Source organism: Patagioenas fasciata, chromosome 2 (genome assembly GCF_037038585.1).
Source record: "Patagioenas fasciata isolate bPatFas1 chromosome 2, bPatFas1.hap1, whole genome shotgun sequence".
Lineage (NCBI taxonomy): Eukaryota > Metazoa > Chordata > Aves > Columbiformes > Columbidae > Patagioenas > Patagioenas fasciata.
The window spans coordinates 120,841,587-120,913,675 of NC_092521.1; the positions used below are offsets into that span (position 1 = coordinate 120,841,587).

The 72,089-nt window shown below is 39.7% G+C and overlaps 1 long non-coding RNA gene across 1 annotated transcript; it reads right to left on the minus strand.

Annotated features, from left to right (window-relative positions):
• Positions 1–924: 924 nt before the first annotated feature.
• Positions 925–53,274, minus strand: LOC139827422 (uncharacterized). Its single transcript, XR_011737958.1, has 3 exons — positions 53,137–53,274; positions 36,353–36,521; positions 925–1,312 (listed from the first exon to the last, which is right to left on the minus strand). It is a non-coding gene; the product is annotated as an uncharacterized lncRNA (long non-coding RNA).
• Between the last annotated feature and the right edge of the window lie 18,815 nt (positions 53,275–72,089).

A 72,089-nucleotide genomic window follows, 5' to 3' on the forward strand; every position in this document is an offset into this window, starting at 1 on the left:
AAAAAGGCAGCAAATGAATCCTGTGTTAAAAGAACATTAAGGTCACTGAGATGTACATGCAGACTACTAGAAATACTGACGGGATGTTAGCCTGCAGAAGTGTGACATGATCTTTCTGTGCATATGCATGGCGATATGAGTTTGAACGTTCTGATTGCTGGCAATCACTCCGCAGGATTCCTGCCGTACATAAGTGCCTGCTTTAGTACTGCATCCAGGCTGAAGAATAAGAGGAAGGGGTTGTGAGGGGTTGCAAGTCCATAAAATACACTATGCAGTAAGCATAGCAGTGTCTGTTAAAAGCTTCTTCATGCTCCTTCTTGCAGTATAGATCCAAGCAAAGCATGTGTCTGTAAAGACAGCTAATGGTAAAAGTTGTTACCAACAACATGAAAATAGCTTCTTAAAAATTGTACTGTAAAAGAGACACAAGCTGGCTCATCTGTGCTCTGATTACACACAAGTACACAAGCTGATGCCTGACTTAGCTGATGGGCAGCTGCAACGGAACATAAACCCTAAAGGAAATAACTCTACTCGAGCGATGCCATTCTGTGCCCCACTCAATGCAGATGGTAGCATAATAATACATGGGCACGAGGGGAATCTGTTATTGGAAGCTGGGCAGCTTAGAGAAGAGGAGCCAATTAGTAGCGTGTGGTGCCTTTGCCAAGCATACCGAGAGGCAACATGAGGAGACCCAGGCCAACTCGGAGAAAACATCCTGAAAAACAGCTTCTTGCACTCCACTGCTGTGATGAAGCCCAAAGCTGTCCAGTGTTCCCAAGCCTCTTTGCCATTTACTTGCACAATTTACTTGTTTAATCTACTTGTTCATCACAAGAAAAATGCCACAGGAAGAATCATGGCATTGGCCACGAGGGGTGAGACAACACCAGCTGAGTCTTACCTGGTGTACAAAACAAGACGTGGCCTGTTTTCTGCTCCTGAGGCATAGCTGGGCTCACATCCATGATGCCAGCCCCATCCCCACTCCAAAGGATAGTGACCTGCTCCAGGCAGATGTCCAGGAACAGCCCCTCAAACACATCATGCCCTGCTCCTCGCAGTTGCATCTTCTGCAAGACCCTGTTTGGTACAGGTCAAAACTCACATCCAGGGCACGCAGCCTTGGCAACTGAGGTTACACTGACCTGGCTCCTGCTTGATTTGTAAGTACTGTATCAAATGGTCATCTCTTCAAAGAGCAGCTCTGCCAGCATAGGACACCTTGCAAACTTTTGTTTGCATGACTTTGGATGAGTTTGCAAGAAGAATGATATCTTGGTCTGTTCGTGCTTGGAGAATTACCCTGCAGATGGAAAATGAGAAAATGTTTTATAAAAGAGCATATTTTAAACCAATTTTGTAGTTCCAATAGTTAGACAAAATTCCAGGCAATGCTACAGGTCCCAAATTTACAGGTGTCTCCACAGCAAATATGTGAGTTTCAAGACTGAACGGAGGCATTTCAGTAACAGGATTTCCGTCCCATCAATTTCTGGACAGAAGTGTGCAGAAATGAACATTGTCATTTGGAGTTTATTTCTACCATTTTCTTCCTAGCCATGGAAATGAGGGAATTAATGGAATGTATACCCCACAGAAATAAAATCTTGTTCTCTGTTTCACATATGCATTTAATATTTTGCTCCCCCTTGAAATGGCAGCACACCCTCCTCACAGTCACCTGTGAAAAGGCCCTCACAAAACCTCCTTGCTTCTCATGAGCGCAGCAAGGAAGCGTGAGGCCATGATATTGGCAACAGAGAAAGATGTAGAAGAACATGAAATCCAGGATTAAACTGGTGTGGCAAAGAAACAGAAACCAAAAACCCAAACACCAGTCGATCTGTAGCAAATGGGAATAAGGGAAGGGGCGAAGCTGCCATTGTTATTTCTGAAGGTCATAGTTATTTCTGGGTATTATTCCTATTTTCACTCCAAGGCTGTACTTTATGGCCAGTGGTTGAGTGTTTTTCTGTTTGCCTGAAGGCTGCATGATCTTCTGACTCAGAGCTGTGCGCCAAACTCTTGTCTGTCCTGTGTATTGTGTTAACAGCCTGTAGCTCAGCATAGTTTTGGTGAAAATCACAATTTTAATGTAACAATGGACAAAAAGCCACTTGTCTTGCAGTTTGGCCTTCTCACTGAGTTCTTATATAACCATGAGTTAAAGCAATGCTCTCTTGACAAATTTCTTACATGGTCTCACTATATATTCCTGGCTCAAAATAATTACTGCATGACCCATATCATCATCCCCATAGCTGCAATATTTCTAACTATGTTTGACACTCAGCTGCAGAGCATTCCTTTTGCCCCATTCTCTTTCAATAATGCGAAAATGGAATTTGGATTAATCAAACCCCGTTGCTCACCGCCTGCAGCACTTGCAATTTCCAGCTTTCAAGGCTACAATGGCATCAGGAAAGGCTCATCAGGGCATGGTAACAACGCAATTGCTTCAAACCAAGGGTTCGAATACTGACCACATAAATATGGAAACATCATCACAGGAACAGGGAGTCTGCTCCCTCTAAAATGAACTCAAGGCTAAATACCATCCCCTTGCAATTACTTACGAAATTATATAACTGGGAATGGATGTGGGACAGGTCAAGGCTAAATGCTCAGAAATGTAGCTATCACTGCTGGGTCCAGTTTAGTGGAGAGCACATTTTACTGGTACCACCTGCCACTCAGAGGACCTGAGAGGGTAAGCTGGGAGTGAAACCAGACCAACAACTCTGAATTTTGCTGATTTTCTTTAATGCTTAGGAAACAAGTTGATTGCATTTCTAATGGAACTGTTTTCCCTTTTCTCTAATCCACTGGGAGGGAAGACAGATGCATAAGAAGTGTTAGGAAAGCTTTGTCAAGTCATGAATTTCTAATTGATTAGGCAAGCCCCAGATGAGCTAATCATTACAGCAACAGAGGAAGAAGCAAGCCCATTCTACACAAGGTTCTAAGTGAACAAAAATGTTCCCGACACAAATCAGGTGAAACATAAACTCTTAAAAGTTTGTAATGAACTTAAAACCCAAACAACATGACAGTATAGGGCAACTGAAAAAAAAAAACCTTTTTGCAAGTTTCATGTTCTAGCTACTTTTTGGATTACCCTACATTTCAAGACAAAAACTTTTTCAACTGAAAAAATAGCACTTTTTAAATTTTAGCAATGATGCAATGAAAACATTCAAGGGTGTTGAATCTCATTGGTTTTTGAAACTTCAATGGGAAATTAATTTCAATTGATGCCTCCTTATAGTAGGTTTAGGTTGCTACAGTTTTGCCCTTCCAAATAAAATAAAATATCATAAAATGTTTCTCAGCTCTACTTACAATCTCAAAACAGAATTCATCACAAGTGCCCAGTTTTTAAGAGGAAGCAACACAAAACTCTGAGATTTGTAGAGCTCTTCTAAAACATCTGAATTTGTTTAGATTCACCTGAAAACTGGATTTCAGGTAAGCCAGGGGAATACTCTGCTTCAATGATGCAGATATGTGGTGCCTACCTCTGCACTCTGTAACACAACTTGACTTCCTCTGGTTTCTGGGTGACGGGTTTTTCAGTGTGAGAGGGATTCTAACAAGCTTCACAGCTGATGGTGAGGCTGGAGACCAAGCCAAGCTTCCATTCTGGCTAATCTGAAGGGAAGCTTCCCAGAACAGCCCTCTCAGAGACCAGCTCCAGATGCTGTGCTTCTGCTCCTCTCAGTCAGTTGCTGAATGAGGGTGGGCTCCCTCAACTTTTTTTTTTTTTTTTTTAAATCAGATAGTCAGTATTATGCAAATATTTCCTTATTCCCCAAAATCTTGAACACCGGAGAAATTAATTTTGCCTCTTAGGAAAAAAACCTGCTCTCTCTCACTCTTCTCTCTCCCCCTCTCTTGCTCTTTCTCTTTTTGTGCCATGTGATGTAAGTTTTCCATCACTGAATCCACACAGAAAAGAGCTGAGGATCTGTTGCACTGCATCTCCACAGATCTCAGAAGCTCTAAGCTAATTTATATTAGCTAAAATTCTAGCTCTGGTGGATGATAAATCTCCTCCTTAAATTTAACAACAAACTCATCCTCAAGACATAAAAATGAAATTATATTTGGCATTGAATAAATATGTTTCCTCTGACAGTCTACTAACAGGAAACAGCAGGAGATCATGAGAGTTTATTTCACTCATACGAAAACTAAGAAAAAGCCTGAACTGAGGTTTCCCTCCAGCATATGCAAGTACACACATATACGCACTTATGCTTACGCACAGAAGGTGGTACCGGCTTTTCATGACAGAAGGACTTGACATGAGATGTGCGTATGAAAGCTCTACAAACTTGCAGTTGCAGGGCAAGTGTATTTCTGCACGGATATGCCTCACAGGGTTTTAAAGATTTCATTAGTTTCAGCCAAGTACAAAAAGAATATCATACATTTGATATTTGTGATGCATGGCATCACCTGTTACAGTAAATGCATTTCAAGCTGCGATTACAAATGCAACAATCTCCAGGGTTTAGTGTGCTTGTCTCTACAGCATTAAAAAATTTATCAAAGTCCTATGCGTGTAATTTTTTATAAATAATTCTTACCCTGCAAGCTATTTAACTCAGAACTGCCCTCTGCAATTAGTGGTCATAGGAGATAAAGTAGGAAGTGATCTATTTAAGAGAGCAGGGTTTAAAGTACATACGCTCTCATGAGCAACCAATTCCCATAATTCTTTTGAGTCTCTGCCCATTATATTATATGTAAACCAGGCAGACTGAGAAAGAGAACCTCTGATACATCCCTGGATGCATCTGACCATGAAGTACCACACGGATGGTGATAATGGTAGGCGCATACTTATGTATGTATAAATCACTGCTGTTCCACATACGCCAACTGAACTAAAGCGATTTACACCAAATTAAGTCTTGTTAAATATTTACGAGATTATGGAAACAGTACTGCTAAGGTCATATTTTAAAACTGAATAAATAAACAATTCTCACTGCAACTGCATGACTAAGTTTCACATGCAGCCATTGCTATTGTGGGCTTCACTATCTAATTGCCATTTCCTTCACCATGTGCCTTGACTCTGCAGGAAACATCTCATTTGGATATATGAGAACAATTCCTTCCTGGATGCCAGGATATGAGGAAGGTATCAATTCCTTTTTGTCAGTTTGTGAAGGCTCCAAGACCAACAGAACAGTTTTACCTGAGGTCTCTGGAGAGAGGTCTTGCATTCTCTGATTTCACATGGGATAGCTTTTATTTGGTTTTGAACATGCTAGATATTTCAAAGACTATTTTTTCAGGAATTGTTGAAAGCATATTTTCAAGCAAGGCCTGGTAGGGTTTGGACAGTTTTATTTGACAAGTTCAATTAGCTGGAGCTGTTTTATTGGTGATCCATCTGTTCTTTAAATTAGCTATTGAAAAGGCCCTAACAGATGGTTTGTGGTCTGCTTAGTAAGAGGAAACCCTTGGCAACATACTCCAAGTGCTGTGGGTCTTGATCTCCACCAGGAATGGGACGAAGGAAATCTTCCAAATTCTGCCACAAGAACCAGCAACAGCAGCAGCACTGGGAAATTTGGAAGTTCAGGTGCAGCCACTAGCCATTTCAGCTATACAAGCCAACTGGCAAAATCATGCTAACAACAAGATGCAAAATTCAAATGACACAGCCAGGATTCCCCACTATTTCTAGATGTTTTCAAACCACCATGAAGGGAGAATTTCTAAGTATATATGGCACAAAGGGACTTCAGCAACATTTGAGAGCAGAATCAAACAGCCGTGCCAGATGCAGGGTAAAGAAGAAAGGGAATGGCTGGACATACTTCAACTGACCTGAGCAGTTGCTCATTGATATAATCCCATTTCTAATATGTCTTCAGGATGATAATTATGGCTCCTACAAGCCACACACTTTTAAAGAGGCCTTTCAAAACTTACTGCTGCAATCACAGCAATCACACGGGTTCTTCAAAGCAAATCTACAGCAGGTGAACATAGGCAAGAGCAGGGAAGCCCTGTTCAAACAAGCTTGGCTCACACATGAGGATGAACTGCTGTCACATTTGTGTTGGGAATCAGCCAGGAACACTAGGCACCAGCAAATGGCACCTCGACTGCCGCCAGCACAAAGCATGTGAGGAAGCAGGAATCCCTCTCAATGACATTGCCAGTGGAAGGATGACGGGTTTCTTGATTAACAGCCATACTGATTGGTAGAATAAATGCAGACACAGTCCCCTCTCCACAGTATGAGATTATTACAGAAAGCCCAGGTCTCCTGGAAGACTTTCACCATTCCGTTCCATATATCACCTTGGATGGCTCTGCTCTTTCTTGTCCCAGACACTGCACTTCATGATCCATAAAACATGTTTCCTGCATTCTTTCTAGTAGTCAGAGTAGTAGATGATGACCAGCTTCAAGAAGTTGTGTGGTTTTGGTGATAAAATGGGGAAAAAAGACAGGCAGGCCTAACAATGACTCCTTCAGGATGAAAAGCAGTAGAAAAGTCCATCTTGGGTGACCAAGGTCCATTCATCTTTGGATTAATTTTGCCTCTGAAGTACTTCATTATCAAGAAACATGCTACATCAACATAAAAAGAAGGAAGGGATGAAACAGAGGAAGAGAAAAATAAACAAATAGAGAGAAAGTGTAACAACAATTTGATTTGCCTTCTATTACTGTTGTGTTTTTCCTGTCTGCAAGTGATGTTCTGCTACAATGCAATGATCAGCAATGGCAAAACCTATACAATGTTGCCATTAGAAAAACATCCATACAATTTTAGAGGGTTTGTAGCAGTCAGATTCCCGCAAGAGAGGAAGGTTGGGAAGAGATCACATGAGCAAGCAAAAATAATTGATACCATTCATTCATTCATTCATTCATCCTTTCCTGAAGATAATGTTAGATAAACTAACCACACTTCCCCTGCAAATGAGTCACAACCCAGTTGTCTGTCCTGCAGTGACTCTAAATTAGGGACAACTGAATGCAGAGTGAATGAGGCGTGTGTTTTTTAATAGTATCCTGTCTCTTATTGTAACAGGTACTGACTTTCTTTAGCTCGTTTTCTTATAAGAATTTTCCGCCTGTGAAAATGTTTACTATTGTCAGAAATGCGTATCACAATTCTCTATTTTTTGGAGGGTTGCATATGCTTGGTAGTTATAAAATAGTCTCCATTCCCTTTGGGGAATTAAACATTAGTACTGGGTTGCAATCATCTTCTTATCCCGATTAAACAGTCAGGTTATTCATTAAGAAGGCCACCTTATGTTGTGAAATAGTGGCACGACTCGGAAAAAATGTGCTAGTTTGGGGACAGGGTATTGCTTGGGGTTTTTTACTCATATTAAGCAATTTTTCCCCCACAGCTCTGAGCTACAGGTGGACCTGATTCTAGTCCAGCCAAACCTCTGCAAACCATAGCACAGTCTCACCCAACAATAACATTGCTGCTTTTCAAACAGCAGAAGATAGATAATTAAAATGAGCAGCTGTCCAGCTTGGTAACCAACACCAGCAGAATGCTATTCTTCAGGAGGTGTTACTTTGCCATATACTGAACAGCAAAAAAAGGAACAGTAGATATTGAAGCTAATTTGTGTTTGATGTTACAGAGCCTGTAGCATCTTTGGGCAAGAAGGGGCATGTCAGAGAGACAAGATGCATGGCATCAGGCAAGTGTGCAGTCAGCTGCAACAAAAAGTCGTGTCAGTGGTGTTTGTATGCTGAAGGTCAGTTAAAGGAAGGCAGTGAACAGAGGGATGCAGGTAGGAATTTTCATGGGAGGTTGCATGTGGGGCTTTTTTATCAGTTTGTGGGCTTTTAGCTTCTTTGTTTTATTTTTCTGTAGCACAAAAGCAACAGAGAAGCTGCAGCTAAGCAGCAGAGATACAAAGAAAAGCGATAACAGAGATTGTGCAGATGTGAGAGGTCACTAACCCCAAAGCAGCAGCTAAAAGTACCTTGATAGTGGAAAGAAGAGGTATCAGAGGAGAGAAGAGGCTAAGCAGAAAGCGGAAACAGGGATAAGCCAAAAAAAAAATAGAAGAAGAACAAAACAAACAACTGTGACAGAGAGTAAAAAGCAGAACATGAGAAGATTCACACCAGAATAGAAGGAGCTCACAGGTCAATTACCAGAGAATGTGGGACCCAGAATACAGTGCTGCCTGCAAGGAGAAAGGATGAAAAATGTGAGGGAGGAGGGAAGATAACACCTGATACTCCCTAATCTGAGTAAAGAAAAATGCTGCTCGGAAACAACCAAATGTGAAGTGGGGTGCTGAAGGGCTCTGAGGAAAAGCAGTAATGTTTGGGGGTTTGGCAGGGAGTCGTGGTTGTGTTGGGTTGTGGGTTTTTTCAGAAGAAAACCAAAAACTTAAGATGAGGAAAGTACAGGTTCTTCTCAGACTGGTGCAGTGCAGATTTGTAGGGAGCTCATCACAGCTGCACTTAGTATACGATGAACTGTCTGGGGAAAGAAAAACCTCAAAAGGAGGCTGGTTCAATTGAAAGTAAAACATAAATGTGACACACAAGGTGAGGAGCCACTCCATGCCAGCTTCTCAAATGTTAGACTGGTGCAAAAGAATAAATGTGGCTGGAGCAATAAACTGTCTACTAGAAAGGAGATGCACTTGAATCTGTTCCAGTTCCCTGATCTGTTTCTGCATGAGACAGGCACAGGACACAATCCAAAAATAATCCAGGGACACCACTGCCCAGATCTCATCCCACCCATTTGAGGACCACTGCCTTGACACTGCCACCCTTTCTCCTTTGGCCCTGTTAGCCCAGTTCCAGTCCAGTACCTATAGGCAGGTAGACTGGGTGCTTCCTTGGGTAGCAGACAGTACATCCAAACCTCTGTGGCCAAAGCAGGATGGGAACCCACCTTCCTTGCTTCCTGGGAAAGTGCTCTAACCTGGACTAGGGGTAATGTAAAAAGCAGGTGTCCTAACATATGACACATCTTCTCCTCGTTTTTTTTTTTTTCTGCTTTGTTTGTGTGGTCACTCCAGCATATTTGTACACCATGCCTTATGAAGAACATCACAACACCGGCATCTTTCCCAGGCAGAGAACTTCAACACCTAGCTCAGCTTTGTAAATGCTACCCGCTGACACTGACAACTGTTTCCTAGTTACTGCAGTGCTGATCACTGTAACATATTTCACGGTCTCATATAGTTATTCTGAGTAAAAGACAGGGTAGGAAACAATTTCTAAAATGAGAAAAAAACCAACACAACACCTAAGTCTTGTCTTGTAATTAGCACTGCATTATACCATCCTTCCATGGGGCAGCCTTGGAACTGCATAGTGGCAAAGAGGGAGCCTTAAATATTGCAATTTAAATCTGACTTCTCTGTCAGGTTTCTGTTGATGACATGAATGACAAGTCTGCATGTAAGTATGCCTCAAAATAAAGGTGTAATTTTTTCAACCAGATTGCTTTTTCCTGCTTGGGATAGTCATATGCTAGTTACATTACTCAGCAAATACAACTGCCCTGACAAGTAATACTTGTATTGTAAATAGCTTTTCTAGATTTAACATATAAGCTGTATACTGATAGTGTTCCTGAGAGAATAAATCTGATGAGTACTAGGAATATATATTGAATAAGTTATTCAATTAAGGCTATCAATATTGTATAATCACAAATTAAGTTTATTAAATACAGGTCATTTCCCCTTGTTCCTTGACCTGCATTAGTCATTATGCAACTGTCTGGACACTATGCTGTTGAGCTTATCAGCACAATATCTCATTTCAAATAATTTGACATAACATTGTTTTTTAATTTCTGATACATTCTGAATTGAGATCTCATTTGAACTCACACCTCCTCACAAGCCTCTGAGAACATCCCTCTTCCCTTCACTAGCTGCAGGTGAACCCAAGTGTAATGTAGATGACGCGGCCTATTGTCTAAAGCAGCAGCCCACTAACCTCATTGTGCTAATGACGCTGGTCATCAAATTGCTAATTCTAAAGTGGACAGAGGATCATTATTTAATTGAGTGGTGTATCTTGCTCACAGCTGAATAGAAAAAGATACTTCAAAATGCTTTAAAAAAATGTGTGTCATATCATTCTTTAAACCACTGCTGTTGAATGATGTATCATGTCTTCCCTTGGGATATAACTCAGCCATTGGTTTTTAAGGGTTAGAGCTTTCTTTTGATTTGCTCCAGCACAAACATGGAGAAGGGATAAAAGATGCCATAAAGATGAGGAAGGGGATTGACTCTGAGAGAAACAAGCTGGGACTACTGTGTAGGTTGTTCACAAGCATCTATCTGGGTGCCTTGAGAACATCATCCTACACAAATACACAAATTGTTCCAAAAATGCAGGAAAAGTAAAAGACTTGAGAATATCAAGTTATACAGAACACCTATTTTGTGTGCAAGCAAATGCACTACTTTGTCTCCTTGTGAGGTCCTGATCCTCAGGTGTCACTTTATAATGCAAACAATTAATAACAGAGACAACATGTTTCATAAAGAGATATGGCTACTGATATGACTGGGGAAAAAAATTAGATAAGCTTTAAAAAGCACAAGCTTTTCTTCAGATCTGAAAGAGCGTTTGCCGGGTTTAACGCTAAATAAGACTGAAGAATGATAGTCCTGAATATGTGAGATCAGTCGAGTGAGGTGGTGGTGTGACAATGAAGGTGGTAATAAGTTTATTACACTCTATGGAAGAGAGAGTGAAAGAGAGGACAGAGACAGGAAAAACAAACAAACACACACACCACAACACAACAACAAAAGAATGAATGAACAAATGAATGAATGAATGATTATTTGGGAAATATGAAATTGTGCACAGACACTCATGGCATAGGGAAATGCAGTGTGACATAAAATGAATAACACTTCTAAGTTTAAGTGACTGACTTTATCAAAGGGATTGTAAAATGAAACTTCAAGCATCCTGTCATAGTCTGCTGTGAGGAGGATATGTCTTATTGCAAGCCTTTATTTTTTAGGCTATGTCTTGGTGTGAACTCCAGCAAACCCAGGACATAATAATAAATCTCAAAGAGCAGTCACACTCTCCACAGATAGATTAGAGCACAAGGATTAACTCAGTTTTGAACAAGTCTATTCACAGTGTAATCTCACTGGCTTCAAAATTCAGAATTACACTTCAAAACAACAGTTAACTTTATAAAGCCATGAAAAGTTACCAGCATCAGTGTAAAATGACCAATATTGCTATAGGGTGTGCAGTCTTCACAGCTTAGAAGGGGTTTTTGAGCAGGAAGTAAAACATTTACAGAAGCACTGAAAATCAAATGCAAATTTCAGTCTAAAGGTCAAGACCAGATAACATTAAATATAACCTTTCATATGCCATAAATGCAGTGAATATATTTCCATCTATTTTCATATAGATAAAGGGACTTGCATTCACATTTTTAAATTGTTTTTTCAAACAGTAACTCTGTATGCAATGCTAAGGCTCTGCTGGCTCTTTTGTACAATTTTGTACAGCAGACCTGAAGTGTCAAGGGGAAGGAATATTTCTGCACTTCATATTAGCTTCAGGAGGAGCAGAAAATTTATCTTTGTTGTTTTCCGACACATTTTTACACTAAAGCTGTAAGTTTTACTTAATTATTCTAATGCTATTATTACCTAAATGAAGGATATTTCTGAACCATTTCTCACCATGCTCTGCTTTTGACCCATTCTTCACTAAACCTTCACTGGCATCATTACTGTCACAGAACATTTGAGGGAACATTTGATGGAACCTGGAGGAAGGAATCTCTACAAGTGACACAAAGATGATCCCTTAGCCCAAAACCACCATGAAAATGTGCATTGTTGGACTGGATGTTTTTTTTTCTGTTTTTCTCACAGGTTCCACTTATGACATTACTTGGCATATGGTTCTGAAAAATAAGAGAAGATTTGAAACATGCTTCTAGGAGAGCTGTGAACAAACAGATCTGAAACACAACAAGAGACCATTAGAAGGTATGAGGTAAGGCAAGCAGAAGAACTAATGCATAAGACAAAATCTAAGATGATGTTCCGACTCCTTGCTTTGATCCCAGTTTAAAAAACAGAAAGAAAAAAAAAGAATCTGCTAGCGTTATTCCTATCAGAAATTGGAGGATTTAGCTGTCTTTTTGCACTGTAGCATTTCTTGTGTGGAGCTCAGTCAAACAAGAAGGAATTGAAATAATTTCCATTGATTGATCCTGCTGTAAAAAGTGGGAAAGTCTTTCTTTTACAGTACAGTTGGGCTCATTCATCATGTATTCTTTACATAACTATTTTGAAATCTTATTTAACTATATTTACATTTTCTGAATAAATCAATCTAGATAATAAATGGGTGTAGGGAAACTTTTCACAGAGATAAGTAACAAGCAGCAGAAGAGGTTTTTTTCACCTTCCACTAAATGACATTTAACACTATAATATGATATGATACATGATATAACATAACATAACATAACAATCAATAGAGTAAACTCAACACTTTTGACATTATTTTTCTTCACAGACAGGGCAAAAAAAAACCACACACAACACCAGTGTTTCATTTTTTTCTCTAGTTCTGACTAAAAAAAGTATAAAATAATCATCCAAAATTGTATTTACTATGAAAATATTTTCAAAAAATAAACAATTTTTGAAATCCATAAACTCTAAATCAATGTTTTCTTCATTTGGGATTTCTCAGCCTGAGAGAGAAACTTAGCTCATGACATTAAAAGATAACTGTGCATCAGACTTGGACAAACTGTATATATTACGGCATTTATTGGGCCGCTTTGCAGTTGCCTCACCAACAGTATTCTGTGGACTGTGTACTTTGTGTTTGATAATGCTTCCCTGAACTTAACATTTACACACATACACATGAAACATAGAATCATAGAACCATTTTGGTTGGAAGAGACCCTTAAGTTTGAGCCCAACTACAACCTAACTCTAGCACTAAACCATGTTCCTAAGAGCCTCATTTACCTATCTTTTAAACACCTCCAGGGATGGTGACTCCACCACTTCCCTGGGCAGCCTGTTCCAATGACTGACAGCCCTTTCCATGAAGAATTTTTTCCTAATATCCAATCTAAACCTCCCGTGGCACAACTTGAGGCCATTTCCTCTCATCCTATCACTTGCTACTTGGGAGAAGAGACCAACACCCTCCATGCTACAACCTCCTTTCAGATAGTTGTAGAGAGGGATACGGTCTCCCCTCAGCCTCCTACAGGCTGATCAGCCTCAGTCCCCTCAGCCGCTCCTCGTAAGACTTGTTCTCTAGACCCTTCACCAGCTTCGTTGCCCTTCTCTGAACTCTCTCCAGTACCTTAGCAGAAAGATCTGTCACTTGTAAAAGAAAGCTCCAAATCCTGCCTGAACATTAGCTTTAACTCAATTCCTACAGTGTAGCTGTGATCCTCTTTTGAATTCAAAGAAACTCAGCTGTGTCCCTTCCTGCATGAGTACTGTACATAGTGAGGGTCCTGGCTACAGCAGAGGCTTCAGGGACAGGAATCCAGAGTGGCTGAACAGATTCCCCTGAAAGCCAAACTAGACATTTAAGGGAGAGGAATAGGAAGTTTATGCTTGGTTTTGCTCCTCCTTTGTTCCTCAGCTGCCTGTTCAGGATCCCATTCTGAAGTCTGACACTGCCTGAAGTCCTTAGACTCTCTCAGGTTTCTTGATTCCAAGATGACTATTTTACTCAAGATTCCAAGGTGATTATTTTACTCGAAAAGACGAGCCTTAAGCCATACTCTGCTCACCAGTGGGCAGGTCAGATGGCACATTAAGCAGCTCAAGCAGACTATCCTTTTTTGCACCTAATCTTCCCTACATGAAATACGAGCACTCAAGGGACTGACTTGGGTCTGTGGATGCTTGTAGGCAGCAGTCACCTATCACTTAAACAGTGAGCATTGCAATATATCCACTGTTTCACAGGCTAGGAAAAATCTATCAACATAAACAACAACAAACAAACAAAGAAACAAAACCACAAACAAACAAACAAAACCAAGGAAGGATGCAGAAACAAAGTGTTGTATCCACATGCCTGGTCAAGATCAGAGCAACCTCCACATGGCAACTAGTAACTACATCAAAGCTCTCCCAAAGTGAGAACTGGCAGACAGGCACAGGAAAGCATGACCAGGAGACATCACCAGCATTAATGTCTTCAATCTGTGTCTAGATCTGCTCACTGGAGATCCAGTTCAAATATCTTGGATTAAATAGAATCTATGGAAGTTAATTGAAACTTTCTGGGAGAAACAAGTTGGATTTCGTCTGAAAAGACATGATGGGATTTTTTTCAGAGGGACTTTCTTGATTCCTTCCCTTCTTGATAAGGTCAATATAAAGGATGAGACTATGTTGGCAGTAATGTTCGATGGGGAGTGGCTGAAGTCCCATGAACAGAGATGTTTCTAAAGCTGATATTTGGAGGAACAAGACTTAGTGGTCTGGCAGAGTTTCCCAGCTCTCGTTTCAACAGTGCTGTGAGGAGGAGCTCTGGAGAATTTACTCATTCACACTGCTGACAAAACAGCTAAAGCAAGAGCAGCTTATACAAGCACTGAGACGGGCACAAGGAATATAGAAACCTCTCTCACTTGATGAGTCTATGTGAGCAAAATGAAATATTTACCCAAGTATAAAAGATAATCACCTCACCTACTAAAATATTCAGTAGAGTTTCAGTGGGACTTTTAAAACATTAATGGGAGAGGTTTTTCCAGGTGAGAAAGAAAGACAGAATTGTCCGGTGCTGTTTCCCTGGAAATGTGTGTAACTTGTGGTTCACCCCCTTTTTCTGCCTTCAGGCCTTCTGCAACTTTTGGACTTGTCCACGCCATGCCTGGTAGTTTTCTTGATTCCACTACAGATAAAATAAACCATTTCAGTTCACAAAATAACTGACACCTGCCTTTAGCTATGCTATTCCTGGGATGAATCAATATCTCTGGATCACAGCATATCAATTTCCTTTAGGTTACCTGGTTGCTACAGGTGTACGGATCAATTGATCTTTTTTATAGGTATTCTGGCTACTTTCTGCCACAAGGGGAGCTTGTTTAATTCTTTTTAATGGTTACCTCCATACTCACTAATGTAGGACACAGACAAAGCAGTACAGACTGCGACTGCCCTTAAGCAAGGGAAGAGGAATAGCCCTGTACAGCCAGCCTTGAGTGCTTGCCCCAGCTCTCCTTCATCATATCCCAGGGCCACCAAGCCTTGGACCAAGTAAAGTATTTGCGGTATAACCATAGCAACAGTGTACCTATAGCTCTTAACAAGACTCATGGAGGTGAAATTGGTCCTGCTTAGACCATCTGCACAAGAGACAGCATCAGCTCTTCTCTCCAAGGAGCGGAGGGTAACCAACAACCCCGAACAAGGCAGAGACTCTGTTCTTTCTGCTCCATATATCCATTCAGATTTGGAATAGCACGTGCTCCAGTGTTACAATGGGTCTAACGTAAGACACTTCTGCACATAATCTTTCAGACAACAGACAGCTTTCTTATCTCCATCAACACTCATAATATATTATTACACATTTTCTCTTTAGCATGGTGCCACTTATTACAGCCCTTATTTTAACAGAAATGTCTAAGCATCGCTGTATATTTTTGACCACTAGAACTGAGCTATCCCTGAACTGAATGACCACATCCAACCAAAAGGCAACAGAAGAGAGAGGGAGTAGTAAAGAGGAATACATGCAACTGAAACTGAAGAGGGCATTTGTCTAGGCAAATAAGACATGAACAGACAGTTGGATGTTAAAGCACTGATGATAACAGAACTCTTAAACACTCGTCATATGACTTCACTGCACGACCAAGACTCATCCAGCTCTTGCGTTTACTCCAGGTCTCTTGTTCATTGCTCAGAACAAGCAAAACCTACATCTGAACTGCTGATTCCAAATACAAAATTGTCAGTCTAGTTCACTATTGCCTTGTATCATATCTGGCTGTTTTTTTGACAATTCTGAATGATGGTCTTGTATAATTCCTTTGCATTCTGATCTTGCAGAGTAAGGCTTGACTTACTGATGAATCGGGTTCACTCTCTGATATGCTAAGAATAAAAAAAAATATATATAATAAGGACTTAGCAATCTGGGCTTGCATTGGCGACAACTGGCATATTTTAGAGAAGACTGTGCTTTTTCAAAATGTAATGTTGAAAAACATATTTCCTAGAACACTTTGCCTTCGAAATGTTCCCTGCCTTAAATCCATGGGAAGTGATGAACGCTGCCCCTACCCCAGCAGTAGCAACAGCAACAGCGATGCTTGCTAAGCTTCATGGTATGCTACCTGTCACAGACCTGCCACAAGACAGAAAAAGTTCTGAATTTTCCTCAGTTTCAGTAGCAAAATACATCAGTTGTACATGCGGTCAGTGTTCTACACCATAAAGCACTGGACATAAAATTCAGGAGTCCAGGTGCTGAAATAGTATAGAAAAAGTATAATGAACTTCTTCCCAGTGAGTGCAATTTCTTTGTAACCACAGAATTTTAATTGAAAAAGAAGGCTCAGCATGTTTAGGTGAGTCATGAAAAATATTCACACCGCAAAGAAAAATACAGTAGCAGTGGTCTCAGAAGCCATGAAGTTTACTTTGAGATAAAGAAGTCTCTGGAAAAACAAATGAGCAAAGCTGAAGAAATCTGGCTCAAGAGGCTGTCTGCTCCTGAAAAAGCTTGCCCCATTCAGACCTAGAAATAATTCTAGAAAATATCAAGCAAAATAACCAACTATTGAGTGAAACAGTACATCTGTCAAGCAATTATCCAATAAAATATCACTAGGTAGATGTTCAATAAACAGTTGCACAGGCAGGCAATTAGCCTAATAGCATTACAATGCATGGACAGTTACTCAATACATTCAAAGAGCAAATGATTGCTCAGTGCTGTGCAGCAAGATATTGTACAGGGCATACAATAATTCTATAAATGACCAAAGGGTGCAGCTTTATGGCAGCTTGATTTGTTCTCCTCCCTTGGTTCTGTCTTACATTGTTCTCACCAGTGAAGCGTTTGTGTGGATATACTGCTTTCCTCCAATGCAATCACAGTCTTGTGGCTCTCCACACACTATGACTGACAGCAGTCAGGGATTGCAAATGAGTTGTCCTGTTTATTCCTGCTTGGTCATTTAGGCCCAGTGTCTGCTACACTCACCTTTAAAAGGCCATTAGCAATGGGAGCAATCTCAGATTCACAGGTGTATTGAGGAGCTGGTGTGCCGTGGACACAAGAAAGGGAGCAGACTGTCTTAACAAAAAGCTACATTTAAAACTAAGAGCTACCACATTTCCAGTACTGACCTGGAATCATTTTGAGGATGGCAGCATAATCTATATAAAGAAAAGGGTCAGACCATTCCCAAGAACTGTTTCTAGCCATGACTGCTGATCTTTTCATTGAACACGATACCTTGTTACTACTACCAAGCAGAGCTGAGTAGATTTTACTCTAGCTCAGAGTTATTTAGCTTAATGACCTAGCAAAAGACCTCGAGGCAGAAATGTAAAATGTAATTAGCATATTTTACTTGTAGCAGCTGGGCTGTTCAAAGATATTAAGGATTAAAAAAAGCACTAAGCTCTTATGTGTACACACTAAGTAAGCATAGGCAGTCTTATCTTCCTTTAAGCAGGGTGCAAAAGCATCAGTTCTGTATGAGACTTTAAGAAAGACATTCTGAAGAGTGCCTTAAGAAAATATGAAGAAAGAAGATTTCTGCCTTTGCTGCCTTGCAGCCACAGGCCAGGATTATGAAGGAACGCTGTTTGCTTCCTCTGTGTATCCTGGGGACCAGAGGCTGGACAGCTACTCCTGCTCCCATGGGACAATGCAACTATACCACTTTTCATGGCAAAGCCAATTCCAAGCTCTGAATTGCAAAAACTAGAAAAATAGTTTGATTAAATTAACATGCACCCTGAACTGCTACACAACAGAAAATGGAAACTGAGACAATCATAGCCTTCCTTCAATGATGTGTCTATAGATACAAATCATGATATGTCTGCATTCAGTTCCCATTGATGTGAATTGCGGGTTAGCCATCACATGTCTTATAGATCAGGGCTCTTTCCCCCAACCCCTTTCTGGATTTTGAAGGAAAGGACTTGATTCAATGCCCACTGAGGTCCACAGGAAAACTAAAATGGTGAACAGTATGCAATCCCAAAGCTGGATTCTTCTGTTATGGAAAAATGCTAGAAACATTTCAAGGGAGAGTGCTATCGATAACAAATTCATTAAAAAATAAAGTGTATCAGGTCTGAGACAAAATAATAACACAACTGAAACCCAAACCAGCACATACTCATTTAGGCTGTTTATATGTGTGGTGCTCCTGAGCTTTCAGGATGTCCTCATGCCACCCATATTTCTTTAGTTCTTCTCCAGCATCTCAGAGCTAAGAGATCTTTAAAGCATTTTAAAGGAATGCTGAATTAATTCTCGGTTAAGACAAAAGATGAACTCTAGTGAAATTTGTGGTAAGTCACCTCTCAGGTCCCACTTCTAAGACTACAGGGACTTTGAACAAGATTTTTATCAACTTCTGTACTCTGGAGACTCACAGACTCATCATGCCACAGAAAGTAGCCGTACATGCTCTTTTCTCTGATTGAAACTGTGACATTTTCCATTGGTTAAGAGGCAGCAGCTGCTCAGATCCAGTTAATTCAGTCTCAGTCATTTAACAAATGTATTTGATCAACTGGGCCATCTTAAGCTAGTGTTTACTAGTAGCATATTACCCATTACTTTTCTGTCCAATCTGAAAAGAAATAAAATCAGAAAATGTCAAAATATTGCAATTGCATTAACTCAGTTCCAGACCACACAAAACACGGAACTGCAGTTTAAGAAATTAGATTTAACAAGGCAGAGAAGCAAATGGAAAAAAAAAAACCAAAACATACCACAAAAAACACAACAAAAACCAAAATCCAAATCATAAGCAATAAAACTGGAAGCTCAAAAAAAATTATGAATAAGGAAAAAAATAGGTTACTAATGATATTTGAAATCTTTCCTTACATCTGCTACAGGAAATGACAGACTTTAGTCTCATTCTGTGTGAAACAGTACTACTTTGGAAGATGTCAAGCAAAACTTATCACTAAGAAATCAAATGTTGATTAATTGATTGATAATTAATTCACAAAGATAGCACCCATAGACTCAGAGAACTGACTGATTAAGTCCATTACCTTAGTTATTTACAAACCACTGAAAATTCATCTGGTTGTAAATCTTTCAATTGACATGCCATTTGGACATCCATGTCCATCTTAGAGCAGAAGAGTGATTGTACTGTGGCTAATTTGCTTTGTTTACATGATGATTTAAACAACAATACAGTGAAATTAGATCTTCCACTAGATGAAAATTGTAATATACCAGGTGAAAATTATTAAATTCATAAGCTTCACATGGCATTCAATTGAATGGATATGGACAGCTCATTTATTATAAAATATTTATATTTGTCAAGCCTGTCATGACAGCATTCAACCTTGAGGAAAAATGGCTTTTTCCTTTGCTACACCATCTCAGACAGAATTTGTCATTTGATAGGCAGGTATTATTACCTTGGCCTTTTACACAGGCCAGGAACCTGTTCAACTTCAGCAACATATCAGTTTGGTGAGGCTCCCATCTCATTTAAATGGACAGGAAATTAAACATAAGAAAATATTTTTGTACTGTGAGAGTCATCAAATTCTGTCACAGGTTGCAGATAGGGTCTCCATCCTTTGAGATATTCAAAACCTGACTGGTCATGGCTCTGAGCAACCTGCTTTAATAGAGCCTGGTTTGAGCAAGGGTGTTGGACTAGAAGATTTCCAGAGGTCTCTATCAACCTCAGCCATTCTGTGAGTCTGTGACCAACTTCTAGCTCATGTCTGGCACGATGCAGAGAAGGCCCTTTTCCCCCTGCCCCCACACATGTGCACAAGAGATGCTGATAAGAAGATTCAGCAGCACACAATGCCTGTGGTGCCTCCATGGCTGGACAGTACAGCAGGTCACCAATCAGCTATGATTATACAGTGAAGAAAACCTCATTCTCTAGGGTACACCTGAGAACCTACAGGTTGAGTCTTTGGACAACCAAACCCCCCCCCCCCCCCCCCCCAAATCCCCCCTAAACAAAACCACAAAAAACACAAACAAACAAAAAAAACCCAACCAACCAAAACACATACCAACCAACCAAAACAACAACAAAACCCCAAAACCCATAGGGGAATCCAGGGCAATTTCTGCCTTCACTTCTAGCTTTGGGCCCTCATATGAACCAGCTGTTCCTTACTGCTTTTGCAGTTTCTGTGCGGTGCTTTCTACCACATCTTTGCTTTCGTCTGCATTGCTCCCTCCATAGCTTTTCTTATCCTACATCTCTGGTGGCCTTCTGCACATGTGGACATGGTCTCACTCCTCTCTCAGTCTACTGCCTGGACTGCACTGCCTCACTAGAGCCATTCGTCTTTTGTAGGCAACTGCAGCTTGGGAATATAGAGCATACATGTAAATATCTACACGTGAATATATGTCCAGTTATAATGGAAGTTGCTTCTGGAGGAATAATTTTATCTTATTGAAATTAGCTTTTCAGAAAAGGTAGCATCAAATTGCTAATTTGACCATTTTTAATTTCCTAGGTTAAGTCAAACTTTTCAAGAGAACTAGCACTCTGGTCTCTTTGAAGTCAGTGGAGATTTATCAACAATTGATCTCTTTGGAAATTATTACCTCAATGGAGATTAATAACAGCAATCAACTAGCAATGAAATCATATTGCTGAGAGATTGCCCATACCTTCAGCAGACATTTTGGAAGAAAAAAAACCCTCTGCATTCTGTCTGGTGTTTTTGGAGTGTTGCCAGAAACAGCCCGTTTGTTTGCTCTTCTATCAAACAAACTGAATGAAGAAAACAAAGCTGGCAAGGGAAGAGTCTCCAGTCCCAGTAGTTACTTCAGTCACCAGCCCATTATCTGGCCAGATAGACACCAACATTCTTCTTTAAGCCTGAATTTCTCAGGACAGAGCTTCTGCTTCAACATGAAGGAATTTCAGAGGCCCTAGCAGAGAATATTCCTTGGTCTACACAAGGGAGACAACAGGAAGGATTTAGAGGTTCTTATTCTGGTGATGTAACCCATGAGACAGGAGCAGCTACCTGGTTTTGTTGCTGTTTGGAATAAATGGTGACAAAAGGAACTCTTCCAGGGAAGTGGGATATGATGGGAAAAAAGATGGTCTATCAAATTTGAACCTGGCAGTCTGGAAAAATACAAAAGCAAGAATAGAAAAAGGGAGAAAATAATCCATTGAGGAAAGCTCTAGAATATATCACAAGGATACTTTAGCTCTGGAATTTTAGGTGATGTTGGGACTCAGCAGGCTTGTGGCAGCTCCCCTCCAGAATTCTTTAAGAAAGCATAGAAATGTTTATAAAGCTGTTCTGACTCCAGCCAATTCTGTAGGTATGGAGAAGGTGTTAATTTCCAGCATGCAACAGTCTTGTTTCAGTCTTCACTAAAGCAGATTCTTTTAAGGCATGATACCAAGTCCAAGGACAGGGAAGAGGCAGGATATCCTAAGCCAGTCTTTGACACGTGGCTGTGTTCTTGCCATCCGTATATGCTTTTATATATTCTGATACCCCTGAAATTTCTGCTTTCGTTCTCTGACTTCAAATCTCTCTCATACACGTATGTCAGGTTCCAGCCTCTGCTCTTGCACATACTCGGTTTGCATCAATGGGACTGCTTGTACCATGCAGGATTAGGCCCACTTTGCTATCTGTCCAGACAAGCAGAAACACCTCAGGAATTGTAGTCATTTGCACTTTGGGTAGATCATTAACAGCCTCTTGATAAGACACAGACACTGCTAAAACACTGCTGGTTTTTGAACTTCCACCAAAAGAACCAGTTTGAGAAAAAACAAGTGCTTTCAGGCAGCAGATCCTGTGCTGGCCTTACAAACAGAGTGAAGAACTCCTTTCTTTTTCATTTATAGCCGTGTGTCTGGCAAGCAACACTCATGGCCAAGTCTAAATCCTTATGAAAGCGCAGACATTCCACACAGGTTGAGTGCCAGTCCCAGTACACGTATATGTATCCTGGGTACAGATGTACTTTAAGTTCATTTCTTTGGAATCCACAGTCTATTTAAATATTAAAAAAAAAAAAAATCACAGGCATTTGGCAGAGGTATCACTCTGCCTAACTACTGATAATACCACCTACAAACAGATTGTTTTCGCTTTGGGGAAAACTGCAAATATGATTCTTATTAGAATTACTCAACAGAAATATCTACAGTGTTGCTAACATTATTTCATTCTGCTCCTTTTAAATTTTATTTTAAGCTAAGAAAATTAAGCAGGTGGAAACATATAATAAAAATGAATGGGTTGGGAATATGCTTTGAATAGAGGCAATTCCCAAACAAACTACAATGAGATTTCTGCAAGCCTTATGTACTTTTACCACAACCCATTTACTTTGCTAGTGATTTTGATTGCTTAATCTGATCTGTAAGCATCCTGAAAGCATGGCTCTGTACAGATAGATTCACCTCATCTACAGAGCAACATGTGGACAAGGCACCTGAGACAACACTTGATAGGCACTCCATGGTCAGTGAGTGAGATGGTCACCTCAGGAAGGGATCAAGCCCACTGAAAACCTAAATAACCATGTGTAGGCACTAGTCTCCTGGGTTTTGCTATGCAGGAAACTCATACGGTTGACAAAAAAACCTCCACTGTACAGTGGGTAAAACTGCAGGGATGAAATGATCTTGTGCTGCTTGCAGTGTCCCTGCCGAGCCACTGCCAGCACCCTCTCCTCATTCCCTGCTCCAGGCTGCAGAGGCATTTTGTCAGCTGGAGGAAGATGATGCATCTTCATTAGTGACATAACACAAGTCAGTGTCCAGTGCATGCTTAGTGGCTTATGGCTCAATTCAGCTCTCATTGACTCTGCTGACAACTACAAGGGGGCTCTTGTGGGAGAAAACAGTATCTCCTTACGGGTATAGGTTCTAGTTCACACATTCTGCACAAAATAAGCCTCCAGAGCACAGAAAGTCTTGGCCTTGAGAAGGATCTTTTTGCAAGTTATGCAGACTTTAAATATAAAGATCTGTATAATGGCTGTGGAGTTGCTGTAAGAACTCTATTTATTGTACTGTCTACACTGTGTTTTACCTGTTTCTCCACTATCTACACTACTTGCTCATGATAAATTGGATTGGAGCACAGATTGGCAGGGCTTGCTGTGAATATTCCCTGGTCTCCTTTCAGAAACATCTTGTTATTTTGACTTGACCTCCAAATTTCACAGGTGTTTTCCTACTGAAAGGGAATGAAATGGAAAATGCTTATCAGCATTCACACTTTGCTCTTCTACATCGCTTCACCTCCAGTGACACCTCTACAGACACAAAGACAACCCTTAATTCCAGGAAATCTGGATGGCAGAAGTAGAAATGATCTTATTCAGCAGAATGTAAGAAGCCACAGGATGCCATGCTTTGGGGGATTTTCACTTCTGAGGGAAATTTCATTGTAACAAATTCATACTTGGCATTCCTCTTTTTTTCATTAAAATTATTTCTTATCTAGATATTCTTTTCTGTTTTTGCATTTTGAATAATGATCCAGTCAAAGAGGTAAAAATTATCCTAGCTTAAACTTTGAAGAAAGAAGTACTTTGTCCTCATCTGAACTCATCTCTCCTTGAGGTTATTGCTCTGTTTCCATTTGGATTCCTATCAGAGACAACTGCTGTAACTTACAGGTGCTGTAACTTACAGGAATCACAAGCAAAATAAATATTTCCTTATTTCACAGCTGAGGAAGGCACAGAAGAGGAGGACGGCTTTTTTACTGAGTTGACAGTAATCAATTAGGTTCATGTGATGTGCCCATTTTCACAATGCACCATGAGAGGCATCAAGAAAAAACTGAAAAAACTATGGTGAGCCCACAGGTGGTGAGACCTGCTGAAAGAAAGTGAGGTATTGACTCTGTCCTCAGTTACCTTGAGCACATTGTGGATAACACCATCAATAAATCAGTCAGGACTGAAGCTTCTTCCTCCCTCATGGACAGACATAAAGCCTCCCAGTGCCAATGCTTTCTCCTTTAGGAACACTCTCTAGCCATTTATCTGTAAGCAAATACGAGTTCCATTCTTCAGTTGTTGCAGACTCTATCCAAACCCGTGGAGCAAAATTTTAGGGCTTGGTTTTCAATGACCTGTGTACATTTTAATATGTTACTATTGTATTTATGTAAATTCTTTAACATGCCCCTAGAAGTTTTACACCAAGTTGCGTGGTTAGGGGTATTGTCTCCCCACTTCCATTGCCTTGAACTGTTTGTTTTAATTATTTCAAATTCCCAATTACAAAATAGCCACCCAACAGCAACAACAACAACAACAAAAAACACAACAAAAAAAATAACAACAACAAATCCCAACCCTTAAAAATTGTCTAATGTGCCATCTATAAAAACAGGTACACTACATTAGGCCACAGATCTGGTGAGTTTCATATTCTTTCTCTGGTAGCAGCTGCTTAAGTACAAGACTTTCACCCATAACACTCTCCTAGTTTCCAGCAATCAGAAGTTCAAGAACTTTCTGAGACAAATTTGCACCATATATTCTTCAATGATCACCATAGCTTTGTGCTCTATGAGAATTCATTTGTATTTATAGCTTCTCTGACATCTTGGAACTACTTGATATATTAAAAAAACCCAATATTTCTCTGATTTGTTCTATATTTATTGCTTTTATAATTCTACTGGATGAGCACTAGCTCTTTTGAAGAAATGGTGAAAAACACTGGTCTTCTTAAAAACTCTGGTGTTCAAAAAGCACGTAGAATATGAGAAGTTATTAGAACAGAACCAAGAACAAAAGAGAAAACAGCACTACATACCGCAATGTAAATCTGTGTTGTCCCCATATTATAGTACAATATTTAGTTTTGATTACCACACTCCCATCAGACAAAAATGACCGAGGTAAGTCATGAAGTAAAAGCAAAAGCAAACTCCCAGGTTCTCTAAAGGAAGTTACACATAGAAAACATAAAGAAACCCACACTACTTCTACCAAGTGTGAGAAGGACCACAAGTTACAAAGATTAAAAAGAATTGCTACAGAATTTGTTAAGAAACTTTTTTTCCCTGGGGATAGCTTGGTACTGTGTATGCTTTAGATTTCTCCAACACTTCTCTCCACTGAAAGAATCGCTGTCCCTCTTTTTAACATTTTTCATTTTAAATATAGTCATACTTGCCTGACTTCTATCCTTATTTGTGCCTACACATACTCATTGAGTATAAGTGTATGACGTATCAGGTAGGAGAACTTGGACCTTAGGTCTCAATTTTACAGTACAGTCTATATAACAAAGTCATCTTACGCACACTGGCACACCAACGCACACACACAGACACACTCTAGCAAGGTCCATGGCTGGATTTATACCATGTCTCTTCGTCATTATGACAATACACCTAAAGATCTGTTCTGCAGAGAAGTCTTTTTTTTTTTTTTTTCTGGCTTATCTCTAAACAGCGTGATCTGAGATAGTCTGGGCCAAATAGAAGACTAAAAAATCCATAGAAAATCCAGTCCCCTTTTATATACAGGTGGATTTGAAGATATGAAAGCTAAAGGCTAATGCCAAAATAAAATGATTTAGTATGCAGATCTTAGCATCTGAAAAGGAAAGACGATATATGCAGCATTTACTGCTTAATGCTTTTGTGCAGTTTGGCTCAATCCTCTTTAACTCCCCTGAATGAGACTTCTTGTTTTTAATGAGGTGTTTAAAGTTGAGTTTTTATATTATGAATGGATCATTGACACCAAGAGCCATGACGTCATGTACATCTGTATTTGTGGGTTCTTTGAAAATGTGGGGCTTGGCTTTCTTTTTAAAGATGTCGTGATGTGATGCTTATAAACAATAAGTAGTGCATGGCCTTGCCCTAATCTTCATTGATATTTCACCATTTGCTTTGTTGTCATGCCCAAGATGCATGTTGACATTAGGCTGCCATAAACAGTTGATGATAGGTTGCAAAATAAATGGGCCGGGAAGAGAAGGCCATGTAGAAAATTTCTTCCTCATTGTGGATTACAAGTTGATCAATGGTGCTGCCCTGGAGCTGTCCCTATTGATACGGGAAGTTCAGGATTCAATTAAATACTTTTATCAATATTGTCACTGGTGCAATTTTTTAAATAAGCTGGCAGGCCTTTGTTTTCTCTATACTTTCTGGTTGATACTATCTCCACAGCAGGATTAAGATATGCTATTTGAAACAATTTAGCGATTGAATTTGAAGGTTTCTATAGAAAAGCATCTCTTTTTCAAAAGGGAAATGGAGAGATGACGCAACTTAAAATAAACTGTGCTGTACATAGTAATACCTTATAATCTTCCTATAGCCCTTTATAACATTAGAAAGACCTAAGGACCCTTTATTGATTCCATTTAGTTTTTCACCAGTGAGAAGAGCTCAGGGTATTAGAATGAAGACACTACGGCACCTGTTCCCTGAACCCAGAGGAGAGTCTCTCTTAGCTGCTACAGAATAACACCTCATTCTCAGAACAGAAGGTTCAGAGTGCAATGTGACTGCCCACACTGAAGCAGGTTTCAGTCTCTCAAACAATGGGCAATGATCTCTGTACTAGAGCTAAGATGAGCTGTGTTACATACTTCTATTTTCTTTGAAGACATTACTAAAAATGTCTTCCTCTCTGCAGTGCACATCTAGTTGTTTCCTGAGAACGTAAACATCAGAAAAGAGATTTTCATTTTGTCCAATGTTCTGTGCATGGATGCACTTGCAGGGGTGCGTGAGAAGCTTGAGGGGAAGCTCACTGGAGCACGGTGGGCAGAATCATCACTTCTTAGAGGTCTAGAAGCTTTCAGGTGCTTCTGACAAAAGGCTGTCCAGTGACTAGTGATAGCCTGTGTGCATTAGCCTTTGAACAATCTTTCTGGGAAACAACTCTGCAGATTCTTCCATTGTTGTATTTTTTTTCCCCCAAGGTTTATAAACAAAGCCATATGTTTTAGAAAGTTACACATGATTTTCAAAGGTGCTGGCCTGTTTTAAATAGTTTATCATGCCTTGTCTTCTAGAAGCAAGATGTTACTTAAAATGCACAGTTTCTCCAGGAATGTAGTATCTAAAGCCTAAAGTGCCCCAGCCTGCAGTCTGTTTTCACCTCAAGATTATCATTCACTACAGACCAGAAGAAAACATTCTGTTTTTCACAAAGCTTTATTTTCTCTTGAGGAAGGATTCTCTGTTTTATGATCTGCTTCCCCATTACCATTTGTGGGAGGCATGATTTAGCAGTACTGACTTGCAAATATTGATTGTATCCCATGGAAAAGTAATTAGTTCTGATTGCATCACATCAGGAGGACAGTTTATTGCAGAAAATAAATGAACTGCTGTTATGAAAGCTGTATTGTTACATACATAAAATAGCACCAATGCATAGGGGAAAATGGGGTTTTACACATGTGTGTGTTGTTTTTAAAGCAATGTAAAAACTTTAGACTTTGCAGTAACAGATATTTTTCTTGTTAACATTTTATACAGATTTTTTTCTGCTTATTAAGACTGCTGTTGTGGGATTGAAATAGACTAGAGAGGATTGGCTCTCCTTGGCAGCTGCTGTGGGCACTGTACAACTTCTCAGGGCTTGGCTCTCATATGGCTGCCTCAGTTCTGCTCTGGCTTTTGCCTGTTCACACAGGCACAAGTGAGAGCAGAGATGAGCCCTCAGCTCGGGACATTGTGCATCCGAGGGGAGAGCTAGGCATCCCCTCGGCCCAGCTGATGCCGTTAGTACCTCTGGCAGGTGCTCAGCCCCTCTCAGCATCCCCGGCTGAGCGTTTTCACTCGCGTAGCTCAGCTGGTGGGATAGAACATGTTCAGCTTCCCGCCTGTGCACGAAATCACCAGATGAGCTCAAACCACCGAAAGCACTGGCAGTCCACACTGGAATTTAAAACTTCCGCAAAAGAGATGAGTGGCGGTATTGCAGACAGTCCCTCACATGTGCTCTTTTTTGTGGGGTGATGATTTCAGTCAGATGCTCAGAGATGTTTTAATTAGCTATTTGCTAACTCATTAGCCCTACGCAAATGGGTAGCGGACTGAAAGAGGCAGCAAGAGCCCTGCTTTCTTGCACTGACCAGTTGTCGCACAGAATCAAGGAGAGTGGATGGATACTTCCAACCCACAACTAGCAGAGTTGCCATGAGCACGGCAGAGGAAGAACAACCCAGCTAGACTTGAACGGGTAGAAGGGAATCTGGGAGGAAAACAACGGCTGTGGGATGCTAGCCATCTGGAAGAGCACAGTAACACTGCACTTTGCTTTGAACTTGCAGGTATAAACCCTAAACATGAAAATCTCTGCCTTAACTTACTCATATCTGTGCTAGGTTTAGGTTGCAGCACTGTTATGGCCCAAATACAAATCAACTTCGAAGTTCTAGCGTGCAGTTTTGCTTTAGGTTCATTTTAATAGTCAGGTTTGAGTTTCAGAGACTGGTAGTGACTCTCAAATATATGTATTTTCAAGCTGATCCTTGGTCTAAACAAACAAGAGCAGAGAAGACAGCAAAGGGGATACTTATATCCTCAGGCATTACCTGCATTTTTCCATCTCTGAGAATACAGACACAAAAAAGCATGAGCCACTGAAACAGTGGAAAAGCTGAGGGATCAATAAGGAAGCAGGGAAAAAGAAAAATACACCAGAGACTTGTTAGAGTTTGCATGAAGGATTCCTAAATAGGCAGCTGAGAATAGTGTGTTATCTCTGCCAAAATAATGAAAAACAGATTGCAAAATAAATTAATAACAAAGGGCAGCATCTGGGCAAAAATGGCTGCATACACTTCTGATTTATTCCAAGGGGAAATATGACAAGACTATAGAACTGAAGCAGAATATATTATAATTTTAAGTTTGTCCTCTAGTGCTAATCAGCCTGCTCAGCCCTTGTTTCTCCGTACACTTCTCAATAGTAGACAAGAAAAACTGATTTGTAGATAAGATCAATCACACTTTGTTAACCATGAAACAGTTTAATTAACTGAAAGGAAAGGAGCCATTCAGATGGACAACCATTTTGAAAAAGAGCTTGGTGTGTGATCTGGGAAAGCAGTCCATCCAGGAAGTTTGACTTCCACATTAGGCAAGTTTATGGAAATGATGGTAAAGAATCAGTTCAGTATATGCAAGTTTGATACTTTGGGGAAAAGCAAAATCCTCTAGAGATTGTAGTTTTATATCAGAAATAACTAGAGTTCTATGAAGGAGTCAGCATGTGTCTAAATAAAGATGGTTTGGTTGGTATGTACTTCTACAGTGCCTTGAGAAGTTTCCTCACTGAGTGCTCTTAAAGACACTATGTTTTCATGCTAAGATAGTCCTGTCTAGATTAAGAGTTTATTAAATGATAATAACAATCTTTGAGAAAGGATAAAAATACAGGATCAATTTTCAGAATTAGGGAGGTTGTTAATGGCCTTCATGCTTTGACCTGTGATGCTCAACACATTATTAGGCAGTCCTGGAGTGAAATAGTGAGATGATAGGATCATTTAGTACTGAGACAATACTATCCAAGATATTGAAACTGACTGTAAAAGAGTAGCTCATAATTCTGAGGGGCTGGTGATCCCTCAGCAAAGTAAAATAATTTAAAAAGGAACCTCAGTGATACATACACAATGATTGGACTCTAAATTGATTCTGTGCTCTCAAAAAAAGATCTTGAAGTTGTTGTGGGTTAGTCCACAATTTAAACGAATAGAAATCACAATTTAGAAGTTGTCCATAAGCCTCCAGACGCTAAAGATCTCAGATAGTCCCCATTGCTGTAGTAGCAGATATCGAAAAATAGCATTAGCAGATTTCATGATCCTACATAAATTATTCAATCTACAGAAAAAAATCCAACCAACCAACCAACCAAAAAAAACCACCAAAAAAACAAACACTGCAGTCAATAGAAGCGAAGCTTACTCAGAGAGAATTCAGACTGTTCAAAGTATGCCCCTAGACTTACAGCCGATGAAAACCACCTTACACTGTGTACCTGATTAACAACATCCCTCACCTGCAGAAAACAATAAATTCCCCAATGTTTATAACATACTGATTTATAAATAAGCCACTGCCCATAAATAAGCTACGCCCATGCTTATGTATAGAAACTGCTAAATAACTCACAAAACTTGCAATGCAATATCTGTAAGCAAATATTAGATATCAACCGAACAAAATAGAGAACATAGCACTGATTCCAGAGCAGATGGACATTACACAGAATGTTGGATACTCAGTCTATGTCATCCTAAAAAATAAGAGCTTTGTTTTGGAAAGAATATTTAATAGAGAAAGAGAATTAACACATTCTCAACTGGACAGAATCCTTCCATTTAGTTTAAAAGTAAAAAATCAAAGTTGTTCTCAGGAGGAAAAAAATAACAAAGCAAAACCTGCTCCAAAACTTCTTCTGCTCAACTTCCTTCTTTATTTCTATTTTCCCTGCAGAAGATTGAGCTTTGCCATTTCATTCTCAGGAAAGTTCCATAGAAAGCTTGTTTTGCAAACAGCACAGCAAGATCACACATGACAGAACAGCTTCAGTTTAGAGTTCTAATAGGGGTCTGGATAAGATGAGGTTACTCGGATTAACACTGGAGAGAAGAGTACTAAAATTCAGGGGCAGACCCTCAGCAAGAAGGAAGTGGCACTGAAGTCTGAGAGTCTGTGCTAATTTAAAGTGATTTAATCCACTCCCTGTCAACAGAGGAAGTGGATACTAACTCATAGCTAACATAACCAAATATGAACACATATGTCAAAAAATGGAAACTAAATGAAATAAACTTGCTTTTCCAATGCTCACTCCCAAGAAGTGTTGCCAAAGATTAATTACACAAAAAATAAACTGAACATTAGGGAGCTAGAGGTTTTAGGATCTTATCGTATTATATTAAGCCAGTCATCAGTGCTTTTAAAAAGGTTTCTCCCTTTTTTATCATTTGAAAAAGAGTTTTAAGAGAGCTAAACAGTTGTGGAAAATACCACACTTGATAGTTACACTCAAAAAACAGCCTCCACATGCAGACTGGCTGGTTGCAACATGAGCACTGTTCACGTATCTTCGTCCTGGTTTGCTTCAGACTTTCAGCTTTAAAGCGTGAGATGGAATGTGCCTCTATCAAGCTGTCTGCAGATGCATGTGAACGTATTTCTCAGACTACTATGTCTAGGACTACTTTTGTGGAATGGTCTGGGTTGTGATTTCCTTAAAATGATAAGACGGCAATCCTCATGCCTTAAAAATTGTTTTTTCCAGGCTGTTCTACAGCACAGCCTTACGCTAATGCCATCGCATTTAAACTCAATAGTTTAACTTACCTTTAGACTTAAAGGAATGCCAGGACACCTGTCATATTCATAACTATTCACAGCTGGAACACTAAGCCATTATGAATACTGAGCTATGGTATACTCCAGAATGCCCCCTGGTCATAAGAAGCTACCATGACTCAAACGCTGAGCAAAAATGCCTCTTAATCCTGTTGCCCTCAAATAAAAGTCCATCCTGAGTGCCAAACTTCTGCATAACTCTTTCACTCAATTCCTCAAACACACAGAGACACACACTTGCCTTGATGATCTTATAACTGATCCAAACTTCCCACTGGGCTCCTAGAGGCTCTTTTTGACTTGCTAATCTCTAAGCTTTACATCTGTTCAGAACTAGTTTTTCCTTTCTTACCTATTGAAACTGGAACAAAAGATGAGATGGTTATCTGCTTTCAGAACTCTTTTGCCAGGAAAGACTCAAAATATCCCCATCAACGAACAATAGCAATATGTTCCTGCTTATTATACTGGCATGTAAATTGCCTGAGGATAACTCAAGAAACAAAAGCTTCTTCCTTCATGAAGGTTCCAATGTGTCAATCCTCTGTAAATAAATACCAGGAAAATAATTGATTGGCTGCAACTAGTAAATAGGAAGAGAGTGTGTATTATATGGTAAATTAATAAAAAAGGACACTAGAACTAAAACCTTGAAGTGGCTAGAAATATTGATGAAATCACATAACTCGTTTTTGCTACTTCTTTGAAGAGACATGATAGTTTTTCAGGGCTTAAGCTGACACTGGGCTCCCCAATTTCCTACCAACTTGTTAATAGCACTAGAAAATCACACAGCAGATAAGCCATGTAATATGGACACATAGGCAGTGTACTTAAGCACAAAGATTTTTGGGAAAATCCTCTGGTGACTGCTTGTTGATTTGTTTCGCTTGCCTATTTTGGAAACACAAGAAGTCTTCCACTCCAGTTAGATTTAGACCAAAATAATTTTCTTCTTGACCTTTCTCTCAATGTCTGTTTTTTACAACCTGCTTCTCTTGGACATCCTAAGCAAGACTTTTAGGTACTCAGAAAACGCTTTTCAAAAAACAACCTCATGGCCCAGTAGGTTCTAGAGATCAAGAGAAGCCTTCAGAAAGTCATCAAGTAGAAGTCAGCACTAGGGTTATAAATGTGGTGCTCTCTATCATTAGGTTGAAAAAGAGAAGAGGCAGTAACAGGATCAAGAGGCAGAACCGGGTGGCAGAAACTGGCTTCCAGACAGTCTCTCTGTCAGCTACATTCAGTCAAGTCTGGATGCAGCATAAAAATTCGCTCCTTTCAGTTTACACTTGAAACCTGAAAAAAAGTGCTGACGAGTGAAACAATTGAACTGTCAGCAGCTCACAAGTCACCTGGTTTTCTGGACAGGAAACTTGGAAATACAAGATGATGAGTGCATGAACAACCCCATTTGTGAGGCTTGGTGAGGCTGTTGTGCTTTGTCCTTGCCCCAGCATAGATCTACAGCAAACCTAAGTAAGTCAGTGCCACACAGATATAAAATCAAGTCCTTCTGTTTTCATGGCATGAACCAGTAAAATTTGTTCAGAAAAGCAACCTATCAGAATGGACGGAGCATGCAGGCTTAAAAGAGGATAAAATTGTTGATTTTGTGCTGATTTACCCCACCAAACTTTACAGTGCCAAGGTCTAAAATTTCTGAGGCTGTCTCTGAGAAAACAAGGAAAAAGGCACCTGACAGTTTCCCTGGCAAACCTCTGGAGCAGTGCACTCTGTCACAGTGCAAATTTAGAAGCATTAGGAACAGAGCATGGATACTCTCTGAATGCTCTTCAACTTGATCAGCCTTACCTTTGTTCTCAGCTGCTGATCAAAAATAACTTGTAACAGTCTATACAGCAAAGGGATTATTAACTACCACATTCACACTGTTTCTGAAAAACAAGGCTCTCCTGCCCCAGTCTATTTTACAAGTATAACAGCAGCACTCCAGCAAACAGAATGGTTTGAGTAAGAGAGCACAGTATTAAACAAATTCCTGCTGCACTGTATTACTCTCTGCAACAGATGTATGAGAAATCATTTTACTGAACAAAATTTATTTCACAAACTCAAGGGTATACGCCACCCTCTCATGCCTCTTCAGCTGTGAGGCTCATCTCTTTCTGGATAATGATATCTACAGATACATTATTTTTGTGGGGGAGAAGCTTGATAGAAATTAGAAAATGCATTCTTAAATGTGCATGGAACAGATACTAAATTATAGCCCTTACAGTAGTGGACTAAAATCCAAAATACAGCTTTTAAAGACTAGCATTTCAGACACATTATAACACAAAATGTTGGTCAGGTTTTGGTGTCACTTAAGTCTGGGTAGAAAGAAAGAACTGGCAGGTACAGATCCCATTTTGCTGATCTCTTCTGCAGGCATTTGAGGGAGAAAATATTTTTGTTGCAGGGTGGAGGGATAAGTATTTCTGGTGTAAATCAAGGTTGAACCTGATAAACTTCAAGCCATATGTCTCCATTATGTACAAAAAAGGGACTTCTATATTTTCGGTGTTAAAGGTGCAACCTGTAAACTGACTACTTGGCAAACAGGATAGTCCTGAGAGAAAACGAGGATGACAGTCACCTTACCTACTATTTCCCCTGTCTCTGTAGGGCTGAAGACACCTTATCAAGAGGTGTTGAAAAGAGAGGAGCTCTGTGATAAACTAGAATATACCATTATTGCGCATAAAAGGTCCCCAGAACAGGGGATGTCCATGGACCTATGGGAACTGGGTCTTACCATCTGTCTGGAAAGAGAGGGAGAACCCTGGTTAAACAGGTACTGCCTCTTTTAAACTACAGTTGTGGTTCACATAAAAGAGGAAATGAAACACGGCTTCTCACTAAAAGGGAAAATTATGTCCAGATAAAAGAACTCTCATCTCAGGCTACTCTTTTAATGAGAAAAAACCATCCAGTGATAGGAGTCACTAAGGTTTATTTTTATACTGTTCAAGGTGAAGATACTCAAGTTAGCTCTACATGTGTCCACGTGATAAAAATGAATGTTTTCTGACTTACATTCTTGTTGAGAAACTTCATGATGCCTTTCACATTTCTAACATATCCCACATGAATGTGGCTTTCTGTCCTGGGTCACTCTCCAGGGAAAGCTGAATTAAATCGTATATTCCTCTTCCTCATGTGACCTTGGAAACAGTCTCTCTCTGCTCTGTTTTCCCATATTTAGTACAGGAATACGAGTACTAAGCCAACTCAGAGAGAGATACAGGAAGAAAAACAGTGTTCATGACTGTGAGGGGTCAGATACCATACTAAGGAGGTAAATATACAACCAGTCTGGATTTTAGCTGATTAAAGAGTACACTTTGCCTTGGAAGCAATAGTGTTACTGAACTTTACAAGGGAGGCTTTGAAGTGAAATCACCATCTGTCTCTCCGTTGCTCTTTAAAACAGATAATTTTTCTGCCTCGCCCTAGTGAATGTCAGCAGTGACTTGTCATCGCTGTGACTTCATCTCACACATGAATTGGGTTTTGCTTGGAGCATCATTAGCAGTGCAATAGCAGTATCACAAGGCTCACAGACTGCAAAAGTCATCAGGGAGGATGAGTAAATACTCATGTGGTCGGGCTGTGCAGAACTTGGTGCTGTCACAACTCCACAGCTGTCTGTACCAAACCAGCTACTTTTATGCCATGCTGGGTGTATGCACACTAGCTATAGCCTGTGACAGAAGTTGAAGATTAGTAAAAGCCAAATTCCATATTGATGTACATCCTTTGCAGTGCCACCAAGAAGAAGAAATTGCCTTGTATTGTTTAATTTGAGTCTCTGAACATAAGTGGAATGGACATGTTTGGGAATGAAAAGAAACATGTTTTGCTCCCCTGCCACTTTTTTTTTAATTGGCAATTTGCAATATAAGTCACAGGAATAATAATAGATGTGATTCTTTACCCACATTCCATTTTCTTAGCCAATAACTAGAGAAATAATAAACCAAATTCTACTTCAAGATACTACTGATGCAATCTCATTAGATTGAATTATATTAAAGAAAATGTTCCTGCAAAGCAGCCACTCTGCAAGTTAAGAATAAAGACCCAGATTTCTAAAGCTCTATAGTTGTTTGTTTTTCCTTCCAGGTGCCATAATTTGGAATTACTGCAGCTTAGAAGTTTCTAGAACAAATGAACTATTTTGTTACGTTCTTATATTCTTTTTCCTTTTTTTTCTGTTTCCCTAAAGATGGCACAAAACCACCCTCAGTTTTGTTTTGTTTCCTTTCTCCCCATTCTCCCATTATGGCTTTTCATTTCTTTGCTCCATTCTGCCTCTTCATCATTCCTGCCTTCACTGATTCTCCCTTCAGATTCTGCTACCCAACCTGCTGTGCAATTGTGGCTTGTGCCCTTCTGAATTCAGCTTCTTAAAGGTGAGACGAGAGAAATTTCGTAAGTGTGGGATCCATTTCACTCGGTTTCGGGTATCAAAGAGCTGAGCCTGTAGCTGATGACACTTTCAGAAATCCCTTTGCCATCCACAGAAGAGAAATAAGCATCTCTAATGAGTGATTTTTCCTATTATTAAAAAGACTTCTAATGATTTGCCTTCAGCACAATGCTACTACTACTACCTAATCTGTGGGTAAATATAGCTGAAATTAATTCTAAAGCTGCCCAAGTTTGACACTGCTGCTTGCACAGCTCTAAGGAAAAAACAACAACAACAACAAAAAAAAAACCTGAAGCAGTTCTTTTCCTGGAAATTGATTGATTGCTGAGCACCACACAGTAATAGCAGTAAAATGGAAGATGACAGATGCATCAGTTTAAAACTCCTCAAATTAAATACAGCGTCAAAAGGCATAAACTGCTCTTCGTTTCTTCTGTCTGTAATCCGGGGGAATGCACCTACAAAGAAGAAAATCAGAGTTTAGCCATATTTTTGGCAACAGCTAGATCTGGGGTATTTAGTTAGCTCACCTAGACAGAAATAACTCTGAAAGATATTAGAAAGGTTTTGCATTTTAACCTGACATACAGAACTGGAATTGGAGAAAAATTTGGAAAAAGAAGAGTCAAAACTCAGACACTGAACCCCTTAGAAGAGACTGTTCATGACTGCAAGATTATTCTCTTACAGACAGCTGTACCCCAAAAGAAGATCATTTGGCAAAGCAGTTCAAATTGGCAAAACAAAGGCGTTAACCCCATTCCAGAATGATACTTGAGACCAGTATGTCTGGAAAGCATAATATAGCATCTGAACCGCTGCAAGAGCTGAGGGGACACAAAGTGCTTGTCATTTGTCCTTGATAGTATTGGGTAGCTGGTATCAGCTAGACACTTAGTATATGGCTGGGTGAAGACTGTTTGAAAGGCATTTTAAAATATGAACAAGGGCAAAACCTTCAGGAAGTTATTTTTCCTCCACCTTCCTTCCAAAGCTAAACAGATGGTGAATGTTTCTTTGCTAAATATTCTGCCAAACACTCTGGCAAAGTAGCCTGATGCATCACAACCAATCTTTCCCTTCTCCCCATGCACTCTTCCACCAAATCCTGAAGAAAGAAAAGCCAAAGGCAGCCTCTAACTAACAGCCAGCTTCCTGCACTACTCATAGTTGTGAATGTACTTTTTTTAATAACACGAATAAATTCTGTCTTGGGGCAAGAGAACAGATGCACATTAGAAGTTTTTACTGCAAAGGGAGAACATAAAACAAGGATTAGCAGCATGTTCCACATTCAAGATTTTTTGGTTTTAGCATTCTACTGTCTTGGCTAAGAAGACACACAAATTAAAATAACCTGGGGTGCAAAGCTACAAACAGAACTACATGTTGTTTATTACTGTGGCAAGTTCAAATGATGTCAAAGTGACTTTTCAGTAGAGAACCTGCTACACAACAAGGCCTGACAAGTGTCTATCCAGGCACTGGACTTCAAGGCCCTGTTGATCTTTTTTATTTGTTTTTGCCTATATATTTTTTGTAGGTAGCCAGGTGCTGGCAGCAAGTTAGCTGTAGGGGTGGCTTCTTTGAGAAGAGATCAGGAGGTGCCCCGTGCTGGGCACAGCCATTTCTAGCCAGACCTAATAATTCCATCACAGGACACAGGTGAGCCCATCAGATGTGAAGCTGGTGACATCTCTGTGAAAGCATAAATAAGAAAGGGTAGAAAATTCCAGACAGGCAGAGGAGGAGTGGAAAACGAGTGAGAAACAGCAGAGAGAACACCAAGGAGGAGAAGGTGCTCCATGGAGGAGCAGGCATTGCCCTGCAGCCCATGAATGACCTGTACAGATGGATATTCCCAAACGAACTGTGTCTTGTGGAAAGCCCACACTGGAAGCAGAGGAAAATTGTGAGAAGAAACAGCAGAAAGAAATTGCTGTGTACTGACTGTAACCAACACTCCCCCTTTTACAGCATGTGACCTGGCTGAAAGAACTGAGCGTAATCTGCAGCAGCAACAAGGGGAAGGAGAGGAGCCTGGAGCGAAGTTAAGCCTGGAAAAGGGCAGAGGAAAAGTGTTTTCCCTGTGTGTTTTGATGTTTATATTTTCATTTCCCACTACCCAGATCAGTAATTAAATATTTATTTTAAACATCAACAAATTAAGTTAAACTCCCCAAGTTGAATCTGTTTTGCCCACAACAGTGATGGGTAAGTGATCTCCCTGCCTTTACCTTGACCTCTGAGTTTTGTCACTGCTGTTTTCTTGCCCTTGTCCTGCTGTGGGTGGGGACGAGTGAGTAAGTGGCTGGATGGGACTTTGGCTGCTGGTTTGGGCCAGCCCACCACAGCTTTCAAATACTCTGAGATTACATGGATTTTGGAGTTGATTGGTCATAGTTTTTTTTCACAGCTGCTTATTCAGAACTTTTCTAGAGCTGCTTTTCTTTGGTTTCTCATCTTTGCTGTCTTAGACTTATCTGCTTCAGGTATATCAGTAGATGGTCTCCTCAGAACAAAGTAATGAAACCAGGAAGTATCTTAAGGGTTGATTGACAGGCCTTTTCTGTTGGAAATGTCACAGGAAGGAACTTTTGTCAGGAAGGATTTTCCCATCACAAAAATCCTCACCAGATCTGCATCTCTCATATGCTGCCTCTTACCTCCAGGAAGGTAGTGACAAGCAGGAATATGCTAAGAGGACTCTTCAGATAATAGCTTTCCCTGATAATCAGGACAGAGACTTCCAGGGAATTGAACAGCACATTTTTAATTAGCTTGATTACCTTGAGCCTGGCTATTGTATGTGGTGCCCACCCATACACTCAGAATCACCTTACCTACTTTTTTTTTTCCTCCCCTTTTTTTTTTAACATGAGATTACACAGACAACAGAAAACGTTCAAACCCAAGGCCCTGAAATCAATGGTCTTCAGCTGGCAGCACAGAAAGCCAGTTGGAAGAAAGAAACCATGGGTTCTCTCTCTGGGGAGTAAATAAATTCAGTGTTCCCTATGTGACTTCTAGAAAGTTTACTAGCTACCAGAGTCCTGCCTTCGCTACTTGCATTGCTGCTTACATCAGTTTAAATAGGTTACGTGAAGGCTCAATTCAAATGGAACTTTTCATGAAACAGTTGAGCAAAGGCACACTTGTTTGGGCCACTGGCCCATCTGCTCTGCATTCTTTGTGCAGCTGCATTGCAGCATATAAATCAACAGTCCTTAGAAGTGGTTTAATATCTGTTTGTGCTCCCACTGTCTACATCTTAGGATCAGTTCTATGACTATCACAATTTTTAAGATATATTTTTTCCTATATGCCATTGGCCATACTACTAAATTCTCACCAACTAGATTTAGAAGTTATTGGGACAGAGAAGAGCTTATCCTCATGGACAGCAATCGTAACTCTTTTTCCAGCATTCTGAATAAATGGCCAGCCTTTTGTTCCCTCTAAACTACAACAAAAGTAAAAAATCATGAAGATCACCTTTCCCCTATCCACTCACGGGAAAAATCCTGGCAGGAATAAGCTGACCCCCAGGATTTGTATTTCAGCAGTCCCCAGGTACCGTCTGATTTTTGGTACAGTCACTACTCGCACAGAGCAGTCAAGAAGGATTGCAGACCTTGAAGGCCATACAGACAATTAGGAACCTACCTATCAGTGAACTGAAGTGAGATCTCCGCACCTAACTGTTGTTTAGGAACCTTTGTTGATTAATCCTTAAATCCATAAACATCATGGTGAGTTAAGTTAAAAACCAAATACATTAAGGAAGTTAGATTAGGTGAATGTCTTAATGGCACCAGGAGGTATTATTATAATCGTTACTATTACTACTATATTATTATTTACTATGGCCAGCTGGGATGGAGGCCACATTACATTGGTTAGCTGGACAAAATATAGACCTTTTTCTGAAGGACTGCCATCTATATAACAGAGCCCTAACCTCTCATTTCAAACTATGTCCTTTGTCTACCACCCTGCAGCCTAGTCAGTTCCTTCCTTGTATTGGGATTATTCCTACCCAGGTGCCAGAGTTTGTGTTTGTCCTTGTTGAATTTCATAAAGTTTGTCTGCCCAAACCCCAAGCCTGTCTAGGACACTCTGGATGGCAGCCCTGTTGTCCACAGTATGAATGGTCCCCCCAGCTTGGTGTCATCCACAAACTGACTTGTCTTTTTTGGTTTTTTGACAATGTTAAAGGGGAAATGTCCTAACACAGTACTTCCTTCACTCCCAGACACCAAGTGGAACATCACCCACCAACTACTACTGGTTTAGCTCAATTATCTAACAATTTTTTTATGCTTCTGGATGTTGCATGGTACCTAAAAGTGTTTGGGGGTGGGGGAAGTGAGAAGAGGCAGAAATAGCTCCTACACTTGCTTTCAGCTGACTCAGCTAAGGCCTTGGGAAACATCCATCATCAATACATGCTCAAGCTATAGAGATGTGCAGTCAAAAAGGACTGTTAGATCCTCTTTAACATGATCTAGAGGATGGCATTTAAATCTCTAACACCACCTACCAGCAATAAAGTCAGCTGCAGGACAACAGAACCATAAACAGTATGGGTGCAAGAGGCTAAGCATTGAGTGTACCATTCAGTTTTGCCCTCCCTTTAACATGCATCACTGGAGGGAGTATGTCTTCACTGAACAACAATTGCCTTATTCAGAAAATCGTATTTGACACACATATAGCCAGAGGCCTTCTGATAAGCTATGATAAAAGAGCATCCTCCAGCCATCTTGTCTTAAGCTTGCTGTAGAAGAGCCACACCCCATATGACACCACCTGCGCGTCCCACTGGGTGTTAGGCTATTGGAAAGATTCATTCTCATGTAGGTTCTACCTCTCTCCTTCACGTACTTCATCATATACTCTCACTAATTTCATCTCAGCTACTGTGCCTCTTGATTTCTAAGATCAGATGAAGGGCATTTCTGTAAAGTTCTGGTCAAGAAAAGTAGACTTCTCATTTCAGTATGAACAGATAGCTCCAAAAGCATTATTTTAAAAAATAATTTTCTAAAGACCTTACACAGTGATAAATCAGACACGCTGGAGAGCCAGGTGCTTTTACTGACAGTGTAAGTATCTTGAGCCAAATCTTTGTGGTGTTATAAATTAGCACGGTTCCTGAACAAAACTATGCTGGCTGACCAGCCAGACTCTCTGATTGTCACAGTGTAATACAATTCTAAATTGGTTACATCTATTAGTAGCTAATGTTAATCTTTGAACTGATATTTTCTTGTTATGATCCATTCCCTATTAATCTGACACATTATAGCCCTGACTGCATGGAAAAATCAATCACCTTTAATTGTTAATGAATTGTTACGCTGAGATCTATCTGACACAAAGAGAGAAATTATATCCTTCATCCTTGAAAACAGCTAGACATAAGTGAAAAGAGTCATGTGAATCATAGTCATACAGTTCATCTTCTTCCAGAGCACCATCTTTGCCTGTTTCCATACTGCTGCTTTATTGTGTCCTGCTGAGTATCCTACACAACCCATCCATGCAGTGCATCCCCCTACTCCCTCATCTGGGACAGAGTCGTCTCTGACCTACTGCACCCATGAGCCCAAGTGCCTCCTGTCTTTGCTGTGTTTGTGGCAGGCGTGGGATCAGCCTGGAGAAAACAGTCCAAGATTCTTCATCTCTGAGTCTCCCCATTGCTGCCTTGTTCTGCGATCACAGCAGAGTGTGCATGTGTGATTCTGAGGAGTGCTGCATACTGTGCACTTAAAACCGGACAAAGTAAATGTTTGCTAATGCAGTGCATTAACTGAATAAACTCTTAGTGCAGCATCAATAAGGAACAGGATCTTTTGCATCTGTAAAGTGAAAGACTTTGAACCATACCTAAAATTAAGGGGAGAGGGTGGAGGAAAAGACAGAAGAACCAGATTGTAATTTCATTCCTGAGTCAAATTTATCCTTCTTGTCATTTCCCTAGTTTGTGCAGAATTCACTGTGATCTGTCAAAGTCTGAGGCAAATAAACCAAATTTCTATTTCAGAATGACACTATACACATATAGAGTCAGGCAAAGAGGAAACAAGATGCAAGCAGCAGAACTAGAAGGGGATAGCACAACATGAATGATATCTCATGTAGTTTGCAGCAAAACACCTTCCTGGGAACCTTACTCTTCCATGAAAGAACTGGGAAGAGAACCAGTTGTAGCAGATATTCTTCTTTCTCAATCTCTTTGCAAATTGCTGACTTAGAAACAGTTGAAAAGCAGTTGGATGGGCATAGTCAAGTGGCTTTTATGCACTTGACTTTTTTAATTTAAAAGTGTTAATCTTTCCAAAGGTTCAACAGTAGCTGTGCAGGTGGTAGAAAATTAAGTGATTGGTAATTAAGAAGTCCAGAAAACTGCAGAAAGTTTTAAAATCTCAATTGGAACATAAAAAGGTGGTGCTACCATAATCTAAGCTACCTGCCCATAGAAGGGATTTTTGAATATAGATTAGTTTCAGGAAAAATAATGTACATATATATCAAGATCTACTGTTTGCGAACTGATGTCACACCAGAGCAGAAGTTAATTGGTAGTTATGAGCTGTGATGATAATTATCCATTGGATTAATTTACTTAGGGATCTAGGGATTTCCTTAAGCTGTGCCCAGCTGTCTCTCCAACAGATGTACTACAGACTGAACAGGAGCTGGTGGCTGAGCACAGAAAGTATTGCTGACATTCTTCATCCTGCGCAAGTTTCAGATTTGGAGGTCATTGGTCCTAATGGTTCATGCCATCCTCAAAGCTAGGAAAGGGTGGGAGGAGGTCACCTGCTCGCTATGTATAGGTGTTGACAAACAAAACTTCGCAGTCTAACCAGCAGGTCACACTCTGCCCACTTCCCAAAGCTGTGCTGTTTGTCCTTCAAGTGCCTCTTAAGAGTACATAAGGCTTTTGCTTGCTCAGAAAGCCTAGTCACCGCAGATTTAAGAAAACACAGGAGAAAGATGCTGGCTTTCTTCACCACTCTTGGCTCCCATGATATCCAAAACCATTCCCATTGAGTCCCCATCTTCACTTTCATAGCGTTTTTGGGGAGGTCCAAGAAAAGACAAAACTGAGCAGAGATAAGGAAAAAACATAATAGAGTTTAAATCTTCCTCGAAGCACTTTCCATGAATCGGAAGCCTGACAGCTGCAATTAGACTGAACATCAGTAACAGATTTGATATTCCCTAGTGACTGATTTATACCAGATTACAGTACAGGTTCTAAGGCTTATCACATTAAATCTCCATTTTCACAAATGCACCTAAATACAGAAATTAGATGAGCTAAAAATACTACAGAAACAAGGGTTATGAATGAAAGCAAAAGGGCTGCCAGCAATTCAGTTAGTTCTACAGCAAATGCTTCAGCCACAACATTGCCCTGAGTAACCGACCTGCCTTGCTCTCAGAGGCAACAGCTCACTGAGGAGTGAAACGTAATGTTTTCATACAGTTTTCTGCTAAATTCTGAAACTGAGACTGAAGAATGTTAAAAGCAGATTTTATATATATATATATTTTTTTACACCTAGGCAAAACAATCCAAAGCTAATGTAAAAAGAGAGAATAAAGACTATAACATCGCAGAGGGCTAAGGTTTCACCTAAATGAACAGGTCAAACTGACAAAATCAGGAGAAACCCACTGGATGGATATATCCGTACTGCCAGGGGAATAATAGCCTAGATCAGATACTTTGGATTACAGAAATACTATTTTCATGCATGTGTCAGTACTTTTCAAGATGTGATTATAGTCTTCAATGATACAGAACTTAACAGTAAATCAATAAAGTTTGGCAATCTTTATTTATTTATTAATCTTATGTAGCTTTTAAATTACGTGACAGAAATGCCCGAAAAATGCTATGGTCATGGAGGTCAGTTTTTGCCCACTGTGGAGGGAAAATTAAAGCAGGTTTTATGAGAATTTGCTTCCCCATAAAGTACATTGCAGCTGTAGGGAGCTTTGAGAACAGTTGGCCTGTGAAACTGAGTTTTGGTTTTATATGCAAAATAAGATAAAAATTTCACAGAGGTTTTTTACTCCATATTCTTTATGAACAAGCGTGTCACCTGATACAGGGTAGGAACACTGACTTGGAAGTTCTAAGTAAAAACTGCCTTTCCATTAATGACTTATGTAGTCCCTATTATAATAGATGCTTACTCTGGATGGTGTTTTTAGTTGTTACAGTAAGGCAAAGGAAAAATGAAAATAATGAAAACTCGTAATTTACACTCCAATAAACTGATGATGCCTCACACCCATGAGAAACCAAACTGTGAAATGACATGATTCAATATAGGCCAGCAACCTCAGAATTAAGTGCTGTGGAATCTTCCCTAAGCTCTGCCACTGACTCACTCTATGTGCCCAGAGATGTTGCCTCTTAGTTGTCTTTTGGGTAACTATAAAGTGAAAGTACTGTCATGTATTTAATTTTTAGCTCTGCAGAGGAGCAATAGATCAGAAAGGTGCTGCTAGAATTATTTTTCCACTTCAGTAGTTGTGAATCATAAATTATGAAACACGAAATATGAAGTGGAGAACAGGAGTACAGACCAAGTTGATTTAATAATACTTCTGTAAAAGGTGAGCTTACTCCCCTTCCCATCCTTTTTTATGTGTTTTTTTGTTGTGGTGGTTTTGTTTGTTTGTTTGTTTGTTTGTTTGTTTTATGTCTGCTATATTGGAAAATTCTTAAATTGGAACTGTGCATGAAGAAGTGCAAAAGTCCTGAAGGCCCCCCCCTGCTACCTCTATACTAACTACCAAAAAGAGACTTGAGTCAAGCTGCAATATATGGTCATTTGTTTTCTGTTAAACATTTTTTGAACATTAAGTGTACCTTTGGCTGCCAAGTAGGGTATAGGAGATTTGTGAAATGAGTACAAAGGAAAGATCATTTAAAAATAAACACATACATGATGGTATTCTCAATTTAAAACTGATTCAGATCAAGAAATCTGATTTTTGTATAAGTAATAAATAAACTAAAGACCATGCAGTTCCCTAGGGAAAATGGCCTGTTATTTCACCAAAACGTTTCTTGATGGCACAACAGGAAGGGCACAACTGACTGGTTGTGCATTCCTCCTGCGTCACCATCTCTCTGCTTCCATAGATGAAACTAAAGCCTGGTTATGGCATGCAAGGCAACACACAGGGCCAGACTCTGAGCTACAGCAAATTAAGAATATATTCACTGATTTAATGATGCTGTCTTAATTAGGCAGGCTAATGTTTTGGACTTTGACAGTCTTTTAATTGCTTTGGGAGCCAGCAAAGGTTTGGCCTGCACAGTAAACATGCCACATCCATCAGAGGAGCCTGCTGACAGTAGAAAGTTGATGGCTGTTCTTTATTTTCCATCCACTCCTTACATTTTCTACTACAAGACTAGATTCCCTCTTAGCAAGTTTTCCTGAAGCACTGTGCTTTCATGTATCCCCAAACTGTTAATGAAGCAGCTGGGACTGCATTTGGAAAAATTTACAGCTTTTTCCTCATGTTTGTCCATGTAAGAAACAGCAATAGTAGTACTAGTAACAATATGAAGGCTTACTTCCTATTTATCTATTTAATTTTACTCATAACTTCTAATTTATATTTTAATTTAATTTATATTGTATATTTATTTCTATTTCTTCACATAATTATCTTATTTATATTACTTGGCTAGTTCTAGAAGGCTGGTAACATTATCTAAGCAAGTCTTTTATGTAGGCCCGGGTTCCACTCATTCCTCAAATTTATTTACCGAGAAAAATCTTGGGAGTTTTATTAAAATTTTAGATCACTTGTGCATATGTCATTATTAATGTTGTTTACAGGAAATTTCATAATTAATTTCTCAGAAATTTTATACAGAAGACAGTTGCCTGGAGCAGAAATCCCCCCTTGCAGGTCAACTGATAATTACATTTAGCAAGGAGAGTGGGTGGGCTTGATGAGCAGATGGATGGTTGGATTTTGGCAAATCTTGTCTCAAACTACCACTGAATTGTTCAAAACAAAGTAAATTGAGTTGGAATTCCAATCTCATTTCATAAATAAATAAGTAAATAAATAAAAGAATTAAAGACTAGCTTTTGAAGATATTTAAGCACAGGTAGGTGGCCAAGTTCACAACACAGAGACCACTCATATTACAAGATTAATAAATGTTGCCACTCCATAGCTAATAATTGCTCCAAAACCAGCAGCTCTGGCTGAAGTCACAGAAACCTTGAGGCAAAGTGAACCTTCAGAGCCTCAAATTCAGAACATGAACCAGTCAAGGGTAGGAGGGGGCAATGCTCACCTTGCCAAGGGGACAAAATCCCACCAGCCTTCTTCCGAGGACACCTCAGGTCCAACACCAGCCAGATCTCACTGCAGAAGTGTTATGAGTAGGCAGCTGGGCACTACAGCATCCACACAGAAAACAACTACACTGAGAGGAGGTAGAGAGACATCTGCTACAAAATGGGGTTCTTCCACAGTTTGATAGTAAAAACCTAATCATTGCACATGCCAAGGGAAAAGTATCATTGCTAAGCACACAAAACTGATCACTCAGCACCTCTGCACCTCACCTTACTTTGTCAGATAGGTTTGGTAATGTCTTGCTTCCAAGTCATCCATTCTCCACAGCTTACTTCCTAAGGGCACTGGGAAGAAAAGACCTGCCAGTTCCAGGTCTGAAAATCCCAGGAGCTAGCAGGTTGCTTTCCAAAGTCTGTGCCAGAGTTTCCAAATCCCATGCCCCCAGTAAAAATATCTATTTCTTCCTACCACTAAAAGGCAAAGACAAATTTCCACAGGCAGAAGCACAATAGAAGCAGGGTTCCAAGGCAGGAGGAAGAGCAACGTTCACTGAGATGCTAACAGGCTGTCCTCTCACATCGCCATTTGACCTGAAGCAGCAACTAGAGGAGCCATGGAGCAGCCAGCTGAATGGCTATATGATAAAATTCTTATATCTGGATGATAAAGTTAACTTCAACTTAAGGAAAGAAGATCTGTACCTTGGAGAGAGAGGTCAGGAAAGCCTCAGTTCTGCAAATGTTTAGTCACACATTTAAGTGTACGTTCCCAAGAGCTGCTTTTGATTTGGTTCCAGCAAACGGAGGGACAGACAAACTCCTACACTCACCCAGCTGAAAAAAAAAGTAACCCCTGGCTTATTGCCCTCCGATTGAACAGTGCAGGGAGAGTCAGCCAAGTGACCTTGCATTCCTCACTTGCCTATATGGTACACAAATGCATGCTTCACAACTGAGCCTTGAATATTATGTATCAAAGAGAAGTGGGTACAAGAATCAATGTATTCTGTAGTGCAGGCAACTGGGCTGTTCATCTCTCCTCCTTCATCATGAAAAATGGAGGAGTCTTTTCCTCTTTGGTCATTAATTCATAGGTCAAGTCTCAGAATCACCATCATGAGTCTGATTTTATTACTCCAAATGAGTGCCTCCTACATGCCTTTCCCCATGAGTTCTGGCCTATAGATGTGCAATTCCCAATGAAATTAATTAAAAAATAGTTTTGATAAATTACAGTGACTGCATAAATAGATTGAAAGAAACTTTCTCACTTGTCTTTTAGAAGGAGAGACACAATTTTGCTTCTGTTTTCTAAACAACCCACTTTCAGAACTCACTCACATAAAATCCTTTGTAAATATGAGAACTACTAAGCACTGTCTTGCTTTTCAGATACATAGTCCAAACACAGCTGCTATGTGGGGACACCCATGGTCCTTCACCTTGTGACACCAGTGGAGACTGTTGAATTCTAAACACTATAATAGTAATCTTAATAACCATCCAGTCATTTACTGCAGACAACAATACAAGTCTGATCCTCTGCTAATGAAGATCTGTCATGGTGGTGAGTCTGAGAATGAAGAGGTCAAAATATCTGCAATGTGTTTCAGGTAAGGTGGCAAGATCTGAACTTATTTTGATAGATGGCTACTTGAAAAACACTCCAGACAATACAGAGTTGTTCAATGGTGGAAACCCTTCTGGACACAAGTGCAGTTTTATCAGCTCATAATGTTCTCTGCTTAGCAGGCCGTATGGAGCACTGGCACAGTGGGTACTGCTGCCCAAGACAAGGACACAGTCACTGGGAGAGTGCCTGGGGATGCAGTGACTTTTCATTCATTTGGTTGATTCTTGGCTCCTTAGCAACTCTGAAGCCCCAGGCCTTTTTGCAGCTTCACCATGTGTACCCTTATTAGCAATGCTCAGTAACGTTCATACTGTGACAGCCTCCAGCAGAACCTGAAGCCACTTCCTCCAAGCAGAATCTCTATGAGAAGGCAAACACCACAAGAATTGCTTACTGTTCCCTCCACTTGAAAGGAGTTCTGTCTGATTTTCTCTGTGGAGAGAATAGAAAGATTTCATTATAGAAGAGATGAGGATGAGGAAAAAGGCTTGGACATAAGCAAAGGACAGCTGTTTTAATATATTAAGTCTGAACCAGTGCTACACCTTGCACAGCTCTTCATTACGTTTGGTATCACATCATACCACACCACACTGACTCTCCCAGCCTGAACATCTACTCTGGTGGGGAATCAATACTATTTTGAACATAGGGATTTAGCAAGCAAATACTTCTCCTCTCTCCAAATCACTTTATCACTAATGATTAATTTTGGAACCACTACTATGAATGAACAGAAGTATTCGAAATAGCCATAAAGTAAAGCTTCAATTAAAATTTTTAAAAATTCTGTTTCCATTTCAACATGCAATTCCTCTTAGCAGCTACATCACTGTTGGTAGACACCACAGAACTTCACTAGCACCAGAACTAGTTTTACTAGATTATATAACCTGCTCTTTAGCTGACTGAACAAATCTGTAGAGGCATTTTCTAATATTTATGGAGGAAGGAGAAAAAAAACCCTTTTATTTCTCACATCCATCAGTCCTCAAGACACTTTAATTATGTTTGCCTTTACTTTTTCATTTGATGTTGTTAGCAATTTACCCTCATTCCAAACCAATTTGTGTAGTTACCTGGTTCAATGTGAAGAATGAACAAACCATAAGGCCATTGGCATGTTCTGCCTCAAAAAAAAGACGTATGTATTTTTACCTGTGTCTCCTCTTGTGGTTTTTGTTTTGTTTGTTTGTTTTTGTTTTGTTTTCTGACAGTGCCTACCTCATACCCACATTATGCTACTGTTCCAGTGATGCACTGGATAGCAGTTATTAGAGAGTGGGTAGAAACAGAAGATGAAGACTCCACAGCTGAGCACAGTTCCCCTGCTGCAAAAAATGGAAATACAGGCTGCCTTTCCCTCCCCAGCAGTCACATCAGGGGGTGATCTGCATAAGCAGGTCCAGAAAGAGGAGTTGAAATTGTGGCAGAAGTAGAATTTATTTTCATTACATTTTGCAAAGTGGATCTAGAGGAAGCTATGCCACTTGATGAAATTGGCAGTTGACAATTTTCTGCTTGGGTCATGTTATATTTAGCACAAGGATGATTAACAGCATCATTAAATTGGTAGGCCATTTTTCACCAACTTAGAGGTGGTTTTGTAGGCCTTGATGATGCTAATTGAAACCTATTGTCTGGATTCCTACCTGAAATAGTATTTCCTTTTTTTCCCTTGTCTCTACCTTATTGCAAATTGAATACCAGCCTAATGGTTTGTCAGGTCACACTGTCCTGCCATAAGGGGCACTGAATTTTGATTTGCATTCCACATTGACGGCGTCATGACACAGAGCCTACCATCTTGTCTTTCTAAAAATGTCTGCATCACAATTCAGTTTGTTGCTATTTTTGTTATGATTTTTTCTAGTTACAGATAAGTTTTTCCTTCTCTTCCAGAAGGAGGGGGAGAGAGCGGGCTTTTTGCTAGTACCTCTTTACTCTCGGGTTTTGCTAAGTTCAGCAGCCTTGCTGAAAGGCCTGATTTAGCTCTTAGTAAAAACAATGGACACAGTCCCATTTCTATTAATTGTTACAGAAGACACGCTACCACATTTAAAGGTGGTAAAGATGTGTATTCTACTTCCCCCCCATCAAGAAACACCAGCTTGAAGTATATCAAACTTGTTTGAACTGCACTGGCTTCCACGTAAGTGGTATTGAGACTTACCAACTCAAACTTCTCTAAACCGGCACAGAACTACTTTACATTTCAGTCTCCTGATGTGATACGTGAAGTCGAATTTCATAGCCCCAGGCACCTGCAGAAGGCAGGTCTGAAGTTCGCATGTCTGAAAACTTCCATAGACTTCCCAGTAATGTTAATACAACTATCTTGTTGTAATGGATACTGGTGTGAAACCTGTGCAGCAGAAATCCAGAAATAAACAGGATGCATAAACATCACGACTATTTGAGTTGTTCCTATCAAATATGTTCAATATTTTAAAACTTTTTAAAAAATAGCCTCCTTATCTTATCACTTCCCTGTAACTTACTATAAACTATTCTTCCAGTTTGTTAATTCTGAGTCTACCTGCACTCAAAATGCCCAGAGCTTGCAGTCCCACAAAATAGCTGATTTTAGGATTCTTTCCCCTTGACTGAGCTGTAGAACACCTGTAGATACTAGGTATTGCACAAAGCAAGAAGAAAGAACAGGATGTAATCTGTGGTGGGTTCTTGTTCTATAAGCTGAACAGCTACTTTAAAAATGAGGTTCTTTTCACTCCTCCTTTATATAATTTTCCTGCTGGGCTTTTTCTTTTGCTTGCCGCATGTGGTATCATTACATAACATTTTACTTAGTAAAGTTTTTCAGTAAGTCTTCTAACTTCTAGTTCCAAAGCAATCATAACCCCTTGCTTTCTAGCTTTTAGGTGCCAGTAGCAGCAAAATACTGCTATGTTTTCTCATCTCCTCTCTTCCTGTTATCATCCAAGAGGGCTACAGTTGAACTGCCATACTCTAGAGTCATAGAATCACAGAATGTCCTGAGCTGGAAGGGACCCACAAGGATCATCGAGTCCAACTCCTGTCCCTGCATATGACAACCCCACAGTTCACACCATGTGTCTGAGGGCGTTGTCCAGTCTCTTCTTGAACACTGTCAGGCTTGGGGCCGTGACACCTCCCTGGGGAGCCTGTTCCAATGCTCCACCACTCTCTGGGTGAAGAACCTTTTCCTAATGTCCAACCTAAACCTCCCCTGGCACATCTTCCTGCCATTCCCTCACGTTCTGTCATTGGTCGCTAAGGAGAAGAGTCTTTCCTCAGTCTCCTCCAGGCTGAAGAAACCAAGTGACTTTAGCCACTTCACGTACGGCTTGCTCTCCAAACCCTTCACCAACTTCGTGGCACTCTTCTGGACACTCTCCAGTAGCTTTACATCTTTTTTTATACTGTGGATCCAGAACTGCACAACTGTTGTTGGTTTTACTTGCCACCGTCTCAAAAAAAAAATCTTATTCAGAAATTAATTCAACTCAGGCAGGAAAATCCCATTTGAGTGTTGTATTTTTCTTTTAAGTTTTTCTGTCACTTTTGTCTGTCTGCTTTGCCCATCCTTGAACCCCTTAGGAAAAATAAAGCTGGTCCCTGTGGTAATGGAACAGACCCCTGCACTGCTAATCAAACAGAATAATCAATATTAAAATGCAATATTGAAAGGGCTAATTAGATCATTACTACCTAAGAGGGTAACCTTTCAGTTTGATGGCATATTGCAGATCAGCAGGTCATAAGATTAAATGAATTATTCATATTAACAAAACAAGTCAACTAAGGAGAGAAACAAATTATTTTCCTAAATGAATAATCTGAGCATCACAGAAGCCAAATTGATGCATTCCCATTCAAAGGCATGAATTTAAAACAAATCAAACCAATCAGGGCCACTCTGAAAAGAACCAAATAAACGAAGCAAGTCATTTTTCAAGCAGAAAAGAACCAAAGGCACTATTATTCTAGGTGACGGTGCTGTGATCTCATAGAGAAGCTGACATCCTGATCAGAGAATTAGCAGCAAGGGAGATCATTAAGGAAATTCATTATATGGTTGTGATAGCATCTCCTGAAGGGCTCCTCTAAATCAAAGTGCAATGTACTATTACACAGTTAAGGCATCCTCCCAGCCTCAGGTCTCTTCTTGCTTGTGCTTGTCATCCTTAAAATTTAAGCGACTCTTACAAAATTATAAAAGTTACAGAGTTACACTTCTGTTAAAAAGTGCATGTGTTTACCAGTGTCATAAGATTTGTCTACAGGCAGACGAAACAAAGGAATGTATCTAGCTACTAAGCACAGTGGCTGTAGAAATCACAAAAAATTTGGGAAGGGTGAGAAAGAAAATGTCAGTCTCCCACATTGCTTAAACCACTGGACACAAGGCAGAAAGCTTAACAAGGAGCTGGCCTGGGACTCAGGGTTCCAGGAAATGTATGAAATACCTTTACTCTGCCATTAATAATACTACCACAGGGTTGATTCACAGCATCAGCTGGATACCAAAGTTTCATGCTGCCCTGATGAATGATTGATGGAGGACTGGAGATTACACAATTCTGCTGGTTTGTAAGTGGAGAGAGCAAAGCCTGTAAATTATTAGACATGAATTTCTGAGTCCAGAAGCTTAAAGGAATCACCACCTTTTTAACTACAAATTCAATGCTGTCACTAATATTTTTCCAACTGTAAAGCTAACTTCACTGTACAACCTCTTGCATAATTTCTATATCTCTTCTTAAAAACCTCTCCTACATAAGTTTCTTCACAGTCACAGAACACTATTTTATACTTTAAAAGAGACATTAAATACATCTGCAAAAGATAGCCTTTCGTCACTTTCATCTTATGCAATTCACGGAAGACTTTTTACTTAAAGCAGTTCAGTCTTCATATGTTCACATCTCTTCATGATCATCTCTGCTCTGTGCCTGACATACCATACAGGGTTACCGCCTTCTGCTGCCATCTTTTCAAGTTGTGGGCATCTGCCTTCAGCCTCCTTCATGAACACTTCATGACGTAAAAAACCTTATTTACATTTGGATTATTAATTGACACTTTTATCTGTCTCACCTTGCAAACTGTCATTTCTTGTTGCCTGTCTCTCTGACATCTCACTCAGCTGGCTTCAGCTCTTCTTCACCTTCTATACACAAGCTCTTATTCATAAACATCCAAACAGTAACATGACAGCTGATAGAATTGCTCTCTTCACCAGGGGTGGTGTGCGTCAGCACTGCAGGACTTAGAGACTTAAAGGCCAAAGGAAACTTTATAAGTAACCTGAATGATTTATCACATGGCAAAATAATTCTCCAGAAGAAAAAGAATGCAATAACAGCTACTTTAGATTTGTTCAAACCCTGAACCTTATATACTGTCTGCAACACTGGCCAACTTTGAACATCCAGGGAGAAATACAAGAACCTGGCAAGTATATGAGATTATTCCCAGAAGTATCTGCATTAGTCTACCACTGTGATTTTGACTAGCTTGAAAATCTTGCAATGTTGAAGAAAGGGTTATCTTCCCCTAATGCATGGTGTTACAGGATCATTTATGAATCTGGTTTTGTGACTTTGAATTTGAGAATATCTTTTCTAGATGGTCTCATAGAAAAAGTACTTAATGACATTGCTATTTGCTACTTTTTCTCTCTCTGTTATCCTCTGGCCATGAGAATGATTGAGTTAATAGATAATTCAGTTTCCAGTGACTATACCAGCCCTGGAGGTTTATGAAAAACATAGTGTTTAAATCCGAAAATAAACTTAAATCAGAAAATAAAATGAACTTAAATCAAAAAAGCAAATTAAATATAATTAAATAAATACTGTCCTTGCAGTAGACTTCTTGTTTTGATTCAGTTTTAAAGACTATTACACCCCACATGCACAATCTGGTAAACATGAAAGGACTTGTTTTTTGTACAGGCGGCAATACTTCAAAGATAATTTCTATATTATTGCATGATCACATACAACAGGACACACAGATAACATAAGGAATGCAGAGGACACCAGTGGCAATGAGCAAAGGTCTGGGCTTCTGTATATCCTCCATTAACTTTGGCTACTGTATTTGCAAAGAAGAAATCTTTCCATTTGCCCATTTGATCACTCATGCACAGACCCATGGAGACTGTCAAAGAGAGGTAAAAACTTCAATCTTTCTGTTCTGTGCAGCAGAGAATAAAATTCTTCATGTTGGTCTCTAACATTTGCCAACATATCAAACAAATATACCAAATAAAATTTTGGGTACATGTCAGTATTCAAGCCAGGAACTCACTGTGTAACTGTAAGGAGAAGATACATCCATCATGAGTAGAGCTGACTGGAAGAGGACCAGTGTTTTTTAGTGGAAATGGAAGGGTGTGAAGAGAAGAGGGTGGAAACTGTAACTCCCTTCAGTTAGTTTTGGCATTTAAAACTACCTTTTCTTTAGGGATGTATAAACTATGGTTCAGTTGCACAGATGGCAACATTCAGCACTAGCAGTGTTTCTAGGTATGTATTTTCAAGAGGTAATTATCAGGTGCCAAAGTTCCTGATGTAAATTACGTCCAGGCTGCATCTGAGAGTGGGACAGCTGCTTTATACTCACTCTTGCCCAAGAATTACCTCTTTTGCTTGAGGCAATCAAAACTTCCTTTCTCCTCATAAGCAAGCAGACAAAACTGGGCAAAGACACTTCTTACCCCTGCTTTAAAAGCAGGTAACATTGTGCTGAGATTATGAAGAGGTTTTGGTAGTCTTTGCATAAAATACAAAACAATGCTGGCAACACTGAAAAAAGCTCCAAGTGAATACCTTTTTGCTTCCACTATATATAGTACATTGGATATCAATACTTTCTTTTAAAAGGTACAGAGTGCTTTTTTATAGTGTTCCCTTTGCACAAGGGCTGTAGAGAGTGTGAAATATTATAATACATTTCCCACTACTAAACATCCTTTTATTTAAAATAGCAGTAATAAGTGCTTTTCAGCTTCTGATGTGCCTGATTCAGTCCCAAGACTGCAAAACAACTGGAGCCCATCACTCTCTTGGTAAGAGTTTTGGAACTGTCTGTAATCAATATATATAGATTTAAATATAGTTGTTGATGGTTCTTTGGAACATTAAAGTGTCTGCTTTGAATAACACTTTTCCCTTTCCCACTACGCTCAAAGTTACAGTCCAAAAGAGAAACGTCACCAGCTCTTGTATGATCAAATAAGCTGAGGGAGAACGCTATGAGAGACTCTTCAGTTAATAATCCCTTTCGTAATGGAGACGTAAAAAATTTCCTGTTACTACTTGTGAATGCCCCTTAAGAACAAGCCAACAAGTGCAGCACTGTATCAGAAAGGAAACAACAAACTGAGACAGAGGTGCCGCTGCAGATACATCAGCTTGTGTTACAGCTCTTAGGAATGCTCTATTCCAGTAGAGTGGAGAGAAAGGAATTGTGTACTGATGCTTGAGTTGATTAGAGGGAAAGCCTTGGGGGGTAATGGCACCCATCAATCAACCAAATTCCTGCCAGTTCCTTGGAATTTCATGAGCCTCATAAATAGTGAGTGAAGGGGAGAAGCAAACTCTCAGCACCTGTGTGAGATGAGATCTCCTTTATGTCAATGTAAGCACACAAAACTCTGTGCTGGGTGCTACATGAACCTGTAAGAGGAACCTGGGAGAGAGAGAAGTTCCCAGCTGACAAAGCTGCGCCTTGCCTCCCTGATAAGCAACATCTCTTGATGATTCCCTACTGGCACCTACACTCCTAGTATGGGAAAGAAAACTAATATCTGAAATCATTGTCATTGCTGGCCCTGATTTAATGCATTATCTTTGTGGTGCAGTACTAACCCCTGTAGCATTTTCCTCTGCAGTGATTTCTCATGCTCTTGTAACAGGCATTCCCTCCTTTTTACAGGCAAACAGTTCCATAACCTCAGAGATCCTACTGTCACTACTGTTTCCCTTATTCTTTCCATTTTGGACAGACCACACTAGGAGAGAACAAGGGAGAAGAGGATCAAGGTCTTCGCAACTAAGAACAGGGTTTGGGGCCATAGGGGCACACACTCCTCAGGTAGTTAAAACTGGATACAGGATTCCTCAGTTTCAGTAGTTGTCTTCCATACAAAGAAAATGTATACTGCATCCCTTGCTAGAAATGACACACTTTCACAGTTATCAGGTAACTCCAGGAGCAGATGTAAATGCAGAGACTCCTAGCAAGTTGTTGTATGGGTATTTCTGACAAAACACAGAGACATTTCTCATTTGGTTTGGGGCAAGGGTATGATCTAGAAAATTATACTTACGAGGTCATGACACGTGACATGAGTTCTGTCACATCAAGATCCCTAACAGTAGGTGAAGATTAAATTTCTTCACAGACATCAGACATATGAACACAAACACAGGGCAGATGTTGCAGAAATCATGAGTGTCTTGATCTGAAACCAACAAAAGTCGCAAACAAATGAGATAAACACATGGAAATTCAGATTTCTCACCACTACCAGGTATCAATCAACTGTTGTTTCAATATTCAAAGATTTTGAAGTGCACAACCACACACTAGTGGTATCCCTGTCATCTAAAGAGACATGAAAATAATTTCCTAGATGTGGTTAGTCTTGTGTTTAAATCTGATCAGCTGTACAGTGCCTTTGCCTTTTAACTCATCACTCGCTCTCTAATCAATAATTTAAACATTGTTCCCTGGAAAAAAACATTACAGTTGCATTTGCTCATGCTGTTTATTGGCAAACGTGCAAGCCTTACAAAGTCAGTATGAGGGCTTTATGTAAAACACTTAGTGGAAAATGGCTGTAATTGCAGCTCTCCATTAACGAGCACAGACATAACAGACATCATGCTGTGCAAACAGCAAGAGTCTTTATTTGTCTTCCTTATATTTGATATTACCATATAAGCAATTCATGTAAAGGTGATCGCTATTTATGGCTAGTGAGAGTATTCACCCTGAATCCAACAAGTGACTTTCACACAGCTGGTTCCTGGGGACCTGGTTTGGAGGCACCCTACATCTAAAGAGTGTTGCATAGGGACTAAGCATTTTTTCTCAGTTACTGCCCCTTTCAGATTCCCAGTTAAAGGAATTATAACATTATCAAAACTTCTGGCCCACCTTGGTCCTTACCAAGAGAAGGGCTGAAAGTGTGTGACTTTCTTCTCCTCTTTGTGTAATTCTAAACATTCTATTGGCATATTTTAGCTTTTCAATGTGTTTCTGCCAAAGCCTTTTCCAGACTGAGATGAAAATTTATCAGTTTTCCTGCATAATCAACAGACAAATTAGGTCAAACTAGACAAATAGGTCAAAACTACTCTCACTTCATTTCAAAGTAAAAGTATTTTGAGTTACTCGTGGTTTTTAAACTGCAAATAAAAATGCGTGTAGGATGATGTGCCAATTATCCATGATGTGCCTGCTCCATGCAGCACATGTATCTTCCAGTCAGTACTATTGATCAGCTGTCAGGAGTATTTACTCTGTTTTCTTCTTAAGCTCATCACTACATCATTACCAAACAGCCTTTAATTCTCTTGTGAGATAAAGCCTAGTGATACTGTACCAGGAGCTGATAGCAGTCAGCTGTATTTCTTCACTATTTTTTTTTTTTGCTTTGACAGCTCTGTTTCACCAGAAGAACTGAGACAGATCTTTACCAATACACCTCTGTCAGAACTTTGCCTCTGTCTTTGTCTTCAAACTGATTGAGACAAAGGCAACTTTGGCCAGTGAGCAATTGTGTGTGTTTCAAAGACATATTCCAAGCAAATGAAAAACTATGTTACATTAAAATGAGCCAGCCAATTATAGTTTGTTCTGAGCTCGGATAAATCCGTGTTACAGTCAGAGAGGGCCTAGATTAATAAATCATAGTATCTTCACCTCATACAGGTTGAAGAAACCCTCAGTGTTTCTTTGTTATACATGATGGGCTGTTAATAGAAAAGCACCATAGTAGGACAGGGAAAGCCCTGCAGGCTGGGACTTTCCAGAAGCAAATAGGCTACATAGGGGATGAACCATTTGCCAGCTCAATTCATATCCACACCAAGAATAGTATTCAAAGGAGTTTTAGATTTTACAGCTAAAGAGAAATAGAAAAGCAGAGGAAATACAACAGGACATACTGAAATGTCTCTTGATCAAAAGGAGTGTGAAACTCAGGGAAAATCAGAACTGAAAAGATTCAGTGTGCTGCTTGTCCTCTGACTCTGTCCAAGTTAATTGCCAACTCCTGCTGATTTCAGTAGGATCGGGTTTTCTGATGGCGCCAGCAGAGCAAACCATGGAAGATAATAGCATGGCTTATAGATAGAAATGACTAAAACTTTAGATTAATATCTATTCTCAAATAGTTTAAGCTGAATTTGAAGTCTTATAGACACTGTTAGTGTTAGGAACCCTTCACATCCATTACAGGTTGTACCATAACACTGTAGGTGCCTCTTTTGTTGTTACATCAGCTTAGTCTTCATACTGCTCATTCACAGAAAACAACACTAGTTTACAGGAAGCTTAAGCAGTACACACAAATACATGATACGACAATAGCACAACATTCTCTCTGAGGTAGTACATAATTTCTGAAGTGAATGTTTTTCAACAAAGAGTATGAATGTGACCTGCAGGAGACTAACCTTATTAAAAAGAAGTGGAAATTCTGGTTTTATTTGTACGTGCACTACATTTTAGTCTTTAGATAGATTAGGAAATTGATTGCTCTAGTATTTATGCGTAACAAGACAGAAAAGTATCAGGTCGCTTGAAATCCCTAATGAAGATCAGCCAAAAGGTCTTACCCAGAGTAAATTTCATCACTTCTCTCATCATTATTTGGCTGCCACAAGCATCAATGATCCATCAAATACCATTCTTCTATGAGAAATAATCACAAGACGGTACATAAGATGGAGGTTCTGTGCAGGACATTTCCAAACTGATGCCTGGGGCTACAAGCTGAGCTGATTTTTTCTTTACTGCAGACAGTATGTTTTCTCTTGTGATGTGTGCTATTTCTATCGCTACAGACAAATAACTATGCTGTGATACAGCTGCCTACTGCTTTAAGCATTACCTCAATCCATGAGGACCTTAGCAAGGATTCTAATAAAGCAATGTGTAATGCTAGGAGTATGAAGTTTGTACAGCCTCTCCCACTATCCCTCTCAAAAAGTTTCAACTTTTTTTAAAGCTGTCCTAGTCTGACTCTCATGCAATTTCATAGAAAGCCAATAACATCTTTCTGGGAATACACTGGGACAGTAAAACACTATTTCACACTCCTTCAATGTTTATATATGTATGCTATATGGCTTCTTTCCTGTTTCTAAAATAAACTAATTTCAGCCCATTCTAAAACTGATTTACTGAAGATTATCCCACACATATACTTATCTGGATAGCCATGCATTTCACTTCTATTAGCTAAAAGAGTGTCCTTTTATGAGGTCAAACCTCCTGGTGCCATGGCCTCATTTACTCTATCAATCAGCTTCATACTGCTCACCATTACCATTTTATTCTGCTCTGACCGTTCAAAGGGACCTTAACACAAATGTAAATTGACTTCAATTCTAGCCTGAGGCTTCTTTCGTTGCAATAAATGAGAATTGGGCCCATTCTATCCACTATTATCTTTTCTCTCCACACTACAACCTTCTGACAAGGTTTGAAATTTTTTAACAATAAATGAAATTACAGAGAATTTAAAAGGTAAAGACTTTCCAGAAAACTGAAAAAGAGACTTCAGGAATAAGCTAAATGTAACTTGATTTACTTCACAGCTGTGCATTACTGTTTTTTTTTTTTTTTTTTCCTTTCTTTTCACAGCCAGGACTTCAAACTTCTTTAGGCAAATACTGTTAAAAAATAAAACCAAACACTGAATATCAGATCTCACCTCACTTTTGAATACTGGAATAAAATGGCAGGGATTATAAGAAGGTGTGAATGTGCACTGTTTCAAAGTGGACATCGGCAGGTTATTTGTGGGGTATCCTCTGTTCAGATACCACCTGTAAAACAAGTAGCACCATCTCTAAGGCCCACATGGATCTTCTCTCTGTCTACCATTTGAAGGGCATATTAACTTGCACTGAACAGCAGAGACACAAGTAAATCAAGAGATTTTTGATGCTAAATTACATTATAAATGAATACGCTCAACTTTTCAGTGTTAAGTTTTCTTTACAAGTGTATGCCATGGCTACTTCACCGCAAGACAAAGTCTTTGAATTTAATTTGACGGTTGCTGGGTCATAACACATTGGAACCTCCAGAACCACAGCGCAGTGTTTTTAGGTCATGTTCTTTTCGTTTTGATTCAGTCTTAAAGTGTAAGGGAATATGTTGCAAGGAGCCAACATAAAGACTACTTTAACTCTTCAGGACACAAGCTTTTCAGTATGTATGAAACTATCTAAAATCCCATTCTGAAGAGAAAATTATGACTAAGAAAGAGACTGCATTTGTCTAAGCACTCACATTTTCAGTCTTAAACAATCTGTTGGAAATTTTCCTGGTTAATGTGATGCTCCCGTTGTCCTTTAGGCCATAAGAATTCATTTGTAATATTTTAACAATCTATAACTTTAACACCTAGTAATACAGCTCTTCAGCACCTTGGTGAACCTCATTTGCAAGGCGTATCATTCCCAGGCAAAAGAGTGACACAACTGTGAGGTCACTTGGACTTTAAATAAAATAGTTTCACATAGGTAAAACGGGGAAGTTGCACAACTGATGTGGCCCAGAACAGAAGCAATATATAGGGCAGGTAACATGGGGTAGCCCTAGAAACTTGTCTGTCACTTCACAGCCAGTTTAGTGCATCTACTTTGTCAGCCTCTCTGCTAATGACCCAGAAAATACATTAGACACTTAGAACCCTGCCTGATGCATTTGTAGTCTTGAAAAGGATAGGGAAGTAGAAGCGTTTAGTTTGAACTACATTTTATTGTACACAGAAATTACGAAACAAATTTTAAAGGGATGGATTCTGAATGCATGCCAGCATTAGAATAACTTCACACTTGCGCTCATTTAATCCCAGAGTGAATACAATATTGGCAACCAGCCACGATTCATTTACTGTACTTACCCCGTATTTTAACATTTTTGGTATGTCCACTAGGACAATTTTTTTTTTTTTTCCTTTTTCTTTCTTTCTCTTTCTGCAAATTTTAGGAGAGGACATTCTGTGAAAGGATGTGACTCAGTCTATCTCTTTTATCCTTTATCCGATTTATTCCTTTAGAAATGAAAAGTTTTCACAGTAGTGTCACACTGGAACAACCTTTAAGTATGATCCAGTATGAGCACCTGCACTGAGGCAGAATTTAAGCAAATATGCTGACAGATTCTAATGACCCAATCTTGAGAACAGCTAAGGTCACTGCAACTTGTATTGACCTTAATAGAATATAAACCTGGAATCTGTAAATAGTAGTAGTGTCTTCATACTTCCCACTTAGGGTTAAAGCATAACCAAAGCAGCTGGTTCTATAAGCCCTTCAGTGGCATAAAATAAAGCAATTACCTTTGACATAAATAACCTCAGCAAACTGGATTAAAATAGACCCTTTCACATGCAACAACATACAAGACAATGGCAAGTTATGTCATCCATTTATTTTCACTCAGAATTAACCATTTTTTCTGGGTGTAATTGACCTCTCAACCCTCACTAAGAATGTGCCAGCTTCTGCGTGTCAAGCTCTTCTGAACTCCTGCACATATTATAGCTGAACATGCATAGAAGGCCCTGTAGCCTCAAGTTGGTGCCTGATCTATGATTAAGTCCAGAGGTTGTGTTTGGTTTTTTGGTTGGTGTTTTTTTTTTCCTTTCCTCTGCACTTTGTCTCCCAAATCCATCCTCTATGGGTTTCCCTCTACCAGCTCATCAGGTGTCCATGATAGCCACCTTTTTCATCATTCAATGAAAACCAATTTCCACTAATTTCCCTATTTCTACCTAGCCACTATGCAGTCCTGTAGCAATTGCACTCAAAATAAACCCTGAGCTACAGTGCTTTTTTCCCAAAGCCACCAAAGTAACAAGAGAGAGACAACATTGTTTTCATCAACAGCAAAAGCATTACTAAGAGAAATCAGTTGAGGGCTGATGATATCGAACAGTATGGCAGCTATGCTTCTGCTCAACATTTTGTTTTGTTCTTCTTAAAGACTTTCTTGGGCTAGCAAATGACATGAGAATTTCTGAACATTTACTCACACCTTGCACCTGTTGAAGCATTTCACAATATAAGGCAAGTACTCTGAAGAAGGCATTTTGAGTTAGTTATACTTTTTTGGCTTACAGTGTGTTACAGGTCTTTCATCATCCTGACTCAATAGGAATACAAATTCTAAAAAACCATACACTGTGACATAGAAATATCAAAATGTACAATTGTCCTCATAGAGCTTTATTTTTTTATTTTAGGCTAGGTTATGTTTTTTATTTACAAGACAACCTGAACCATTTCTGAAACCAATTATGATAATGACTTTTTTTTTAATTTCAATATCTTTAGTGTGCTACCATGACATAAAGTGCTGCTATTAACCTTGTGCCATGCCAGTTACTAAAGAAAAACATTTATCCCAGCAGGGCTGTGGATATGTAGGTCAATGGCTACAAAGAGGCCTCTTTGCCTTTAAGGTCACCATTGAAACAGAGGCCAGGACTAAGGCCAGGTCTTCGTTCGTTGCAAAAGTACATGCTGTAATCACAGGATGGCAAATGAACATCAGGCAAACACAGAAAAGCAGCTAAGTTTATTCACTAAATAAATCTTATGCTATGTCCTTCCATAGAACAGGTACAGTGCTGGTGTTTCAACTGAGCTTTTTCTTTCAGGGTAGCTCATGTAACAGCTAAAAGATAAAAAAAAAGAAGCTATTTGCTTCACTAATCAAAAGAAGGCCCCAGAAATTATATCTGACTGCCTCACATCAAAGCAACCTTTGAGAACAACAGCAAAATACAATTCAAATACAGATTACCTTCTTTCAGATGCAGCTTTGCAGAAAAGGACTTGGGACTCCTAAGTAGAAGAAAGAGACGGCCATATTGGAGAGAGTCCAGAGAAGGGCCACCGTTATTAAGGGAAATCAAGGATTAAGGGAGACCAGAGCATCTTTCTTATGAAGAAGGGCTGAGAGAACTGGGACTGTTCAGCCTGGAGAAGACTCAGAAGAATCTTATCAGTATGTCTAAATACATGAAGGGATGGTGCAAAGAAAGGAGAGACAGGCTCTTTTCAGGTGACAGAACAAGAGGCAATGAGCACAAGCTGAAACACAGGAGGTTCCCCCTGAACACCAGGAAATATGTTTTCACTATGAGGGTGACCAAGCACTGACACTGGTTGCCCAGAAAGGTGGTGAAATCTCTCTTCCTAGAGACATTCATAAGCCAGTCTGGACATGGTCCTCAGCAACTAGCTGTAGGTGGCCCTGCTTGAGCAGTGGGGTTGGACCAGATGACCTCTAGAGGTCCCTTTTATACTCAAGCATTCTGTGATTCTGTGATACATTGCCTGAAATTTCCATTAAGCATTTCTGAAATCAAATGTGAGATCAGATCAAGATTTAGGTCATTAACAGAGACAGTGAAGGTTATGCCACTTCTCAGTATCACACCCTTCAGCCTGTGTTTCAGTGTTACCAGCAGTTTAATCATCATAGGAAATGGATTAATCCCCGAGAACTCATTTTAACATGTTTCCAATGACAACTCTTTACAACACTTTTTATGACACTATATCCAGACTGTTAAAAGCAGGTGTTTTATGGCGTCAAGGGAGTATGAAGCAGGCACAGTAAAGGAAATAAAAGCAGTTTGACCCGGTTTGTATAGTTGTAATACCAAAAAGATGGGTATTTCATACAGAAGCGAGCACGACACTATCGCTGTTACAAGTTGCAGATATAGTCTTACACAAAGAAAGACAGACTGACCCATACCTAAAGAGCTGGCAGAACCGTCATCTGGTGTTTTCACTGAAGAAGCAGAGATCATTATTCCATAGGCCTACGTTTTGCCTTCAAGAGTTTTGTCTGTTTTATGCAAGCTCCACTTTTGTGAAAGAAAGTTGCATCCAATTACATGAACAGCTCTATTACACTTTACTTTTGAAGCCAGCAATGGCTATGACAAATGAGTTGTATGAATGTATTATAGCACCAGAATAAATAAGCCCTTAAGAGAGGTGATTATCAGTCTCACTCTGGTTTTCCTAACCAGCTTTAACCTCATCCTTGCAAAGAGACTTTAGAAATGCATCTGCACTTGGCCAAATTTGCATTCTGGAGCTGCACAGATCACCTTCTAAACTTTCTCTCTTTAAACACAGGATCAGAAGAGATTGTAACTTCTTCAGCATATGGAAGGCATAGACAAGTACAGGGTGCTACTTCTACTTTCCATTTTTTATCATTCAGGACTACTAAGACATATAAGTGAGAGAAAAATTTAAGTTACAGCATAATTCTCCATCAAGTCAAAACCCAAAAAAGCCTGTGACACGTTTACCTTTTGAAACAGAAATGTTTCCGAGAGATGTGCTAGTGTCACTGACGGTGTTGTTAGGATGGTTTCTCTGGTCCATTGTAGGATTTCTGTTCAACAACAGCCTTCCTCCCACAAGGCAGGACCTCTGACCACTGTGGCACACAAACAATACTGCAGGCTTGAGGAATTTGGCCAAGAAAGGAGGATAGCCTAGGTAGTCTTGTTTTGCAGAGTACTTAACCTGGAAGAACATGAATTGTCTACACATAGATATCTGCTGGAATCACTGGGACTACTGAATATGTGGAGTCTCAGAAAAACACAGAAGGAGAGAGAAATGTTTTGAAAAAATTTAATTTCATTCTCTAAAACGATGAAACAAAACATGTGGATTTCTCTGTTTCCATGGAACTGAATTGCTTTTTCTAACTATCTTTATTTTCCAAAGACTGCAAATCATATGACTTTAAATTTTGTGCTTGAAATAGATAGGACAACTTCCATTTACATCTGATAAGGCTGGTGTTCAGGCAAAATAGATTAATTTATTTGTGTTTTGTTAAAACACAGAGACACTTGGCCTTTGCTTGTGTGATCAATCAATAATATTGCACAAAAATGGCTACAATCAAAGTTTCAAAATTTTTCTCGTTTATCTTTCCAAGTACTGTCAGCATTGGTGAGAATGATTCCTTCTTCTCTTGAGGTTTGTGCTATATTGTACACTGAGATGCATGTTTGCTCATTTTAATTTACTGAGAAGTTCTACACCTCTCGTCATGACAGTTACTTGCTTTAGAGATGATAAATGACTCTGCCTTAGACCCTTTAGGATTGGTTACTTGTTTTTCCACAGTGTGGCCAGATTGATAGTGACAGTCTTGTAAGGCAGTTCTTCTCACTAAATCATTGTGTGGGAAGAGTGTTAGAATCAACAGCCAGCAATATGTTATTGTGTTGGTTTCCTTCTGTCATGTACACTCACATTTTGAATACAGATAGTTTTTTATTATGCCTCATTTGGACTCCATGCACACATTTGCATGGGTCACCAGTGATTATGTGAGACCAATACAGATTATGTCTTTGAGGAGATATTTGCTGGGAAAAGCTTGAAACAGTTTGCGGAGACATCCACCAAACAAGGGGCAAGACTTTAGATCAAGACTCTAAAAAAGCATGATGTTTTGATGCAATGCTTGCTCCCTCCGCAGAGATACACATAAGTGATTTTTCAAAACTATGAGCAAGTGCCTGCTTCCATTTTCTTCCATGGAAGCTACTGGATGCTCAACATTGAAAGAATTTATCCAAATACATGCTCCTGTTTTTGACAATTCTTGGCTTAACTGTTATAACAGACATTCAGCTGGGCTGAACATTTTTCTATGATCTCTTAATTTAGAGCAGTTTCAAATTCTGTGTCTCAAAAATAATAATGTGCAGAAATAAAAATATTTTCAACGATATGTAATTATTCTTTCTCTACTTATAGTGCTTGAAGCACAAAATGTCTTCAAACTTCCTCCAACAGCCTCTTCTAAAAAATTCTTTTTATTTTAAAGACACCCTGTGGAATAAAAAGACTCCCTTTCTCCCCTCAGCCTGTTTCCTATGTAACATTTTGCTCTCACCTGAACTACATTCAAGAAAGATTTTTTTCAACATTCTGGAAGGGAATGCTATATTTAAGATGAATAGATGAACAGAAAGTTCAAGCTGAAGTTTCTTGTAGGATAAGTACATTTTCAGTATGTTTTGAGGGCTACATTTGTTATTAAACCTAGAGCAGCTTAGCAGAGGTTGTGACTGGGACAGGTCATCTTGCAGGCAGATATTCGATCAGCAAATGGTTGCAGAAACTTGAGCCACAGAAGTATTAACATCACAGTTTAACTCAAACAATCTCTCCTGGTAATTTAAATTAAACTGCTGATGTGTACACTGAATCAAACAAGGAAGTCTTGGAAATTCCCTTCTGCTGATAGGCCAAAAGAGGTGATAAATTCCAGTAGGGGAACAGCTGCAAACAAATTTTGATGAGGATAAATGGCTGTTACATCTTTAGCCACCAGAAGCACCTGTTGAATGAACGTGTGTCTAAGCCTTGGTCAGCTGGTAAGTTGTTTCTCTGCTGGGAGCAGGACACCGTAGTACTGAAATCATACTTCCAATAGGTGTTTTTCCATTTCTTCTAGCATAGACCTTAAAAATACAGCTGTTCAAGGATCACAGGGACAGAGGAATCTGATTAGAAAGTGCAAATGGGAGCCTCTGCAGAAGGGAGTGGGAATGGCAATGATAAATTCCAGGGGAAAACTGGCCTTTGACATTTTGAGTGAGATGCTGGCCTTGATCAACAAAAAGCAAGGCTAATTGCAACTCACTACATCACATCGCAGTGAGACAGTGTGTCAGACACACAAACTGTGCTTTCCTCAAACACCTACACACAGTTTCACTCAGCTCTCGGGGTACATGAAACAAAGACTCTTTCATGACAAAATTCTATCCAGAGGAACTTCTGCTGTATCGATCAGCACAGACAAAAGTAGAAAAGATCTATCTGATGTCTCATGGTGGTCAGCTAATGAGGTTGTCCTGTTTTATTCTCTTTTGGAACAAGTATTCACACAACAAGCAATGTGCTAAAAAGTATGGGGAGAAGAATTAATCCTAGTTGAAAGATGGACTGGTGGGCTATACAATCTTCCAAGGAGAAACCAGTTCTTAATTCTGCTCATCATCTGCATCCTGTATCAAAACTTTTCTTTTGAAGCCAACAGATGCAGACATGAAATTCCAGCTCTTTGATGCATTTGAAATTAAATAGGCAGAAAGACAGTGAATACATTCTTAATTTTAGAACATTTATTCAGAAAGGCAGAAAAATATCTCTCTGTCCTTTTTAGTTACTCAACTCTCCAACAGTACCTGCTAATAGGATAGTTAAGTTAAACTGGGACAAGAACAGGCCCTGCCAGCTGTTTTCCTTCTGTTGAAACTTTAATTAAAGGGAAAACACACATTTTGTAGTTTGAGTTGTAGAAGCCAGTTACAGTGCTAGTTATGGAACAGGTACTTACTCTTTTGTGAGCACCAACAATGTTGTCTTTGTGTTAGTTTGAGAATGGTTGAGGTTGGAAGGGAACTCTGGAGATGATCTAGTCCAACCCCCCGCTCAAAACAGGATCACATAGAGCAGGTTGCCCTGGAACTGTGTCCCATTGGGTTTTGTGTATCTCAAAGGACAGAGACTGCACAACCTCTCCATGCAACCTGAGCCAGTGTTCAACCAATTTCAGTGTGGACATTTTTTCATACATTCTGAAATATCTTCCTATGTTTCAACTTGTGTTTGTGGCATTTTATCCTGTCACTAGGCACCACTGAGAAGACTCGCGCTCTGTCTACATTATATCTTTCCATCGGACATTTGTAAGTAGTGATAAAACTTCCCAAGTCTTCACTTCTCCGGACGAAATAACCTTAGCACTGTCAGTCTCTCACCATATGAGACATGCTAGTCCTGTAATCGTCCTGGTGTCCTACACTGGACTCACTCCAATATCTCCATGTCTCTCTTACACTGGGGAGCACACAGTACTCCAAATGTGGCCTCACCAGTGCTGAGCAGAGGGGAAGTATGACCTCCCTCAGCCTGCTGGAAACTCCCCTAATGCAGCCCACGACACTGTTGGCTTTCTTTGCTGCAAGTGCACATTGCTGGCTCATGTTCAGTTTGTTGTCCACTGAGACCTGCAGGTACTGCTCTGTAAAGCTGATTTGCAGCCAGTTGGCTCCCAGCCTGTACTGGTGTATGGGTTTATTGTTCTCCAGGTGCAGAACTCTTGACCTCTTTTCTTGGGTGACCAACGATGGAACCCAAGGGAATGGCAGGAGGATGTGCCCTGGGAGGTTTAGGTTGGACATGAGGAAAAGGTTCTTCACCCAGAGGGTCATGGAGCACTGGAACAGGCTCCCCAGGGAGGTAGTCATGGCCCCAAGCCTGACAGTGTTCAAGAAGCACTTGGACAACAGTCTCAGACACATGGTGTGAATTTTGGTGTTGTCATATGCAGGGACAGGAGCTGGAGTCAATGATACTTGTGGTCCCATGCCAACTCATGACATTCTATGAACTCTGCATTTCCCTTTACTGAACTCCATGGAGTTCATGTCGTCCCATTGCTCCAGCCTGTCAAGCCCCCTCTGAATGGCCATATGACTATTTACTATATTGGACACTCCTCCCGGTTTTGTATCATCAGCAAACTTGCTGAGGGTGCACGCTGTCCAGGTCATCAATGAAAAGGTTACATACTACTGGACCCAGTATTGACCCTTGAGGTACTCCACCAGTAACCAGCCTCCAGCTAGACCTCGTGCCTCTGATCACAACCTTCTATGCCTGGCAGTTCACCCTTTTTCCAATCCACCTTGCTGTCCAGTTATCTAGTCCATATTTCATCAGCTTGCGTATGAGGATGTTATGGGAGACAGTGTTGAAAGCCTTACTCAAATTGAGATGAAGAACATTGACTGTTCTCCTCTCATCCAGCAAGCGAGTTCTCTCTCTTACCATAGAAGGTTACCAAGTTGGTCCTGATATCAACAGCGCCACTGGATTTTTTTTGTTTCAACAGCAAGATCTCATTTTTGTCATAAGGCCTCCTCATTTTCATCATCTGTAGCATATTTTAGTTACTTGGCAAGACTCCGAAACAGAAATAGATGTTCACAAGAACATTTTTTAAAGCTAAACCTCACAGAAGCTCTCCCACAGTGTCTAAGTTTTGCATAGGGATGGTTCATGACATTGTCCATGGAGAGGAAGTTTTATGAAAGAGTGAAAAGTCTCATAAGCCAGAATGACACAAAGGTATTTCTAGTAAATATAAACTCATCCCCAGACTTTTCCTTCTGTTCTAATAGACAAATACATTTTTTAAAAAAAAGAGTCAGAGGAAATGCTTGTTGATGAGTGGAGGAACTTTCTGACCATTACAACAATTCCTGTAGAAAAATCTCCTAGTGGGAAGTGCAAATCAGAAGAGATAACTGAAAAACAAACAAACAAACAAGCAAACAACAAACACCACCACGAAACCAGAGAGAACTAGAAATAGCCACAACTATTTATTTATAAATTAGGACTCATTCAACTACACTTGAGTGCAAAAGACAACTGCAAACAAACTCTGTGCAAATGTTGGACAGAAGAAGTTCTGAGCTTCTAGGATTACAGTTTCATTTCACTATTACTTGGAGTCATCCATCAACAGGTACTTCCCTGTTTGACAGTCACAGCATCCCTCATATCTGAACAAGCTGTCTATACTGCAATGGCTACCAGCTAGTAGCTGCTCAAAGTTTAAATACTCAACTAGATTTAAAACTAGCTATCCTAGAAATGAATGGAAGTTCAGCCACAATAGAAGCAAGCTCTACAAGACCAGTTTCTTGCACAGTTTGTGCCATCTTGACAAGCCTTTCAGAAAAGTCATAAACAAAGCCAGGAAGGAAAACACCATAGAAACAAATTTCAGTACGTTTCTGGCAGTTTTGCATATGTATTAAATTACAGACTATTCTTGTTAATGTAGTTAAGTTTAAATACAGCTTGCAGAGAGTCATATGAGATGCATTCATTTCAGTGTTGCTAGGTGGTGTGACCAGAAACCCAGGAAGCAGAGCAGCTCATCTGACTGCCACCCATGTACTTATGCCTGCAAAATGCATATATGCATTTCTGAGAGGGATGAGACTGAACAGGACTGCCCAAAGCTGGCACAGACAATCAGGACAGTACAGAAAAGCTTATATATCTGTATGTTGCTCTGCTGCTGGTAATCTGAGCGTATTTTTTGTAACATTGCATTGCAATTCACTTCCACCAATATCCAACAAGGTACAAAGCCTTGCTGGAAGGTTGTTCAAGGTGAAGGCCAGAACAGTGTACTGCTGGAAGACTAAGATCAGGAGAACCTTTACAGAAAGTAGCCCTATATCAAGCCAAAACAGACCCAGTGTTATCAGTATAGAAACAAGCCCACACTAAAGTTAAATAATGGGATTTTATGCAATTGAAAACACAACTTATGTGTCAGAATGAATACATTACTGCTGAGTGGTAATGAAATTATCATAGCCTTTTTTTCTTGAGTTGTCAGCTAGAAACTACTAAAACCAGCTCAAGAGCACCCAGCTTATACAGTTCTTGACTTACAGTAATGAGGTAGAAAGGTACATGAGACATCTCAGGCAACAGAAACAGGACAGGTACTATCTAAGGTAAGAATTCCAGCTTCATTAAAAAACTGGAGTGCTCAGTGGTTTAATTGAACAGATGGTATCCAATAGGCTTTACTTCTGAAAGACTGGATCTCCAACCAGTGACATGCATTCTCTCATGGCCTTACAACTTTTTTTATCTGAATAAGACAGATATTCTCTTGGAGTTAAATGAATTTACAGGTAACTAATACTCACACTGCTTATTTCCAATATATATCTGTGTGTGTGCGTGTGTGTGTGTGCTTATTTCCATCCCTGCTCAAATTTTGTAGACCAGTTCTGGTCAAGACTCACCGTGTTCAAACCTCACAAGGAGGTGCACAAAGCTCAGTGTTCATCACCTCACAAGGAGAGGGTACAGCCAAAGATAAAAAATTATCAGAGTCCTCATTGTGAGAAAGAAGGTAGCAGGGGTTTCCTTTTTATTAGATATCTGTGAATCTAACCTTGGATACATATCTTATACCTCAGCACAGATAACACATCCACAATAAATCAGGCTTCACTCCCCTGCTCCCAAAACGACTTGTCTGATTTGGAACCCACTACTTGAGATTCATCCATTACATAGTCAATATTGCTACAACATAAGTTGCAGGAAGATGGCTATTTTGTTGACTTTTTCCAGGCAAATCACAGAAGAACCCGGTGTTAACTGCCAACAGAGACTCAAAGAGCATGTTCTCACCTCCTGAGTCTCCAGCATCAAACAAATGCAATTTCCAGACCTACAGGAGGGGCTTCAGTGGAGAGTAATGCAAACTCATGTGAATTCACATAGTAGTAAAGTGATTCGCTTAAACAGATAGTCCTTTATAAATAGGCTTGATTGCTCATGATGCCCCTGCCACCCATGTGTTAGTTATTGAGCAGTTCTATTAAGTATATCGGTATTCTCACTGGGCTGCTACAGAGATATTAAAGAAACCCGCTTGGGGTTATAAGGTGGTCTGAACTGGATGCAATAAAAAACAGTTTTTAGTGCTCTTACTAGGCCAAATAAATCACTCAGCATCTTCAAACAAATACTATAAAAGTGGTTATTTATATTCCTAACAAGGGTTAGTTTGAAGGAGTAGCAAAGACTTTCTTGCTGAATATCAGTACTTGCTGCAGCATGTTACTAATGTGCTTCAGAGCTACACACAGCAGGCCTGTCTTACCAGCAAAATAGCTTTGT